Source organism: Coptis chinensis, chromosome 1 (assembly GCF_015680905.1).
Source record: "Coptis chinensis isolate HL-2020 chromosome 1, ASM1568090v1, whole genome shotgun sequence".
In the NCBI taxonomy this organism is placed as follows: Eukaryota; Viridiplantae; Streptophyta; class Magnoliopsida; order Ranunculales; family Ranunculaceae; genus Coptis; species Coptis chinensis.
In genome coordinates this window covers 83,076,037-83,141,956 of record NC_141456.1, presented here as the reverse complement: position 1 = coordinate 83,141,956, position 65,920 = coordinate 83,076,037, and the positions used below count along the sequence as shown (strand labels likewise).

The following is a 65,920-nucleotide window of genomic DNA, read 5'->3' as shown; positions in this document are numbered from 1 at the left end:
TTTTTGACAAAGTTCCACATATTGGATTGAGCTAATTTTTTGTAGGGATATAATCCATGGTGGGTAGAATATATCTACAAAAAATCAGCCACTAATTCATTGTTGAAATGCAATTTTTGATAGGATGTACAATAAGGATGTCATTATAAGGATGTCACTCTAGCCAAGGCGCTCTAACCTAGTTAAAAATTGTCCTCAATTTTGATTTTTTTTAAATGGCTAATATTTTTCAATTTTGTAATCATCTTTTGACATAGTTAAACATAATCAAATGAGTTTAAATTTTGGAGAGGGGATCTTCATGGTTAATTGAACACATCTACAAAAAAACTAAGTTATAATTCACATTGTATGTAAAGTTGTGGGGCATGATATAAAAAATATGGTAAACACACGTAATGATAGTTGGTTCTAACGAGTTTGTATTTAGGAGGATATGATTTGTCATTCAGAAAGAACTTGCAGCGCAACTTGTTGCACGTTTGTCCTAATCATTTGTAAAACTCGTTATCACTATCATTTGGCTAGAGTGACATCCTTATTGTACATCCTATCAAAAAGTGCATTTCAATAATGAATTAGTAGATAATTTTTTGTAGATATATTCTACCCACCATGGATTATATCTCTACAAAAAATTAGCTCAATCCAATATGTGGAACTTTGTCAAAAATAGTGTTTTAAGTTTGCAATTTTATCTAACGGTCTAGAAATAATTTTAAGTTTGACAAGGCTAGAAATATCGAATTGAGCTAATTTTTTGTATAGATATAATCCATGGTGGGTAGAATATATCTACAAAAAATCAGCCACTAATTCATTGTTGAAATGCACTTTTTGATAGGATGTACAATAAGGATGTCATTATAAGGATGTCACTCTATATATAATATATATATATATATATATATATATATATAAATATATATATATATATATATCATTCCTAAATTAGGGTATTACCAAAATCCACATGGTGATGAATTTTTTCTTATATTCTTAGCAAACATTTTTGGCATGAGACGAGCTATATCTTTATTTACTAGGGTATGCCCGTGCCTACGACCCACGAGACCTCAACACGCCTTCGGTGCAACGCTTATGCGTGCCTTCGGCGCGAAACAATATACTTATGCCCGTGCCTCCCGACACAGATAACCGCCCCAACGTGCCTTCGGCACTAATTTTAACCACCTGAGAAAAAAGGAATGTGTGGGCCATGTGGACAGAACCTCCCCACTATTTAGGACTTTTCACAATTTTGGATCCTGTCATAAAGCTGCAAAAGGCAGTTCACATGCATTAAATCCGGTAGTCACTTGGACAAAACCTCCCCAGTATAGCATTCATCTAAATGGACTTAAACATAGAACACCACCAATTTAACCAAATGGAATAAGAACAATATGAGAAACAAATAAATTAAAAGACTTCCACCAAAGTGAGGTTTCAATGACGACATGCATCAAAAGCAATGTGGACAGAACCTCCCCACTATTTAGGACTTTTTACAATTTTGGATCCTGTCATAAGGCTGCAAAGGCAGTTCACATGCATTAAATCCGGTAGTCGCTTGGACAGAACCTCTCCACTATAGCATTCATCTAAATGAACTTAAACATAGAACACCACCAATTCAACCAAAAGGAATAAGAACAATATGAGAAATAGATAAATTAAAAGACTTCCACCAAAGTGATGTTTTAATGAGGGCATGCATCAAAATAGTTCCAAAAACGTGGGGTAACATTGTCGGAGCACCCACAAAAGTATGTCAAGTACAAAAAATAAAATAGCAAGCGTACATAGAACATCATAAGTCCTCCATAAACCCCATAAGAAGATCTTAATCTCAATTCCCATTGTTAGCGTCCTCCTTGTAAATCCCAAGCCTTGAGGAAACTTTATTGAAGAAGAATGTAATTGTTTGTTTTAATGTGTTTTAACGTTGTTAAATAGAGTAAGTACGAATATATACTTAAAAAGAAGATGAAAAAAAAAATGAAGTGAAACAATGGGCTATCTTATTCACCTCTCCTCATTGAAATCTAATTCTCGTGGGTCCAAATGTGTAGTAACGGCTTCTGATAGTGACGAATGGAAGACACAAATATGTGAAAAAAACATCTAAAAATATTCCTTGCGCTCCTGCGAGAGGAATGACAAATTATAGAGTAAACAATTACAATAGAGAAGCAATCATATGTACATGAAATTAGTTAAGAATTATGAGAGAACAAATAATGTTTAGGGTGATTGAGTATTTTATATATATATACTATGGAACATGTCAATTCAGATTAATGTTCAACCAAGGTAGGACATTATGCTTTGAAATATCACTCAATTTTCGACTTGGATTTAAAAAATAATAATATGGTAACGAAGGGAATGAAAATTTTATATATAGAAACTGAAAGTTACGAAAATCAGCCACCATGCATCGTCACGTACGATTTCCATTGCCGGTGTAAACATAACTGAGTATGTATTCGACCACCTATATATATATTAAAGATATGAAATAAAGTAGTTGCAAATAAATATGTGTTGTATGGAAAACTACAAAACCCAAAATAAATAAGCAATTTTATGATGTACACAATATTTAAAAAATAATAATAATTAGGAAAAGAAAGTACTTAATTACACACTGAACCGGAAAAAGCAAGACTTCAGGGTATACAAAGTTTAAAGCAAGATAACGGTACAAAGGTCAGCACCTCTGTTATAAATCCTATGCCTGAAGAACACTTAATTGAATAATTAAGTAATTGTCTTGTATGTCTGCTTGGAAAGCATTGAATAAGAGCGTAAGTAGAAAGTGCAAATATTATCTAACAAAAGAAGGAACTGAAGATTCAAAGTGGAACAAAGACAGAAGGATATGTTATAGTAAAAGTAAATAGAAATTGACCACGTTGCAGAACACGTTGTGAAAGACTCTTGGCTAGTGTGAACAAAAATTGAATATTTATTCAACTGCAGGAAGTAAAGTTTTAAAATAAAGTGAGTGCAAATAGATCAACTTGTTGAATAAGTAAATGTAAACAACCATGAAAATAAAATAAAACTAATAATAAGGAAAAGAAGCTACTTATGCACTGACCTGACAAATGTTTAAAGCAAGACTTCAGGGTATACGACATTTGTAGTAAGCTTTTCAGCATTTGGAGGTAGAAGAATACTTATGCGGGCTGCGGAAGTGCACTTGGATAATGCCACATATAACTGGCCATCGCTGAAAACTTCAGTTCGAAGATCGATTCCTACAAACTTCACGAATTGTCCTTGTGATTTATTTATAGTCATGGAATAAGCCAAATGAATAGGAAATTGTCTTCTTGTCATATTGAAAGGAAAATCTGAAGAGGATGGTGACAAAGAGATTCTTGGAATAAATACACGGTTACCCGATTTTTCACCTGTAAGAATTCTGGCCCAGATAATGTGTGGTTGACATTGCAACACCATCAAGCGAGTCCCATTGCATAACCCATCTCTGGGGGCAATATTGCGCAGCAACATTATTGGACAACCTTCTTTTAGCTTGAGTCGAAATGGTGGCAAACCCATGGGATCAAGTGAGTTTAGGTACTCATTTGGATACTGATTAATATTTCTTAGATTATTTGCGTCTGCCTCATCCAACTTGTCAGCAGCCAGAAAAGTCCTAGTTTCTCTTGGGAACATATGTAAAGCTCCTGCATTAATGGCATTGACATCATCATTCCTCGCAGAAAGAATTGTCCGCTCAGTTAAATAGTTAGGGGTGACAGTAGAAGTTTCATCCAAATGAGGATAAGTAGCAGAAATCAAGTCCTGAAGATTTATGCAATGATGGATCATTGATGGTAGCTCAATAACCGCTTCAGGATCATTTCCAACCTGATGACATAAAATGTGAAATAGAATATTATGAGAATTCTAATAGAGTGGAATATTATAAATTAGGACAGAAATGTTCATACTTTTGTTAAGAACTTTGCAAATAGTAAATTCTCATAAGTGCCACACTCTAATCTCATGTTCTGTACCAGGGTGAGAACATTGACGTGAGTCCAAAGAAAAGAGCATCGCAAGGAAGCATGAACAATTTGCTCTCGGGCCCCTCTGGGTATAACTGGTAGGCATTGACGGAAGTCACCACCAAGAACTACAGTAATCCCCCCGAATGGGTTGTCATTGTCTAGAATATCATGAAGTATGCGATCAATAGCTTCCAAACAGAACTTGTTTTGCATTAGGACCTCATCCCATATGATTAGGTTAGCTTGTCTAAATAATTCAGCTTGTGGTGAACGCTTATTGAACCCACATACAGAGTTATCCATAATATCTAATGGGATGCAAAAGGTTGAGTGAGCAGTCCGACCACTTGTCAATAGTAAATAAGCTATTCCGGATGAAGCCACCATAATAGCAATGTGTCCTTGAGTACGACACGTAGCAGCAATAGTGTTGTAAACAAAAGTTTTTCCTGTGTCGGTTGCTCCATTCAAGAAAAATAGTCGTCCGCTGTTATGAGCTACTGAATCTGTCACTTCACTATATGCAAAATGTTGCTCAACATTTAAATGGATGGCATTGGCGTGTGCCTCTTCATTGTGTAGGTCAAATTGAAATTGCCTTTGCTCCCATATAAGTCTTTTCCCAACAACCAAGCTCCAATTTTTAATTAGGAGCGGCATTGTAGGAAAATGAGCAAGAGTTCTACCACCTGACTCGTATAGAATATCATTTAGGAGAAATAAGCCATAACCTTGTACCTGGGCATCTGTAGGATGAGGAATGAAGAACATGGTTTGAAGCTTATGTGGGACGTCATCATAAATGCTTTCACAAAATTCATTCCATAAGGCTTCGGGTTGCACCGGATTGCACTCCGTGAGAATAGTATAGAAAAGTCGACGAAGTTGATACCTAGTTTGCATGATTGCAACCTCTTGTAAGCATTGCACCCATTCTCTGTCGTCTTCAAGAAGTCCACATAACACACGCTTCTTTGAAAGTACGAAGCGGAGGACCATTTCCAATTCTCTTTAGATCATCAAAGGATTGCGGACCTTTTACAATGGTTAGAAGTAACCACAAATAAAACCGCTCACCAGAGTTAGGACTTGCAAAGTACATTTTGTCAATAGCAGGTGCTTGAGTCCTTTTTGTCCATCTATGCCACATTTTGCTCCAAACATAATGTCTGGAAATTCTTGATATCTAAGCCCTCGTGTATCAGGATCTGAAGCACACCGCTCGAAAAATGCAGTTAGAGTTGACTTTTGTTGCTGAGCCCTTAAGAGAATAACATTCGTTGATTCATTAGGATTGTAAACTACTCAGTGCATTCCAGGGAGATGAAGTGCTAATCTCACAACAGACAGCTTCTCTAAGTGAAGAGAAAACCCGAACAAACTCCAAACCGCTTCAGGTGGTCCGATATATCGTGCATCTAAATATTATTGCATCTCATCCAAGTCATTGAACACCACTGTTGTCCTGTCATGTCCTTTGAATATATACTTGTGAATATATTTGATACAACGTATCCCGGCACAAACTTCGACATTAATATGACAATCGAACATCTTAGAAAGATAAGGATTATATGGAACAACATCCCTATTATCAACTTCATGCCCTCTAACATTATATTTCTTGCCAGTGTCACGACAACGGTAGATATGATATCCAATCTTATCCATGGTCATAATATTTTTGAAAGCACGGGGATACTGACTTTTGCAACGCCTATTTACCATACATGGACAACTTGGATTTTTTAAGCCACATGGCCCATGAACCATACATTTGATAACAGTGTAGAACAATTCAGGTTCAGTATCTGGATCAGGAAATTTAGCACAAACAATGCGGTCAACCTGAGCAGGCACACGATTTTTGTCTTGATGTCGAAGATATATAAGGGCGTGCATATGTGGTAGACCACGTTTATGAAATTCAATTGTGTAAACATGTGCAACAGCAATACCAAGCATACCCTTGTCTCTGATCTCTCTCATTAAGGCTTTTCGCTTTAGTTCAAACACACGGGATACCACTTCCGGTCGATCAGTAGCAGTTTTGTTCTTCTACAAGGCATTAATAACTTCCTCCCAATGCGGGTTCGTAGTCATGGTGAGGAATATATCTGGATGGTTGTTGAACCAAGTTATAATCATTGAGTCCTGGAATATCTCAAACATATACCTTAGACTGCCGACGTATGATGCTGGTAGAACTACGCGCCTTCCAACTTGATCTGGATTTAAGGTTTCTGCTGGGACATCAGTGAGATTTTGATATAATTTAGCATGAAGTACATCTTGATTAAATCTGTAGTACCGTAATCTGTTATGTTCAGTGGCAGCCCATGCATAAACTAAGAATTCCTAAAACAGTTTTTTCCCTCGCAGAATAGAAAAATATTCGTTGGGGCGCTGAAACAACAGGTAAGAATAGAAGTCCATCTATGTGAGGCGGTCAGCAGTGGTGCTTGAAGTTGAAGGGTCCGAACGCCTTAGATCTGGTGACCGCCCAAGCTCTCCACGAGGAAACATTAACACATAGTGCAAAGGTAAGTAAGCTAGATGACATTCACTGATATGAACAAATTCATTTCCCCCTTTAAGATAAATCACAATGTCTCGCATACTGTCCCACTCACTGCCATCTCCGGGGTAAAATAACAGCAATTTCATCAATTGATGGCAAGTTGTAGCGGCGTTTGTCAGTAGCCGCACTGTAATGTAAATAAGCATGGATGTTGAGATTTTCATCATTTCCAACAGAAGCCGATCTAAGAACCTCGTATGCATGGAGGAAAGTGTCAAAGAAACGGTTATATTAGAGCATAGTTTCACGCAAGATCCTAAGAACATCTACATCTAGATTAGGATTTCGAAGCTGTCGAATATCCAATGCTGCACTTGGATAATAAATATAGAGTTGAGAGTATGTTGCCTGTCTGCCTAGATAGGGAATAAGAGCTCATGTTCGGTGTCGTAGTTCTCCATGTATAGTGAAAGGTCATGGACCTCGACCAACAAAGACACGTTCATCAGCACCTAGACTTGTAAATGCAAACGCCTGATTGTATTGTCTTTTGTACTTTTGAAAAGACTTTGACTTGCGATCATCTCCCTTGTACAAAGCTTTAAGGGCAGCATGCAACGTCTGCAATGGAGGCATTTTTATTTTCCCTTGCAAACAGCAAGTCCCAAACCAAGGATTTGCTAGCGATGATCTACTCAACCGTTCGTTTTTCCAATGAAGTACATGGCAGAAAGGACACTGAACATTCATTTTCCCTAAGGAGTGACGTCCTTGTTCAATTGGATGGTTAAGAACATTAGAAGGAAGTACATCATCTTCATCATCTATCATGTCATCATTTCCATCATATTGTTGTTATCTACATAATAACGAACATGTCAGCAAAGTAGACGAAGGTGCAAGTATAGTAGTTGTGGTTTACATAATCTATATTAACGTGTCAGCAAATTAGACGAAGGTGCAAATAATGATCAATGTTTCGATAAGAACAGGCATATACTGTCACACCCCGAATTTCGACAAAATTCGGAAAAATATTATTTGTTCCCGACTCTTCGATCTCCGAGGTGTGACGCACTCTCCCCTTCCAAAAAACCCATAAACAGTTTAAATATGCGAATAATTAAAAACCAATAAAATTTTTAACTTAAACAAAAGTCCTCTTCATTACAAAAATTAACAAATGAAAAATGCAAATAAATTTATCTCAACTGAAAATCTATATCACCTCAAAGGAAAACAAAGTCTATCTTGAAATGCAACGCTAACGCAAACCACAAGCAGCAACCAATCTTCTTCACCACTAAACCTGTCAATACTTATCAACTATGTTCATTTAATGAACACACCCGATAAGCAAACATGCAAATCGGGTCAGCATTATAAAAATGCTGGTGTGAGTAACTCTAAAATACAACATATAATTATACATATACATACATAATCCTTAAGGCAGTTAGTTCCTCCACCGAGGCGCCTTAACTTTCCACGACTAATACAACATCCTTAAGTTCAATAACTAAGGCAGGTAGTTCTTCCACTAAGGCGCCTTAACTTCCTACTAACCACACAACAAACTATACGCATAATAAAAAGACATTTAGTTTCTCCACGAGGCGCCTTAGGTTCTAACTAAACTATAACCAGCCAAGCATATACAATCATCTATCACTACACCATAACAGGCTATTTGCAATGGCAAAAAAGCGTTGCTAATAATTTTCGCAACGCTTTTTAAGCGTTGCAAATATGGCGTGGGTAAAGTGTTGGAAATTTATGCAACGGTTAATAAGCGTTGCAAACAGAAATTTCCAACGGCTATTAACCGTTGCAAACTGAAATTTCCAACGGTTATTAGCCGTTACAAACTGAAATTTCCAACGCTTATTAACCGTTGCAAACATAAATTTCCAACGGTTTTTAAGCGTTGCAAATATTTGCAACGCTTGTTTATGCCTGTTTGGTACAAAATTTTAGCAATGTTTTTAAATTTGTAACGGTTATGAACCGTTGCTGATGGGTTGCAAATAATAAAAAAAAAATCTCATATTTTGTAGCAACCAGCTAAACCTGCCCCAACCAAGGTGAGAGAACGCTAACATTGTGTCAAAGACAATTATAAATATCTCTTTGGAGCCAAAGAGGTAAAAATTTGAGGGACTATCGGTTCATGGAGCTAGCCACAGCTTAAGACGAATCTACTACACCTATACCACTCAAGTAATAGCAAATAAAGATGAGAACAGTAATCATGATAAACTAAAATTATTGAGAATCTTCAGTACAACTGATTGTCATATAAATCTTGCTCCAACAAATTTAAACATACTAAATCAAATCAAACTTTTTATCGTCTATTAAGGTCCTAATTCACCACAAAAAAAACATGTCTTCATCACAACAATCTCCACCAAAGACAAAGATACCCGACTCCACCCTTTTAGCGATCTTGAAAAAAAAAAACATGTCTTCATTACTCGATACTAACAGACTCCAAGTAAAATGTCGTTCAAATGTTAATATTTAAGGGATTGCAATCCGAGGAATAGTTAGTACTTATATCACTTTAGTTGTAGAAAAAAATCTTGACAATGATCAACCCTGCCCCCCAACCCTATACAAGGTATGTTGTCATGCCAATACAAGGTATCAATCAAATAGTATCAGGCTCAAGTGCATACCTACATTTGCTATGTAAGAGATTCTAAAGCTTCCTAACTAGTTAGCATTAAGAATAGCATCATCATCATACGAATAAAGTGAAGATTTGGATATAAAATTAAAGAAAATTACCCCTGTTCTTTGCTAATTCAAACCTCCACTAGTTGCAATCATCAAGTAACGGTTGGAATTAGTAACAAATTTCACCAAGACAATGAAATCCAATTTCAAAAGCACTACATAACTAATTCAAAACCCTACCATTTTAACTTCAACCTTCTCATATAGAAAATATACTAATTAGTCCATGCACAAAATTAAAAATTTGATGATACTCACTAGCAAACTTATTGCTGGCATTACTACATCCATGATACAATTTCGATAACGTCGACTTCCATAGATCCTTTCTTGATGCACTCCCTCCATGGATCTATTTTTCCAACATATAAACAATTAAATATAATAAAATAAAACAAATATTCACAAATCAACTCAATAGTAGGGAAAAAAAAAACTAACCGGAACACGAAACACTCGATTCCCATTCCCCTTTTCAATCTCAACCTCATTGCTCAACTGAATAATAAAAAATGTCAAAAACTGTAATAAAAGATGAAACAAAAGGGCAATTAAATAATTTTAACAAATTTGGAACTTTAAAACACAGGTGTCACTTGGAGTGAATTCCTAGTCATGATTAAAGAGGGATGTCACTTGGAATTACTAATTACTAATCACAATCATAATCACAATCTCCTGTCTCTGTCAACCTCTGATCATGATCTCGTAAAAGCACAACTCTTCTTGATCATATAAATAGAACTCTGCTGGTCTAATACACATCTCGTTCCCCTGTAAAAGAAATTAACAATAATGCTTAGATTCATTCAAGAATGGCCACAAGGACCAGACATGTTTGTCTACTTGAATGAACTCTTCAGTTGTATAGACCTTCAGAAAAGAGCATCCGACATACCTCTTCGGCAAAAAGTTCCTCAAGAACCCGATTGATTTGCTTGTCTTCAGCCACCATTGCTAATGCCATACTCACCCGAGCTCATTTGATAGCACATAATCACTGATTATGGATACTGATACCAGATTCCTAGTCCTAGAATCCAATATCTCACTAATGATTATGGATTTGTCAGAAGCCTGTTGCATTTCGCGGATATAAATGCTAAATGAATGAAAACATGTTTCTACAATAAAGCTACTTGTGTGTATAAATGAGAAAAATGAAAACTAACTACTCACCGTAATTAACAGCTCGACGAATTCCTCCTAATCCGAGTCATCGCGCTCCAACGCTCGAGCAAACAAGCCGCCTCCATTTTTATTATTTTATTATTTTATTATCTAAAACCCTATTTTCTATAACAATGTGATTATATACTTGGGTCTGAAACCCAAGCCCAAAACAGACTCGGGCCCAAAAATTAGGCCCGCGTATCCCAAATCCAATCCAGCCAATTTTTAAATAAATAATTTAATTAATAAATTAATAACTAAATACGTATTTTAAATACGGGCGTTACATATACCTTGCATTTTGGTGATGCGATGTTGAAGCACCATTTGATGTTGTTGGCTGTGGTATCGTATAAAGTAATGATGAGGTTGAAGACTCGAGGGGACATCTGTAAAAAGAATACATGTAAGAGTTTATTGTAAAAGTCAAGATCATACAGATAACAAATAATTGCCTATTTAAATACCTTGCATTTTGATGAGCCATTGTAGAATCAGTCTGAGCACGTGATGGGAGGACATTTGTAAATAGCCTTAAAGGATTAAGATGTCCCACAACTAGTTGAAGAGATTCAGAGGAAGTGAGTAGCTTGAATCTAGGAATAGGTGTAATAGGGCTATGATGAGTTGGGCGTCTCATAGCTTGAGGCGGAGTATACGTAGATTTGGAGGAAGGATATTTTGTGAGGACCTGGGCAGCCGTTGGAAACTGGGTAAGACTGGTGTGGTAGATTGTGCAAACAAACAACGTGAGTTATTGTTTTGTTTAAGTTGTTTTTCTTGTTCCCTTCTAACACGTTGTGCCATCATTCTTTTTGTTAATATCTATAGCAAAGGAAACAATATGAAAATCTATATAACAATAGCTATAAATGTGTTGGAGTAGTGACAACAATATGAAATTTGTTAATATCTATAGCAAAGGAAACAATATGAAATGTGTTAATATCTATAGCAGAGGAAACAATATGAAAATCTATATAACAATAGCTATAAATGTGTTGGAGTAATGACAACAATATGAAATTTCAAAAAAAAAATCAATAAAAAAACGAGACAGAAAGTAAGAGCTTTATAGTAACACGATAGACACTATAATACAGTTTGGTGGAGAAATAATCGTAGATGATGGTAGAATAAAACACATTGACAAAGCTGACCTAAGCACCAGACGACGGTTGAAGAGAGGGAGGAATGTCATCTGTTGAGCGCTGAACAATTAAGAAATATAAAATAAGAGGAATGCATCAAAGCAATGATGTATAGATATATAGTAAGTCATGAGGCGACTGAAGTAAGACCTGGAAGGCATGAGGTGGCTGAAGATTCAGCCTATCTTGGGGGGAGGGGGATGTAAATACGTCTTTTTTGGTTTGAAGGTTCCTCAAACGGGTGCATTGGGCGCTTGCCCTTATCCACATTTGGTCGGGTGGGTTGCTTAATAAAGAGAAATCATGAAAGAAAAGAGAAATCAGAAAAGATTAAGTCAATACTAAGCAATACAGAAGAAGGCAAAAAAAGTTAATAATTAGGAGCAACGAACATCGCACAAGTACGAAGGGTAGAAAAATTCATAACAAAATAATAGAAAAGTGTGAGAAGTTGAAGTAGTACCTGAAAGGCAGGTGGTGGTTGAAGGGTCAACCTATTTGGATTGGATCAGAATTATGCTTCTCATGGTTTGAAGGATCCTCGCAAGGATTCATGGGGGGCTTGCCCCTGTCCGCCATTTGGGAGGCTGTGAAGAAGAAGGAATGAACGTAAAATGCATGAATATGTCCAACTTACATCACATAATTCAAATTAAGGTACACAATCAGAGCATCATTCTTACAAGTACTTGGATGTATAAGTAAAGTCCTAGTATACTCGTGGAACTACGGAAGCGAGTTCAAAATATCTAGCTAATCCACTGCACAAAACTGTCAAGTTACTGTGAATAATAAAAAGTTAATATTAAATCTTTAAGGATTTGCATATGACAGGTTTTAATACCAAAAACAAAAGTTTGTTGTATCAAAGTAGGACTGCTTGCTTCCACTATTACGACACAACAGTAGACGCCACATTAGCTAAATTATGGATAACCAACTATTACTTAGGTTGGTTTTTTTTGTTTTTAATTTTAATAATAAGATGAAGCCTTTGCAGATAGCAAGTGAATTCGATTTATTATTTTCATACATAAACTTTATAGCAATCCACTTTAGAACAATTTGTGATATTTTAGCATCTAGCTGTCAGTTTGCCTTTGTGATTATTGTAGATATCTCATAACTAAAACAAGAGACTACTATAGATGTTGTGAAACAAAAACACGTTATCTTAATGTTTGCTGAAAGTGAAAAATTAATTCAGTTACAAGTGAACTAAGAATTAATTTGGTATAACTATAGGTGAACAAAGGAAAAAGGACAGTCCCGAAAAGCTAAATTAAAAATATAATAGCTAAAGCTTTTAAATTCAAATTAATAATAAGATAATTTAAATTCTAACTTGTGGGGGTAAACCAAAAAGGTTTTACCTGATGAGTAGAGATGTGTGAGAGAGCGGCAGCAACTAAAAGCTAAAGAGAGCGAGAAGAGAGAGACGGTCGGGAGAGTTAGATTAAATTGAATCCAATGAGGGAGGATGTTGATGTGTAAAGCAACACACGGTCCGGTATGAGTTAGATTGTCCACGTCACAAGCCGTGAAAATATTGTTTGAGCCGTAGGATGGGGGCCCTACACTGCTCTGTATTGTTAATATAGATTTTATAGGTATTTGTCTTTCATTTTAATCTTGATTTTAGCGCCCTCCAACTTTTCAATTTGTTGGAGGGTAATATATTGATTACTCCCTTCATCCAAAATATATTTTTGCTACAAAACAAAATGTACACAAATAATTTTACAATCAATCAAAATGCAAAACAATCGAAAGTTAAATATATAAATAGATTTTGTGGTTACTAGGACTGTTTGCCAAATAAAATATGTGTACTATTGTCAGCGGAAAAATAATAATAAATAAAAATAATATCTCTGGACTCATTTTTGATCGACCTCCAATCGTTGTAAGTCAGTGACACCAAATGGAAACCCAAACAATATTTTAACCAGGCATTAACAAAAAAATAAATGAGAACAAAAAATATATTACGTAGCAAATATGTAATATTATTAAGTTTTGTTGTGGTTTGATATAATGGTCTTGACTTTGATAGAAAATATGTAATGTGAACATTTGTAACATTCAACATGGTTAGCAACAACTTTTAGATTTGTATACTAAGTTTTTTTTTTTTTTTTGGGGCATAACCTATGACTTCTTGCGCAATAAATATTAAATGATACAATTAATGTGCACATGTGTAAAATAAATACCTAATAGTATATATTAAATACACTGTGAAAACAAAAAATTTGATCTACACAAATAATGTTATGTAATCCCACATAGGAATCAAATATTTAGGCGCAATCAATAGAAAAATAACGCATTGCCATATGTACAGTTTTGCATGTTGCATGTTTAAGTTATTATGGTTGCCTCTCTTAATATGTATTATTATCAATTTGTGCCACACGACCGGTATGAAAGAGTTGTTTTAGAAAGTAGAGTTTAAATCGATAAGAACTATAAAACACACGCCATAAAGAAATTATTAATGGATAGAAACTAATAAAAGTACTAATTAGTCCTAATTGAACTAGATTTGGTAGGCACAATAGATCATATGCACATTGTTTCGAATAGTAATTATTGGACGAAATTTAGAAAATTATATCAAATTAATAGAACTAGTAAATAACAATTTAAGTTTTTATGGTTGCCCCAGGGTTAAAAACATATCAAATAGCTATTATTTTAATTGTAATTCATAACATAGAACTAGAAAGAGAGTTGAAGGAGGTCTTATGTTTTTTTTTCCCAAAGCAATTGGGCCGATTAAAAAATAGTATCTATAACAGTGAAGGAAAAAAATATCATGCATCCGGGTTGATACAGTAAAAGAAAAGAAAAGGCCGTAAGCAGTTGGGCCGAATGGACAGTTAGCAAAACATAAACGGGCCCAATGGAGGTAGCGTAGTTTCTACACACAAAAAAAACAAGTCTTACCTTTTCTTCCCTCTCTCGGCACAAAGTCAGAAACTCATATCCTATTCCTATATATATATTTAAAAAAACCCTCAAACCCTCACTCCAAAACTCTCCCCCGTCTTTTTCAAACCCTCCAAACTCCAAACCCTCCAAACTCCAAACCCTATCAATTAATTAATTAATTTTTTGACATTTCAAACACAGTTTTAACTAGTCTTCTACTAGACTTTTCTTTCTTTTAGGGTTTTTAAAAGATGGCGGCAGAGAAACTTCGGGATTTGAGTCAGCCGATTGATGTCCCCATACTTGATGCTACTGTTTCTGCTTTCTATGGGACTGGATCTAAAGATGAGGTTTGCTCTATTTTGTTTTTTGAGGGGTTTAAGGATTAAATTACGTTTATGTCCTTGAATTTTTAATTTCAAATTTCCAGAGGACAGCCGCGGACCAGATCTTGCGAGAGTTGCAGAACAATCCTGATATGTGGCTGCAAGTTGTTCACATTCTGCAAAACTCTCAGAACCTCAACACTAAGTTCTTTGCATTGCAGGTTGGTTGCTTTTTCATATTAATCTATATATGTTTTTTTAGTATAATTTTTTTCTCATGTAAAAATAAACTCTATAGAGTATAGATATGTGTACAATTGGTCATATTGCGTGATATTCCAAGTGAAGAGAGTCGAGCAGTGTGAACTTTCGACTTGCCATCCATTGGTGAAATATATATAACAAAAAAATTTGTTGTAAAAAGTTTATTGCTTCTTGTCACCGGAGAGATGTGGGGAGAGAAACAGTTGCTGATCGGTGTTTGGTGCTCAAAACGTTTCATGATAACGAAGAAGAAGGGGGGTACTTCTTGGTTTAATCAATATATTCTGAGTCAACATCTTTTCTTCGTCTTCTTTTTTTACTTATTTCTTCACTCTCATCCTTACTTCTCTACTTCTACACTTTTCTCACCTTACCTTTCTAGAAATGGTCTTTGGTGTGGTTGACGCTTCTAGTGTTTTTTTTTTTTTTTTTTTTTTTTTTTAAGTTCTGGGTTTCTTGGGTCAGATCTGGACTTGGGTTCTTCAGATCTAAGTCATAAATCTTGATCTCTTCTGGTCTGACTAGCTTGAGACATAGCTCAACTAGATTTGATGTGTCTGACTGTGTTCAGTTGATACTTGGCCGGTAAGCTTCATATCTAAAGACAGAGGTGAGTGTCTTGTAAGAATTATGGTAGAACAATCTTCACAAAGTGGTTAAGGCCTAAGGGACTTCTCGGCTGCTGGTCATGGTTTTGAGGGGAGAGGATGAAGCATAAGTGATGAGGGAGGGATACAAAAGGGGTCAAGAGAGGGCGGGGGTAGACGCTAGATCCTTTTGTGTGTTTGTCGGTGGTGGCGTAGAGGGGAAGAGTAGAAGGAAGAAATAGATAAGATGGTGAGAAGATTGAGAGAATCTAATGTGTGGGAAGTAACAACACAGTTCATTGCTACAATATGGAGGAAAATCTGTCATTACTATGATGTTGGTCGAGGTGGAAGGGTGGAGATGGATTGTGGTTGCCTCCTCAAGTCATTCCCCTTCAACTATGAACCTACTCTTTGCTGTAACAAAAACTGTAATACCTTTTGAAGACCCAGTGATATAGTCAGCCGTGATCGGGCAGAGGGTTGTCCAGCCACGAAGGACTGATGGTGGAGTAGTTGCCCTGAACATTTGAGCCCAATGTTTTATCAGAGGAATGGTTTTAAAGAAGATTGCATTTGGTGTATTGTATTGGGCTGCATTCCATTTGTGGAATGCATGGATGATTATGGAAATGGCCAGCACTTAGGTTGTTAGAAAGCTTGGAGGCTGTGAAAGTGGTAATAGAAATGTTAGAACCAGTCTGTTCCATTATGTTAATTTAATTATGTTGTTGTGCTTGTTTTACACATGCGTGCACCAGCCTCTCTCCGTAAGGATTACAGAACTTTGGTGACCTACAATCACATTGCACCTTCCTCTTGAAGTCCTACAGTTATAATGGTTGCTAATGTGTGGGAGACATTGTCTACTATTGGAATGCAATTGAAGGGCCCATCTCAGGTGGGTTTTTGGATGGATTGGTATGTAGGTGTGTCACTTGTTCCCATCCAGTTGGTTTTATGGGGTTTGTTGTCTATTTGGAAGCCACAAGTGGGTTATTATACCAACAAATGCGAATGGAGAAATTATACTTCACGTATGGCCTCTGTGAGGGTTTGGATATCTTTCAGTGATGGAGGAGGTTAAATTTTTGAGTGGTTCAGCTGAAATCCTTACCAAGCTTTGGATAGATTGAACCGTGGTGCATCCCTCATCTTATGGGATAAGAAAAAAAGATAAGTTAGTTTAGGGGGAACCTATTGGAATGTGTAGGTCAAGTAGTTGTGAAAATGCTTTCAGCCTTCTCCTAATGCTTTCTTCTGAACTCTGAAGCAATGTATGATCTGTGTTGGAAGAGTAAATACGGCTTTGGTAAACCTTGTAATGTATATTTCGAGTGATCTGCATTAAAAAAGAAACAAAGCTTCAATTAAAATCAATTCTTTGATTGTTGGTTATAACACCTTTTTGTGCTCTTTGTACCATATTACTTTGTAAAAGAAAAAAATGCCAAAAATCTGACGAAGAAAGAAGCTACTGCACTTTCCACTTAGACTTACATAAGGAATAAAGAGAGAAAAATATGAAATCACCCTCAAGTATCATTGCGTAAGTAGTGATAAATTTTGTTTCTGGTGCCCAACCACCAAGGATCGAAGTTACTAATCTACTTGGTGTATGTTCAGTATTATTGTTGTTAATGTTATTAGTATGATTTTAAATCTGTGCTTCCTGTTATTATTTTAAGTGTCTTATTGTCACATTTGGACCAAGTGCCATTGACAAGGGCATGTGTGTTGGGTCTCCGGCACGGTGAAATCCCAAAAGTTGGGGGTATGTAACCTTCAATGTGTCTGTGTGTCGTAGCTGACGCGTACCTATCTGTATCCACTATTATCTTTTTGAATATGTGGAGTGTTGATATGACATTGCATTTGTGAAATTCCCATTTAGTAAAGATTTACTAAGAACTGGTAATAATTGCTTTTTAATACAGGTTCTGGAAGGTGTCATCAAGTACAGGTGGAATGCTTTACCTGTTGAACAGCGTGATGGAATGAAAAATTACATATCAGATGTCATTGTACAGGTATCCTTTTCGTTTGAAAAACAACATATATAAAATCACCAAATTGTTATGTTTTCTCTTCCCACGTCTTATGTTTTTATTTCATGTAGCTTTCAAGTAACGAAGCTTCTTTTCGCCGGGAAAGGCTTTATGTCAACAAACTGAATATTATATTAGTTCAGGTATTTTTTTCTTCTTGTTAATCTTTTCTTTATTTATAAATTATCTACCCTGTTATCTGAACATGCATTTCAGTTCATCTTTAACATATTGTTTTATCTATATACAGATAGAACTGCTCTTTTCAGACTGTTACATTTCATAATGTTCCATGTAGTTGTTTAGATATTTTGCATGTTCTTAGCTGTATTATCTTTGTTTTGTAATTGTTATTTGGATTTTCGAGCAGTCGGTTCATGTTACATGGTTGAATTTTAGTTATTTATATATTTATTTTTGCTTCCTGATTTACAGATTTTAAAGCATGAATGGCCAGCTAGATGGCGGAGCTTTATTCCAGATCTTGTTTCAGCTGCAAAGGCTAGTGAAACTATATGCGAGAATTGCATGGCTATACTGAAGGTAGTTCTCTCTTGTTTTCTCAGTTGGAGTTATGACGGTATACCTTTTGCTGTAACTTACAACAATGATCTCTATATTACAGCTTCTCAGTGAAGAGGTATTTGATTTCTCAAGAGGTGAGATGACTCAGCAAAAAATTAAAGAGCTGAAACAGTCATTAAACAGGTAAAACGATGGCATCAAGTGATTCATTACGGAACAGATATTGTGATACTTGTGTGTTTTGTTTGCAAAATACAGCATAACAACTGGAATTATTAAAAGCATCTTATGAAATATCAGTTCCCAGTATCAGTTAATGTCCAAACAAATGAGTCTTTTAATCTTCAGAACAAGTAAACCAAGAAATGTTAATGTTTCAGTGATTTTATTTTTTCTTGACATATGGCGTCTATCCTGGCTTACATATATTCTTTTGTGCTTGTTTACAGCGAGTTTCAACTCATTCACGAGTTATGCTTATATGTACTGTCAGCATCTCAAAGGACTGAGCTCATACGCGCAACACTGGCAACATTGCATGCTTTTCTTTCGTGGATACCTCTGGGCTATATTTTTGAATCTATACTGGTGGGTGCATTGTGGTTACATATATATATATTGCATCTTCTATTTCTGGAAAGAATATACAAAAGGGAAAGTTCTACGGTTTCTTAAAAACCATGCTTAGTAATACTGAAGATTATTGTAGCTCACGTTTTAATGATTGTGTCTTACCAAATAACACGCTTGTACCTACTTCCTAATTGTTCATCCTCTTTTTATGTGACAGCTGGAGACACTCTTGAAGCTTTTCCCAGTTGCATCTTATAGAAATCTTACTCTGCAGTGTTTAACAGAGGTAAACACTAGCTCGTAAATAAGAGATTTTTACTATTTTCCTTTGACGTGGGGAATATTTATTACATCTTGTCGTGCTGTTCTCAGGTTGCTTCACTTCAATTTGGAGACTTCTATGATGTGCAATATGTTAAGATGTATACCATTTTCATGGTGCAGTTACAGGTAACCCTTACAGCATTACTTCTATGATGTGCAATATGTTAAGATGTATATATATTTTCATGGGGAGGGACCGAGCCACTCCCAAAACGTACAAAGCCATATCTCATCCTACTAGTTGAATTAAGGGCTGATGTTTTGTAGGTATGATCTCCCCACTTCCCACTAAATTTTGGCTCATTCAAATATGTGTAACCTAATTAAATGTTATTATGAAATCGGAAAATTCTGGACCGTTAGATAAACGTTCAAAATTGAACACTAGTTTTCACAAGGTTAGACATATCCAAATAGGATGAAATTTTGTGGGCATGCTATCCATTGTGAGAAGATCATATCCACAAAAAATCGGGTCTTCATTCAATTTGTAGATCGATGGAGTGGCTCTATCCATATATATATATATATATATTATCACCGTTTTGTTGATAAGTACGAAAACATAAGATATCAGCAATATTAGATATAACCTTGGAGCAGTGTATATCACTGATTAGGTATAGCACTTGGAAGCATCCCCCCCACCCACGCCACACATACACATTTCTACATGTCAATAGCAGAAAACACACTTTCATATTTGTTTGATTATTTCTAACATGTTTTCTTTGATGCTTTATCCGAACCTTTTGGTACATATGCTGTTTTCTAAATTGATTTTTGATGCTTCTAGTCCATTCTCCCACCTGGAACAAATATTCCTGATGCATACGCCAATGGTACTGGTGAAGAGCAGGTGAATGTTACTCATCTCGTTTTTGTGTGTGCCTGTATATGTTTGTTGACATGAGCTTACAATGTATCTCACCTGATTTTATCTTACTGTGTCCCTTAGGCTTTTCTTTTCACTTTTTTTTTCAGGCATTTATTCAGAATCTGGCTCTTTTTTTCACTTCATTTTTCAAGGTAAGCTTCTTAGACTAGTTGCCTACATTAACATAATGTGGACAGTTATTTGAACTCCATTTCAAATAGACTCCAAAAGAACTCCACCACCAAAAGTGACTTACAAAATGGATTGAGGGCTGATTTTTGGAGGAGATACTTCTCTTACAATGGAGATTATCATCATAAAAAATTAGTTCAATTGAATATGACTAATCATTATACAAGTTGTTTTGAATTGGAAAGAATCTCGATCGTTGGCTAAATCCATAACATTCTAAACAACTTTTGACATGGTTGTACGTGTTCAAACGAGATGATTTTTTGTGAGAATATGATCTCTTTTGTTCGGAGGTCATCTTCATTAAAAATCAGCCTCTAAAATTGATTTCAGTTGCAGAGTTTTTTTTTTGGAAATTTGTTTAAGTGGAGTTCACCGCCCCCATGATGGGATAATAAAAGCACAAAGACTTCAAAGATTGGAGTCTTAAATATATTTTTAGAAAGAAGCATGAGTTGATGATCTGATGAATGCATAGAGCTAGTCTTTAGGTGTATTCGTACCATAAAAAATCAGATCGCGTCACGACAAATCCACTCTGTAGAAGCTGTTGACTTCAGGAGCCTTCCTTACCATAAATCGTGTTGGATGCCCTGTAGGCCTGTTCTGGGCATGATATTTTTGGGTCGATGGTTATATGTATTCATTTAATGATTTATCCTATGTTGTTTTTATGGAATTGAATCTTCCAACAAGTTGCATATTTCTTCTTATGCAGGCTCATATTAGAGTCCTTGAATCCACTTCTGACAATAAAGCTGTGCAATTAATGGGGCTTGAATATTTGATTGGCATCTCATATGTTGACGATACAGAGGTTTTTAAGGTGGGTTTTCATGCACTTCGCTTTTAACTTTTTTGCTTTCGACCTTTCCTAGCTGATTGACCTACATGGATGCTACAATCAACAGGTCTGTCTGGACTATTGGAACTCCTTGGTTCTGGAGCTATTTGAGGCAAATCATAGTTTGGATAATCCTGCAGCTGCTGTAAGTGCCATGGGGCTTCAGGTGTGGCAAAACAATTTTATATTACCTTTTTAGGTCTTGATGTGGTTCAATAGTGTGGTTGTCTGATTCTTGAACAAATTGAGTTTCAAGGAAGTGAGTTTTTTCCTTTCTGATGTTACTTTTTAATAAAACTATTGGTTTCCCTTAACATGCACAATATTATTTGCAAGGTCAATTCAGTTAGGTATGTGCGGAACGGCATTAAGGTTTTCAAAATTCACTGTACGTGAATATTTTTCATCTCTTTCAGAATTTGATTTGGAGTATTCTCCACTAAAATATCTGCATACCGCTCTATATGAATTGTCCCATCTTGCTTTCCAAGTTACAGTGCAACATGTACTGGTTGGGTTGGGTTTGGAGTCGATATGATCCTCTACCAAATTTATATTTCTCCATCCTCAGCTGCCTATAAAAATTGTGAGCCCAATCCAAGATACAATTCCATAGACCAGATTTTGTTTGGGCTAGTCGGTTTGAATATATTTCACAGTATGATGATGTATATAATATTATTCAAAATAAATATATATTGGGAAGTAGGAAAAAGGATACATGGAAGACTAATATTGATGGAGAGACTTTTGACTTTAAAATACTCAAACTTGAAGAGGTCCATGTTTTTGTCTGCTATATATATTTTTGTTATTGGGGACTTCTACAATGTCTTCTAAACCTATACTTATTTAACTTCTTTTATATGTCCTTTTGGTAATAATGGAACTTGCCTTTGATGCTTCATTCTGCTGTCTTAGTTCTTGTTTGCCTTATTTGATGTGTTCTGTTTTTGTGACTAAATATACAGGTACCACTATTCTCTGGTATGGTAGATGGTGGGTCACAAATTTCACAAAGGCGGCAACTATATGCAGGTCCAATGTCAAAGTTGAGAATGCTGATGATTTGTCGTATGGCTAAGCCTGAGGAGGTTCTGATTGTTGAGGATGAAAATGGAAATATTGTGCGTGAAACCCTGAAAGACAATGATGTCCTTGTCCAATACAAGGTCTGTGTCTCTGGAAAATTTATGATTTATCTCTGGAGAATTTACGTCACCTCTTATGTTAGTTTAGACTTTACTTGCTTATTGTGGATTCCTTTGTGCTACAGATCATGAGGGAAACATTGATTTACTTGGCGCACCTTGACCACGAGGATACTGAACAACAGGTATGAACTACTGATAACAATAGCTTGAATGCTCCTTTTACTCGTTTGCTTATTTAGCTATGTATTCTCTGTGTTTCTGAATTGTGGTGCTGCTACTTCTCTGCTAATGCTTTTTTAACTCTTATGCAAATTAATTCTTGTGCTTTATTGAAATATTTCGACAGTAACTCACTATTCTAAACAGTAACAGTATACTGTATGGGTTGTTTCAACTTTCAACTATTTTAAGGTTAAAAATGGTCACTATGGTAAACAATCTCGTTGAACTCTAATTAGCACAAGGATGAAAACAAGTATTTATTTTCATCAGTTTCTCTGCTATATATGGATGATTTTGCTACTTGTTCTTGCTGCATCTTTCAATGCTATTTAACTTCTTATATGTAACCAGTAGCTTTCATTGCACATTAATTTTGGCATCTTTTATTCATACCTTTCTATGTAAACTACTTTTTGTTTTCATAGCGGTTTGTTAGTAGGTAGCTGTTTATCTCCATACTAAATGTTTTTTCCCACTGAGAGGTGCTATTCCTATTTTTTCTCTTAGGCTTCTATTAATATTCCTATTTCTCCTTTTCTCTCATGCTGTCTCTCGTAACATTGTTATTTCGGCTACAAGAACTCGTTGGGCAATTGGGCTTGTTTCTTTTAAGGCCCCAGACACCGCTGCATACAACTTAGCTGGTCTAATTTCTTTTATTGTGTAAAATGCAACTAGCTTGTCACGATCTTCTCTCCCGTGTCCCAACCCAATACTACTAGTTACATTACAATTGAGCACTTAAATAACAGGCATTCGTAGTTTGAATGTGTGAAATGGCCTAGGCTGCAAATGATTCTCCAACGGATAATGATTTTGCAAAATTGACTTATGCTAGATACGAAATCTGAACTGGACATAGTGTTAAAATCAATATTCAAATGAGAAAACAAATATTCGATTTGCAGACAAATAATGTGGCTCACCAGTCAACCTTTGGTGTGTGTGTGTGTGTGTGTGTGTTTAGGGGGTAGATTTGTTATTTTTTCCTTAAAAAGGTATTGAGGTAGATGGCTTCCTCTGCATTCCTTTGTGTGGGCTTGGCTGATATTTTTGCTCTTTATATATTATTGTGAGGGGTACGGTGGGGTCTGTAATGATGGGCATAGAACGTGAGATTTTGTTTGGTTTCATTTTTCAGTTTACAATTTATTCGTTACTTATCATCATTTGAAAAATGTTTTGTTTCCTAAATACTTTTTTGACACAGATGTTAAAGAAGCTTAATAAACAACTGAATGGTGAAGATTGGTCGTGGAACAATTTGAACACATTATGCTGGGCCATTGGATCTATCTCTGGGTCCATGATGGAGGAACAGGTACACTTTGTTGTATTCAACTGCTGAATTCATAAAAACTAAAATATCTCTTTTTCGAATTTGTTTTATGACTTCAAGATATGGATGCTGTCTAATTTCTATATTTTTTGTGATACTTAGAAATTCACGAGGCATCTGTTTTGCTGACTTGAGAAAAATAAATTTTTACGCATGTCATATTAGCATTTCGATAATCCATCCTTGTTGAATCTATTACTTGATGTGGTCAATGTGGTTTTGGACTTTATCTCCCCTTTTCTTTGTAGAAATGATGGAGTTTGTTATCCACTATGTACTCTATATACGGGGAGGGATCCATATACAACACTTTTTATACAACACCCTTTTATAAATTGTATTAATGGCTAATACTTTGTGGGTACGATCTTACCACTATAGAGATCATATCCACAAAATTTCATATCATTCTAAAATCTCTAACCCTTTCAAAACTTGATTTGAAAATGTGATTTATTTTAACGGTCAGGATTTAAAATTTTGCAACATCCTTTTGGCATCTTTAGAAATTTCCAAATGAGCCCATATTCTGCAAGGATGTTCTCTATAGTAGGAAGATGACATCCACAAAAAATCAAGTCGTAAGTAAATTTGTAAAGTGAGATGGAGGCCATTGTATAAACTGTTGCATATGGATCCCTCCCCATATATATATATATATATATATATATATATTGACACTTTATTTTGACATCCACAACTTATACAATGAACTAAGGGTTGATTTTTTGGGAATATGTTCTCCATACAGTAGAGATCATCTCCACAAAATAACAAGACATTTGAATATGTCTAACCTTGTCAAAAGCTGTGTTTAAGTTCGATATTTATCTAACGGTCCACAATTTTAGCACTCTTTTTAATAAAGCTGGACACATCCATTTGAGACGAGTTTTGGTGGAGATTCTATCCATGGTAGGAAGATATTCTCTACCGAAAATCAGCCATTAGTTTAATGTGCAAGTTTACTTTTAGGTTTTGGATGTTAAGATAAAGTGTCAAAATAAGATGTCAAGGTATATATTTTAAAAGTTTAAAGAAATTAGTTGTGGCTACCGACATTGGAATCATGGGTCTTGAACTGAGCTGCAGTGTAACTACCATATTACTTTTCAATCTTGTTTATGTAGTTTACCTATTTAATATATCTTTCATTGTTTCAGTTATTAGTACATGTATGAAATTGGTGGTCTTACAGTTCTATATCTTTCTTTGCATGATATGGCTATTTTTATCACGTGGACTCTCTGTTTTTGGGGTGGATTTGCATGTCACTGACGTAGTTTCTGTTGTGTCAGGAAAATCGATTTTTGGTGATGGTCATTCGCGATTTGTTGAATTTGTGTGAAATTACGAAAGGGAAGGATAATAAAGCTGTCATAGCTAGTAATATCATGTAAGAATTGCTATTATATCTATGTAAAAGAAGTTAATGCTGTAATCTTTATTAAGCTTAACAGCTTGCTTATTACTTATTCAATATGAAAACAAAGGGTCATTATTATTAATACAAAATGAATTTTACCGGTAAGAAAGAAGAAGTTACATTGTTTGATTTATTATTTTTTGTTTGGATTGCTAGGTATGTCGTTGGACAGTACCCAAAGTTTCTAAGAGCTCATTGGAAGTTCCTGAAAACTGTTGTGAATAAGTTGTTCGAGTTCATGCACGAGACACATCCTGGAGTTCAGGTCTGTTTTTATTTATTTATTTATTTATTTAAATATCCTCTTTTTTTCAAAAATATCGAAACTGGTTCCTTTTGAGCTTTGAACTGTATGAATGTTTTGGTAAAAATAGTATTTGACTTCTTGAGTTTTGTTTTGATTTGTGACATTTCTCGAGGGCGTTTAATTTGGAGGACATGGTTTGGATAAGTATATTATACTTGCTGCTATATGAAAATACTATACTTGAGCAATGTGCATATTAATATGCATTTATGATGTTTTGTTGAGAATCAGATGATAGTTTAGGTTGATGTTTGATGGCATAACAAACCTTAAATGTGTTTTAAGATGTACCATTTATCAGAATCAGATCAGGGGAGTTAATCTAGAAGTACAAAGAATATCCTAGCAAGGTTATGGTTAATTTACAAATTGGATGGCAATTGAGGCTTAAGAAACTTGGCCAACTCTCACAACCATCAGAACTGAAGTCCTTTAATATTCAGAAACTTGATATGACCTTCTCCTTGCCTGACATGACAGAATAAAATGGCCTACTGTCTGTTCAAAACCCCACGTCCTCGCAAAGGGGATCCAATTCTGGATGAAAAGGCACATGCTTTAAATTTCAAGGTGTTACTCCAGTGGGTTTAGCTAATTGCTGAACTGGCTTATACAATTAATGTGTGAGCCAACTTAGTGGTCGTACCCTAGTAAGTTGTGGTTTTGAATAGGACAGTTTAGTGGTCGTACCCTAGTAAGTGTCAGTATTCTTTTTTATGTTTGCGTATAAAAGGATTATTGAATTAGAAAGAGAATGTACTTTCACTATGGTGACTTGGGGAGGCAGTGGTAGTGGTGGTTAAAGCAATTGAGTTCTGGCTTTGTTGGGTATTTGGAGGCGGTATGATAGTGGTGCTGGTACTGCGGGAGCGGTTGAGTTTGTGAAATTGTAGTTGTGGTGATAGTAATGTTGTTGACCGTGATGATGAGTTTGTCGTGGTGGTGATGGGATTAGTTCCTTTGGTGGTGGTGATAGTGTTTCAAAAGGTGAACCTGTGATTAGCTTTTTAAGGCTAGCTGAGCATAAAGTTGGCGGTGGTGATGGGCATGTCAATTGGTACTTTGGTGTACTGATGGTGGTGGCAGTGGTGATGATGGTGGCAGACTGGGAGGGGTTTACTGGTTATGTGTAGCTTGAGGCAGGTTGGGTGAAATTTTGTGGGATTTCTTGTTTTTATGATCTTTAGGGTACTACAGTTTCCACAAGTTTTAGTATTTTCCTCATAACAAGCATAAAAATCTTTATTTCTGTGAAGAGCTTCTACTTCAGGATGTAACTTTTCCATGAAACCGATGGAGCCACATTTACGGGTTCTTATTTTTCTTTTCAACTAAAATCATGTTTTGTTCACATGTTGGCTTCAATGACTGCTTTATCTGGCACTGTTTTTGGAATATATTTCCTTCGCAGAAGAAAAGTTTTCTTGTAGTTGTGGAGGATTTGCAGTTTCATATTCATCACTCAAATGTAACTTATATGAATGAAGTTTTCTTTCAGGATATGGCTTGCGACACATTTTTAAAAATTGTTCAGAAATGCAAGCGTAAATTTGTTATTGTACAGGTAAGAGTTATCTTACCCCTCTGTTCCTCTTTCTATCATGTTTAGAGTGCTGCTCAGAACATGATGCTTTAAGTGCTCAGTTTTGAGTAAGATTAAAGCATCTTCTGGTTTAAGTGATTTAGGTTGAGTATAATGAGTTGCTTATTATAACAAGTGCACTTGTTATACTTTAATACTGTATTTTAAATTGGTTGTTTTAAGTTGTTTTCTTTAATTGTTGAGCTACAAGCTTTTACTGACCGAAACTGCATGACCATGTTTACAATACGGTATCTTTAATTTCTTAATGACACGACACATTGACACACATATTGGAGTTTGGCTGAGCAACGCCCTAGGGTGGTCCTCCAAGACAACGAGTTCATTGCCAACATCCCTTGGAAGAACTACTATGCATACGCGTATAGTGTGTCTTTCTTTTGTTAGGTGGCCTTCCTCAAAAGGGTCCAACAATTGGTACTTTACACATGACGGGTATTTAGGGTTGGAATACGAGCCAACTGCGACATGCCCTACTCGTTTTCCAGCCTGATATATCTAGGAATCATACACTAGGTGACACTAAGATATGATTGGATATATATTTCGATGTGCAATACTGCAATTAATGAACCTACCAATACAAATTAAAATCTATACTATTTGAATCACTATGAAATAAAATTTCTAAAATGATTTAGATTTTATATTTATTTTATATTACTTTAAATTGATTTAAATTAACTCCATTTTATGTTTTGTTTGGAACGAGGGGCCTTATAACATAACAACTATATATATATTTCAGCCAAATTTTTGGCAGATCATCTCCACAAGAATCAGCCCTTGATTTGTGGTGTAGGTTCACTTTTGAAGGGGGAGTGGCTTTATCCCTCCTACACGCATTGCCAACCTTTATTGCATTTTCGTATTTTGGAAGATTTTATCTGTCTTGTAAATATGCTGTATATGATTTTATTTGCTTGAAGTGATCCCCATGATGTTTCACATAATTGATTTTCAGGTGGGAGAACACGAACCATTTGTATCTGAACTTTTAACAGGTCTTAAAAATACTGTGGGAGATCTTGAGCCTCACCAGATTCATACTTTTTACGAGTCTGTAAGTTGATCATGTCTTGCTCCCATTCCAATTAGAATTATATTTTCTCTGCATTTAGTATAGGGTATAGGAAAGATTTTTGTTATGAATCGTGTTTTATGTCTTTACAGGTTAGCCAAATGATCCAAGCAGAATCTGATCCCCAAAAGAGAGATGAATATCTGCAGAGGTTGATGGAGCTTCCGAATCAGGTGATTATCTATACCTGATTCCTTTTTAATAAGCTTGATTTGCTTCGAAATTGAAGTTATTTTGTTATTGAGTTTTTAATTAGGTCATTATCGACATGTAACTTAGTTTTCAATGTCGTAATATGTTTCTTTTACAGAGCATTATATTTAATTTTTTCTTGCGTCATTTTCATCATTTGTTTTTCGTATATTATTGCCATTTTCGTTCATTCAATTGACCGTAATGATGCCAGTTGAAATACCTAAGCTTGGAGTTAACGTCATGATTTTTCTGTGCAGAAATGGGCAGAAATTATCGGGCAGGCCCGCCTTAGTGTTGATTTTCTGAAGGATCAAGATGTCATCAAAACTGTGCTGAACATATTGCAGGTATTATTTGTTATATACTTATATTGGTGAAGTTGGAAGGCACGCCGAATGTTCTGAATTTACCGCTTGGTCTAGCCATGTTTTTTTTAAGTGGATATGTGAAAGACTAATATGTTAACATAATCAAAGGACTACATCAATACTTGATCTATAGCACAATACCCCACCCCAGCAGCACTAGTACGCCCTCAAAGCAAAGAATGGAACCCAAGAAATTCACAGAAACAGAAAAGTAGTCATAAGAGACCACAAATTAGAGGCAAAGCCCAGACCCTGCACTGTTCCTGTCTTGGTTTAGCCATGTTAACTGTGTGTTCTGACCATGCTTCCTCATCACTTCCGAATTAGGCAATGAAATAGTTTATCTTTTGCATCAGTAACTGTTACATTTGTTCTTGTTTTTGAGGTTTTTGGTTTCTGAAGGTTGTTTTATAGCCTATATTGGAAGGTAGCTATTTTGACAAATTTGTCCTCTAAAAATCAGGATTAGCTGTAATAATCCACGGTATGCCCCAAGGAAAACCAAGTTGTATGGATAAATCCATAGCTCGATGAAGGTTAATGATATATGTTGAATCAACAAGGATATGCTTTAGGCAACCAAGTGTAATATATAACTTATCGAATAAGATGCCAATTTTTCCAATAAAAAAATGTAACAAGTAAACACGTGTGAACTTTTTGTTGCTCAGTGAATGCCAGCGATGGAGTATGTGACAATATTCAAGGGATATAAATGGCGTATCCAAACTGATTTTTTCTTGCTGTCTATATTATTCTACGATAACTAGGAAATTATTGAAGATATCTGTTTTTGAACTATGTAAGGTTCTTATATGTACCATATATTGATTTGAACCACATTTTTCTTTATTTTAATTTTCTGGGTGTTATATTCTCATTGCATGTTTTGATACGATAAGTGCTATTTTACATGGACACGCCATATTTAAAAAATAATCCGTGTCGAATATATATCCACGATTCTTGGTATTTCACTGTGTGTGTGCGTGTGTGTGTGTTTTCCCGATAATATTATTTCATTGTGTCAGACACTTCGTATCCGTGCCAAATACGGACACACATATCTGTGTCAATGTAACTTAGGATAAGTGGTTAATATATATTTTTCAAAAGCTTGCATCTGCTGTTTACATATAGCCTTGTAATGATTTTAACATTTTATCTATAGGAAAAAGAACTTTTAATTATTTAACTTGCATCCACTGATTCATGCTGAAGAAATTGTAAAAATAGTTATTGCAGTAATGCTTTTTTGGCGTTTTTCATTGTTAGTTGGTCTGCGTGAGTAAATTTGGAACTAATGTAAGTATTGCTCTTGGCAGACAAATACCAGTGTTGCCACCTCACTTGGGACCTATTTCTTATCACAAATATCATTGATCTTTTTGGACATGCTTAATGTATACAGGTATTACCAAAAATCCAACTACGTTTTCCTTCTGTTTATTTGCTTTCAAATTACTGTTATGCGTTTTCCTTTCTGCAATACATAATATTTGCTATTAAATTATGTTTGAACAGAATGTATAGTGAGCTCATATCAAGCAGCATAGCAGGTGGGGGGCCCTTTGCGTCTAAGACATCCTATGTAAAACTTTTACGGTAAGAATTAGAATCTGTCTCAACAGGGCATTATATGTAAATTAACAATTCTATTGATATTCGGTGATCATTTTTTTTTAAAACAGATCTGTGAAGAGGGAAACACTTAAGCTCATTGAGACGTTTTTGGACAAGGCTGAAGAGCAACCTCAAATTGGAAAGCAGTTTGTTCCTCCTATGATGGACCCTGTTCTAGGTGATTATGCTAGGAATTTGCCAGATGCTAGGGAGTCCGAGGTTCTCTCTCTTTTTGCCACAATTATAAACAAGTAAGCTTTCTTCAGAATTTAGTACTAGTAGTATACCGCTGTTTTTCTGCTTTCAATTCTCCAGGGATGCATTTTTGCTGGTCGAGTTGAAATGAGCTGACTTTAGTTTTAATATTGTTGCTAAAGAATGTGAGTACAAAGTGCAGAGCAGCTCAGGTTGAGCTTTAAGGGCCGGATTGAGTATGAATAAATTCATAATATTGCTATAAAGACCAAAGAAACATAAAAAAGGTTAAAGAAGAAATTCATGAGGTACTTAAGTGGAGACCATCTCTCTTTTGCTCCCACATTCCTTTTGTCTGTACTCTGAAAAGGGATGGAGGTCCATTTTTAGTTTTCATGGTTATTTCCTTTAATATTTGTGGTTTGAATCCATTTTGATTGTCCCAGTGTTGGTCTTCTAAGACTCCCAGCTTAGTCGGAACTGTTACCACAAACCTGAATTCAAAACCAATCTTACTATTACCAAAAAAGGATAAATATTGACAAGTGATTAATGAATGTCTATTTACAGTAGTTTTGCTGCCTTCAATTTTTTTCACCACTTGCAATTGATATTGTTTATGGTGCCTATAGTATATAAATCCGATCTCTAAAATCAGTTATTTGGACTTCTTCAATCTTATTCGTCTTGTTTGTGGGTAGCCACGTTCAGTGCATTCCTGGTGCTCTCTCATCGATCAGTGCACTGTCTGGACGTGTGCAGTTATGGATGATTGTCCTTTTTCTTTTTACTAAAGAGAGAAGAAGGGAATGAGAGAATGAAGGAGAGTACAAAGCTTAGTTGCCCTTCATTGCAGCTCTTCAATTCTGATATATTTATATCTAAACCGTTTCTTGCCAAATCCACATATATAAACCAAATAAAGGTTAACAAAATTTTCACTTGTTATGCTGCTCGCTGTTCTCACAATTCAATAATCATCTTTTTCGTTTTCCAATGCTCACTTTATTCTTGTATTTTCCTTTTTTTTTAGGTACAAGCGTGTAATGATCGAAGATGTACCTCGTATATTTGAGGCCATTTTTGAGTGTACACTTGAGGTAAGGAAGCCATGTTAAATGCAGCTTTAATCTATTTTGTTTCTGCCAGTAGTAGTTTTGCTTCTTAGCTCTTTGTTAAGTGGAAGCTCCTCATTATAAATTGTAATAATATTTTGGGAATAAATGAAGTTATGTTTTGCTCATGAAACAAATAAATTATCTTCATCTTCCCTTTTCTAATTTGTGTTCTATTACTGCAGATGATTACAAAGAATTTTGAAGATTATCCTGAACATCGTCTGAAATTCTTTTCGTTACTGCGTGCTATTGCTACGCACTGTTTCCCTGCGTTGATATGCTTATCTAGTCAGGTTCGAGTTGTTCTCACATAGTTGTTGTATGCTGTCATTGCACCACTTAAGTGGATACTTGATTTTATTGGAGTGCACTTCAACTCTCTGAAGACGAGTACAATATATATTTTAATTAGACATGTATTTGTTTTGAATGTTCTTTATTCATGCACCAGCAACTGAAGCTTGTCATGGATTCTATTATCTGGGCTTTCCGGCACACTGAACGAAATATTGCTGAAACTGGGCTTAACCTTTTACTGGAAATGCTTAAAAACTTCCAGGTGAGTTTAGCAATACTTTCTTGCACATGTTATGAATCCATGCTACATACTGACTCTTTGTCGGGTTATTGACAGACGTCTGAGTTTTGCAATCAGTTCCACAGAACTTACTTTGTTACGATCGAGCAAGAGATCTTTGCAGTTTTAACCGACACGTTTCATAAACCTGGGTTCAAATTGCATGTGCTAGTGCTGCAGCACTTGTTTTGCCTGGTAATTAATCTCACATGTTGTCCATATTACCCCTCGTTCACTAGCAACAGGGTTACAGTTTTTTAATTGCATTTTCAGGTGGATTCCGGTTCTTTAACGGAGCCTTTATGGGATGCATCTACTGTTCCGTATCCGTATCCCAACAATACTACGTTTGTCCAAGAATATACCATAAAGCTTCTGGGATCATCGTTTCCGAACATGACAACTACAGAGGTATTAATATCATACTTCTTTATGTGTAAATGAATATTTGAATCTGATTTTCCTAGCCATAATTTGGATAATGCCTGCCCTTATTTTAAATTAAATTTTGCAGGTCTCTCTGTTTGTGAAAGGGCTATTTGATTCAAGAAATGATCTCCCGACATTTAAGAACCACATCCGTGATTTCCTAGTGCAGTCAAAGGAATTTTCAGCTCAGGTAACACATGTTATTAAGCAATATTTTTGTAAAAGCTCTCATTTTTTACAAGCAATACACAAACATTAATCATGAGGCTTTCGGGTACTATGTTAACGTAAAATTTTGAAGAATGGACGAATAACTGCACATAGTTTCTAAAGATGAACATTAAATGGTAAAAAGTCCAAAGTAATAACTAATAACCAATAACTAAATAAAGAGTAGAAGTTTTATTGTTAATGCGTTTGTCCTCACTAAAATTTGGATCAAAACTCATGTACAAAGTTAGTGCACTCCTACAGGATGCATAGTCCGTATCCCCCTCGACCTGATTTAAGATTGTGTATATAAATAATTATATATATTCTTTTCAAGATTGTAATACCATATCTGTAGGTTTGTTTTTTTATGAATACTTTGTTTTTGGGATTCACCATAGTCCTGTAAGCTTCACTCTTTCTCCTCATTGGAGAGTACTCCCCCCCACATAACATACTGACACAAGAACTGAAAAAGGTTACAAAGAGGGGGTAAAGAGAATGTAAGATTGAAAACAGTGGAAAGTCACCAGGTTACCTATGCATGGAATTTGAAATATGCTCTAGAAGTCAGATCAAGAACTGATGGGCGTTTTTTTAGTTGTTTGAACTATTTAATCGACACATTCATGTCAATAAATTAGGAGCAGTTCTAATCAAATTCTTTTTGCTGTAATACTTGTTCCTTTACAGGACAACAAAGATCTATATGCGGAGGAGGCAGCAGCTCAGAGAGAAAGGGAGCGCCAACGGATGCTAACGATTCCAGGGTTAATTGCCCCCAGTGAGTTACAAGATGAGATGGTAGATTCGTAGTTGACATGGTGGACTCCCGTATTTTTTATTCCCTTGGGTTCTGCACTGAAAAGTTTGAAGGCGATTGCCTTGATTACGAGGATTTGTGAAGGTGACGAGATCAGCACTCTGTTATTCATTTTTTTTTATATCTTACCTTCCTTGGTTTTTCTATCTATGGTGGGTCTTTCAGTGAAGATGCAACCTGTGTAGGGGCTGTCTTTTGACTGCTGGTGATGCTTGCATACATCAGTGTTGTTGGTTGAAGTAGGGGATGGCTCTCAGGTGTAGGCTGTGGGGTATTTCATTTCCAATGTAGAAATATAGTGAATCATTTTTCTGGCAATCCAAATTTGCCAGAGATGTTTGTGTTTTGGCCTGTGGTCGTGAATTTTTTTCCCAGTTAATTGATCTTTTAAACAGGTCTAATGTATTGTATACGAACGTTTGGGGAGCTCTGGGCATTAGTGTTTCAGTATATTTTGGTAATGCTTTAAGCTTTTTCAATTTCTGTCGTTTAAGCAGTTAATGAGTTTATTATGTATTTCTTGTTTGGAAACAAGGTATTTTTTATAATTGATGACTCCTGGGAGTGGCTCTATTCTGCCCCCATATATATATATATATATGGGATCAATATACCATGGTTTTCATACTATGGTTTATATCATACCTCATAACTTCACCCACAAGATGAATTAGAATCTAATTTTTTGTGGATATGTCCAACAAACTATGAAGATCACTTCTATAAAATTTTAACTCATTTGATGGTGTTTAACAATGTCAAAAGATGATTGCAAAATCGAAAAATCTAGGCCGTTAAAAAAATTTCAAAGTTGTCAATAATTTTTAAATGGGTTAGAGATTTCCAAATAAATTGAATTTTTATAGAGTATCTAGTAGATTATATCTACAAAATATTAGTTTTTAACTCATTTTGTAAAAAGGCGTGGTATAAACCATGGTATAAAAAATTATAGTAAACGGATTTCTCCCCATATATATATACACACCGCACGGCTCTTAAAAGGATCTTAAAATAAGTACCAATTCCAAAACAATTTATAATTTCACTTACAAAATGAATGAAAACCTAATTTTTTGTGGATATGTGATTTATTGACCATAAAGATTATCTCTACAAAAGTTCTGGTTTGACAATTTTTAATATTGGCAAAATATATTTGTAAAAACTCGACATTTCTGGATCGTTAGATACTAGTATTTGCCCGTGCCGTACGACACAGAGATACGCCGTAGCTCGCTCCAGCATCGAGATCCCTCCCCGAGATGGCATACGCCCTCACGCCTCCCACGGGCCCGACGCACATCCGCCCCCGGTACAACACATATACGTATGCCTTCGACTTTGGCGCCCCTGACGTACACTCGCCCTCTCCCTCTACTCATGTTTTCAGAGCCCAACATCTCATAAAAGTTCAGCCCAAAAATAGTCCACACTTTTTTGGGTGGGGTGGGTGAGATAAGATTTTTTTTAAACTCACCCCAAAAAACTTGTTAACTCACCCCAAGAAAATAATATAGTGGCTATGGTAAAGGGGTGGCACGACCAAATATCACCTTATGAGGTGGAATTTGTCGTCCCACTCCTCTCTTCTTTGTTATATAGATATTTCTAAAAGTGAACAATAATTTTTATTTAGGTTAGAAGATATCAAAAGAGATGAATTTTTGTACTGATGATTTTTATGGTTAGTAGATCATTTTTATAAAAAAATTAGGTTTTAATTCATTTTGTAGGTGAAGTTGTTGGTTTTTTTTTTCTTCGATAATTAAGTTAAGTTGTGGGTTGCTTTGATATTTATTTTAAAGTATTTTTAGGAGCTAGGCTATATATATATATAACCATTTAGTTTAGTTTATATATATAACCAACTAAAGTATAATTGGAAATAGTGCTGTCAAATGGGCCGGGTTGGGTCAGCTTGGCCCTCGAAAGTCATAAACCTCACGAATGAGGGCCTGAGTCTTATTAATGTTGAGGGCTGGGCCTACAGAGAAAGTATTAATCCCTTGCTCATTATGGAAAGTTCAGGGCCTTGTTAGCAATTTGGGATATGAGAATTATTCGGGTACGGGAATAATTCAAGTTTCATTTGTTTACATGTTAGAAAAATTTGGTAAAATATTCGCAATACATTAATAATGTGTAGTATTTTATACTAGTATTAAATGTTTTGAAATAAAAATTTGAATTTCAAAAATTCAGTACACTTAAAGAGGAATTGTAATATATATTTAGCAATATAATTAAAATGTTCCACCACTTTTACTCTATATAAACTCCAATAATCCAGAAATATAACAACTAGTTATATGATTGTCACTCACAATTCGTCTTAGCTGTTTGTCAAAAATTGGATCATGTTGTCCAGCGAGTTCATTAGAAATTGAACGTTTGAATTAGGTGAGTCAGGCTAGAGTCTAGTATTTGACTCACCCAAACATTAATTATTTTATTCTCTAACACTTTTATATCTCTTTTGTACTCATATTTATTTTAGAATATAGATTTGCAAATTGTAGGGGAAAATAATAATTAGAAACAACGCATCCATGTCTCTATGTTAGTTTATTTTTTTGAATTGCAAAAACAAATGCCGTTCACAGATATACAAAAGTTTTTAAGATTTTAAGAATGCCTTTCATAGTTTACCCATCCTTACAACAATTTGGTTTTCCATGTATTTTTTATTATATGAAGTACTTTTGAAATGAATTTTTGAATAATTTGGGAATTTGTGTTTTATACATTTACAGTGAAAAAAAACGTAAATTATTTCAAATTATTGAAAAGTGCAGAAGTATTAAACAGGGCCTTAAAAAATTCGATTAGTGTATTATTCGCGAATTGCTGAGGGTAGAGCCGAGGGCCGAGTTAGAGGGTCGGGCTAAGGGCCCATATGAGTGTTTTTTTTTTCCGATGGTTGGGCCCGTGAGATTATCACAGGCACCTAAATCATTCATTTATTACTTAATACTGGTTTAAAAACCTATGATAGACCTCCTACTTAATTAGTAGTCTTTTACTTCCAGCTCACTTGACCAAAGTATGAGTTGACATATTACAAACTATGGGAGTAAACATGAATAATGTAGAGTTGAAATTACTTAAAATACTGAAAACATACAATAATGGTGGTATTCATGTCCAAGAAGTTATTGCCTCAATGTTTCTACAAGCTTGTATCACCATTTTGGCATCTCCTTCCAAAATGACCTCTTTCCATTGCTTCTGAAGTGCGAAATCCACTGCCAATTCTACTGCAAGGGCTTCTGCTTCACCAGGCGTGTTGGCTCTGAATCTACCAACTTTTCCACCAAGAAATTCTCCTTCACTGTTCCTGCCAACAACAACTATGTTTGCATGAGCACAATCACTATGAAAACTTGCTTCAAAGTTAATTTTGCACCAGCTAGGTGGCGGCCTTATCCAACTTTGGTATGAAGAAAGAGAGACAGACTCTCCAGTATCAAAATCAACACTTTCTGTTGCAGTTTCAGAGAAGGCCAATATCCAATTTTGACAAGTTCTGTAAGCACGTTACATAATAGACTGTTGACTAGATATAGTCCCATTAAATCTTTGTTATTTCTAGCCTGTCGTATTGAATCCATGATGGCACAGAACAACATAGGGGAACATAGAATATCCATATATGGAGGTTTCTTTATGCTAAGACACATGTGAAGCCACTCATAAACCATAAAGTCTACTGCATCAGTCCTAATGCAAAGATTAGACAAACCATATTCCTCTTGTCCAAGGACAAAGAAAGAATAAGTGAGAAAGATCCTCTAAAGCATTGTTACAGAAACAACACATGAGGTCAATATTAAGGTGATGTGAAGATAAGATATCACCTGTAGGAATGATATTGAGAGAAGCCTTCCATATAAAATTTTGAACTATGGCTAGAATTTGGAGCTTCCAAATATGAGAGAACAACTTATCTCTCACTGAGCTTGTGGAAGCTTGAGATGTGTATCCATTAAGGGCTCTGGCTATATGATATGCAGACTTGACTGAGAAGTCACATTTTTTTGTGAATTGTTATATGATCTTGTCAGGGAAGGTCTTGTTTTAATGTCCATGATAGCATTAAGAAGAGACATGGGTAAGGAATTAAGAAGGTTTTCATTCCACTCTTCTCTTGGTTTCATAACATCTTGAACAAACACAATCTCATGGTTAATGTGTTCCATCCAATGTTTAATAAGTTTGAACTCTCCCATAAAAGGCACCTAAGCATCATACCAAAAGGTTATACTCTTCCCACCTCTCACTTGCCATATCATACCTTTAGCAATCACTTCCTTTGCCTTTAAGATGCTTCTGAATATGAAAGATGCACCTGAAGGCTTCCTATCATCCTCAGACATAGGATTCAAGAAATTCTCATATTTAGCTCTCATAACCCTTGTCCATATACAATCTTCTCCTTTCAAAATTTTCCAGTATAATTTGGCCAGCAAAGCTAAATTCATTTCCTTGAAACTTCTCAAACCTAGACCACCATCTTCCTTCTTCTGACAAATTTTTTCCCATTTACAAGTGTGTACAACCTTTGAATTAGGAGTGCCTTTCCACCAGAAATCTCTGGATAATTTATCTAATCTATATGTTATAGAAACATGTATGGCAAAGGATGACATGGTGTAAATGGGCATTGCCTGAGCAATAGATTTAATCAAGGTTGTTCTGCCAGCTTGAGAGAGTAAGCTGGCATGCCAACCCTCTATAACTTTAGACACTTTACACTACAAATGTAAGGGTCTTTTGTCACAAGACTCTTTTGCAAAAAACCTAAAAGTTGTTGCTAAAAGTGTCTTTTGCAACGCCTATAAGGTTGCAAAACGCGTTTGCCGCTTTTATGTGACCCAAGTCATTTGGACTTAATTATTTAGGACGCTATGGCATGACAAATGTTCCCAATTTAATATTTTTAAAAATAAAAAATTATCAATTATGACGCCATAGTTGTTGCTACTGTTTACGTAATTTGTTTAGCGTGGCCTATGGGCTTTTTATAACGGGGCGGTATTTAACTATTTATTTTCACTGGAAAAGTTTTTCGCGGGCTAGTTTCAAGTTAGGTTTTTTAAAATACTTTTAAATTGGAAACCTAAATATTAGACCGCCAAACCGCCAATATCTTTTCCATATACTGCCATCTATCTTCCATATACTGCCATCGAAGGATTCAAAGCTTTAACCATCTATCTTCCAGTGCCATCGAAGTTAAGGTAAGCTATCGACTTCTTCTCTTTTCTCTTTTCTCAAAAATCATATTAAATAGTTTAAAGCTTTGATTTTTTTTTTATTCTTTGATTATTTTTTTTGGTGTTTAGGTTTATTAGTAATCCTCTAAAAAGCTTCGGATTTTGGTTAGTCTCTTATTCGATCTCCTTTGGGATTTATATATTCATTCAGTCAGTTTTTTTTTTGTTCGCAATTGAGAAAATAGAAATCACTAAAGCTTCAAAGTGCCCTTTCTGATTAGCCTCACCTTTACTGCTTAGCCCACTTATCACTATTGCCTGCCCATCAGCCATCGGGGTATTGCTTCAATCCGAAATTCCCTGTTTAAGATGGGAAGATCAGCAATACAGAGTTTGTTGCTTTTGTTAAGTGGGTTTCAAACATATCTAAGCTGTTGGGAGGAAGTTTGTTTTAACACTTATTGATTCAGGAGTTCCATAAAGCATTGTAAATAGTTACCTTAGGGCTACTAGAAAACAGGAGCACTTAGTCCACTCTCATTAAAACGATTGGGGCTTCCTTAGATGCATTTACAGGAAGCAAGGAGTGTACTGGTTAATTCAATGAATATGATCCGACATTTTGTGTGAACCAGATTAGATGCACATTCTTTTTTATTGGTAACTAAGGTTGTACCAATCTAAAACAAGGTATTTGGTATATCCTTCTTTGTGGACGAGAATGGGTGCTTCTCTTGGGAATCTTATGGGGGTATTTTCATTTTTGGCTCGAACCAAAAACTAAAAAATTTGGAAACCCTAAACACTTTCTTTTCTCTAACCACTAAAGCAACAAAATTGACCACGCCTGATTTCTCTCTCTCTCTTTTTGGGGTGAGTAAGTGTTTTTTCTTTTCTTTTCTTTTTTTCGCTTGAAAGCTTGAAAAGCTTCGAATTTTGGTTTTGGGTTTCCTTCAAAGCTTCGACTTTTGGGTTGAGCTTCAAATTTTTTCAGGTTGGCTTAATTATCTTTGGATCTTAATTAATTTATCAGGTTAAAAGATGAAATTAATTACTACTAGAGCAATAAAGTTTGAAGCTTTAATTTTTCAGGTTTGTATTCTTCTCATTTGTAATCGTTTGATTGTAGATGGTTTTCCTTCTTTCCCAAATGGTGTTGTTTTGATGTTCCTTTGTTTCCCCCCTTTAGTAAATCATGGAAAATTTGAAGTTATTTACTTTAGTCAATTTATGTTTGAGCTGTTATGTATTATTCATCATCACTCATTGCTCTGACTGTTACAAACTTGTGCTTAATTTAGAAGGAGATTGATATATTCACTTGATGTACTTCTGTACTTTGTTAAATTGAAAGTTGAATTGAAATATTTTTCAGGGAATATCCACGAACAGGATTATAGATGTTCGGCGAATTTTGTCTGTTAACACAGTCACTTGCAACATAACAAACTTCTTGTTGTCTCACGAGGTAAGCAACAATCAAGCACTTGTAATAGTTCTTTTATCGTTGTTTTATAGTTCTTAATTGGTACTATTTTTTCCTTTTCCTTCATGGGTCTTTCCTCAATTTTTTTTTTTTTTTTTTTTTTTTTTTATGTTTTTGGGTATGCGGAGAGACACTTGACCTCATTCTTACTATAAAAATAGTAATCCTTCAATCAAAATGTAGTTCTTGCTACTGCCATATAGGAGTGAAAATAACTCCCAAATGGTGTTGTGCCCCGTTAGTTACATACATGTTTTAGTGATAAAACACGAAGTTCTTATCGAAGTTATATAGACTCAAGTTAGAAGAATTTATTAGTTCATTAATTTTCTATGAATTATGATAATGAGCTTACGTGTATATATGTGGGATCTATACGAGTTGACGTTGGTTATAGTTCTTTGGGAACGCGTGACTATAAGGAAGCATGTGAAGGTTGGAACTTACACCACTAGTCTATATATAGCCTACTTATTTCATGCATGTTGTATTTATTTGAATGGTTAAATGTTAGTTGATCGTTTGGTGTGCTGTGAGCCATGTTGTTTGGTGTGCCGTGAGCCACCAACGTGTCTAGAAAATGCAGACTTACTAAGACTCACAACATATAAGTTTTTTGTGTGGAAATAATGTTTTTGGCGAACAGTGTATTTTTTTTTCCTGACAAGTTTCTATACGTTTCTTTTTGTTCTTTTTAGCGAGATCTGAGGCACCAGTGAATATGATGAGGCTTTATTTGGGTTTAGATACATTATCATTGATCATCTTTTTATAGGCTTTCAACATTTACCGGTGATTGTAGAGCTTACTGAGGTATTATTGGCTTTCTAAGATACACTTTGTACAAATATCTCGTTTAGTTAAAATATGAGAGGCCTTATCTATTTGTTTTTTGTTTCGTACATTGAGCATTTATAGAAGAGTACTTGTAAGTTGTCAGTCAAGCTCGTGTTGCATCCATTTAGGTTTCAGTTGTTGCCGCAGTTCTATTCAGAACTTGTTAAAGAGCTCTCCCCATATAGAAACTCTTGCCTTGGAAGTAAACCAGGTTCTAAAAAAAGCTTTCATTCCTTTTATTAATAGTTATTTTTCTTCTTCATGTGTTTAGCCTAACTTGGCTTCTAATTCTTATACATCACTCTTCCAATGTTTAGGTAATGAAGGCAAAATATTGGGGAGAGGTGTTCCAAAGCATTCATTACCTAAAATCCATTGAGAACAGTCTGTCACTATTTTGGTAGTTGCAGAAATATGTAGGACCTGGTCATAGTTAATTATTGATAAGGTTTTTACAGTGTTGATTGGGCAGAAATTTCCAGCAATATTCTTGAAATATCTATCATCAATTGGTGAGTAGGTAAAAACTCTTGACTTTAGTTCTTCTTTGTGTCATTGAAAACTCAATATATACTTGGTTCTTTTTACTCTTTTGCTTAGTTTCAATCAAATCAGTTGGGATATTTGAACTTCCCAATCAGAGAATTTCTGACATGTTCCTTTATGACATTGAGTTGAAGTGAATCAGGAATCTTTATATGAGATAAGGGTTGTGGTGGTTTGTGAGTACTTGTATATGCTTGATTGATGTGTAGGTAGAAATAGAGGATAATTGTGTGGATTATGTGGTGCTGATTTTTGGTTTCTGAAAGAAGTAATATGCATACTTAGTGAACGGCATGTCAAAGAAGTCAAAAACGAATGGCCCACAGTGTCTGGAAATGGCATGTAGTGGCTAGAAATATGGCCTGCAGTGACCTGTTAGAGCCTAGAATTGGCCTAGGGCGGCCTGTAGCAACCCAACAGATGGCCTATAGCAGCCTAGAACTTGAAATTGTATGAAGTATGAAGCTTGGGTATTTTGTACCTTTCTACAATTATTGTTTGGAACCATAGGAACTTTAATAGCTAGTTTCTTAGTTAGTAATCAATGCACAAGTTTATTAGCGGGATATTAGTTGGATTTGGATATGAGTAAGTCCTCGAGATACGTCTCCATGTCCTTGAGATATGAGTTGGATTTGGAGGAGTTACATTTTTCCTGCCTATTCTTTTTGTTTGGCATGGTAATCACCGTCGTTATTTTATTTTCTTATTATAGTCTTGGAGTTTGTGTTCTTTTAAATGTTGTTTCCACCAAGTGATAGTTATGAAATGTGACGATGAAACAAGAGATCCTGGGATTTGGAACTAAATATCAATCTAGAGGATCTTTTTTTTTTTTAGCCTTCCCTTCCCTATTGAGTTGGTTTGTTCGGGGAATAATCGACTTCCCTCACGTGACGATCTCTATGTTGTTGATGGGACCATAGTTTGACCAATTTAAAAATATTTCACATGCATTGCTTACTTGCATTTTTGCTTTAATCTTCTTTTAATTTGGATAAGTATACTAATGTCTCTTTTCTTTTCCAATTTGTTGTTTGTACCAGATTGGCTAATTGGTTGGCGGTATATTGATAAGGAAAACTTGGGTGGATGTTGTGATTGTTGTCCAAATCGGCAGATTATGGGAATTTGGCCAAAATCTTATTTTTTGAAGAACTAATCTTATTTAGTTGATGGCTTTGAAGATTATGTAATTCAGTATATTGACAGAGACTAATTGTATGGATGCTCAGATAATGTTTTTGGATGATTTTAATTAATGAAATATATTTTGTTATAATTTATTGTGAATGAATACATCTGATTGGGGTTTTTAGTTTAATCATAAATTGTATTGGGTAGGTTTATGTAAATTGAAATGATTCAAAATAATCCCATTTGCCAAACTCATTGTAAAAGAATAACAATTACCAACACATTTGGAGCGGCTAAAACCACCAACAGTGGGGCAGCTAAAGATACACATTTGGCAACGCCCTTGGTGCAGCTAATGGTTTAAACTTTTTGCGACAAAGGTGCTGCAGCTAATGCTTTGCTTCTTTTGTGACGCCAGAGGGTGTAAATAAAAGTAACCCTTTTGCACGCTAGTAGGTGCAGCTAAAAAGAACCTTTTGCAACGCCAATTGCTGCAAATAGTTTAAATATTTTAAAAATCATTTTAGTTTGGGGAAATACTTTAGCAACACTAATAAAGTAATAGCAACGGCACAAGGCGTTGCAATAATCTTCAAGCTTTTGCAACGCCAATTGTTGCGTCTCATTTTAGTTTTTGTGACCCAATTTTTTGCAACGCTTTGCGACGCTTCACATTGCCGCATAAGCGTTGCCATCATTAGCAGCTTTTTAATTACACTTGGCGACACCCGGATGGCGTTGCAATTGAGCCTTTATGTTGTAGTGTTATCAGTTAGAAAAGAAAAATCTTGAACCTTTGAAGCAGAAAAGGTTAAGGGTGAACCCAGATAGAAGTCCTTAAGCTATACAGTGTTGATACATAAGATGGATTTGATGATATTTTGCTAATGGATATGAGTATTAGGGATGAAACATACACTTGACCTGTCATAGTTTATCAATTGACAAGAGGATTCACAGTACTCATCTAGGATATCAGTCACTATCTCCACATCCTTGATGTTTGTTTTGCAGAACACAATTAGATCATCAACATATAACATATGTGATATGCTAGGTTCTATTCTAGAAACTTTTATGCTTGTTAGGAGGTCAATTTGCTCATCCCTAAAGAAAAGTCTGGAGAGAGCTTCTGAAACTAGAATGAAGAGATAAGGTGATAGTGGATCACCTTGCCTAATGCCCCTTGAAGGGTTAATGGCCTTCATAGGTATACCATTGACTAGAACATTATATTGGATAGTTGAGGGAGAAAAAATGATGAGTTTGGTCCATTTATGAGAGAAGCCTCGGCTTTGAAAAATTTGAATGATGAAAGACCACTCTACCATATCATATGCCTTGACCATATCTAGTTTAATGGCACACCAACCTTTCTTATGCTTTTTCATAGATTTGATTTTATGCAAAATCTCATGAACAACTCCTACATTGTCACCAATATCTCTATTAGGTGCAAAGGCTCCTTGATGTGGGAAATATGAAAGAAGGTAAGAGAGGCTTAAGCCTGTTGGTTAGAATTTTTGATATGAGTTTGTAAATGACATTACACAGGTTGATTGGTCTAAAATTCTGAATCTTAGTTGGATTAGACACCTTTGGAATGAGAGAAATGAAGGTTTTGTTTATGGCAGTTCCAAAATGTTCCTCCTTAAAGACGGTTTGCACCACTTCAATGATCTCTTTCTTTACAACATGCCAGTACTTCTTATAAAAAATGGGTTGAAAACCATCTGGACCAGGAGCTTTAAGGTTACTCATTTTCTTAAGAACTTTGAAAATTTCAATGGGGGATAGGATGGCAATGAGGTTTTGGTTTTGTACATATGAGATACTAGGATTGAAAAGAGATATAATGTTTGTATTGGTTGGTGGGTCAGATGAAGTAAAAAGATTAGAGTAAAAAGAGTTTACTGTTTGTTCAATCACCTTGGTATCATTGGACCAATTCCCATCTTCTAAGAACAATCTATCAATGGAATTTCTATTTCTCTTGTAGGAAGCATAAGTGTGAAAAATTCTAGTATATCTGTCTCCACATCTTATTCTAGTATTCCTAGAATTTTGTCTCCAATATAGTTCTCCCCTCAAGAGTAATTCTTCCAGAGTGGCTCTAGTACTAATGATAGAAAGAGTGATACCATCTGTGGGGTTGAGATCATTTAGAGAGGCCAGCTTGTTTTCACACACTCTTATATGATGGAAGACATTACCAAAGGTTTCTTTATTCCAGCAGGATAAGGATTTTTGTAAGTTAGAGATTTTGGAACTGAGAATGAAAGAAGGTGAGTCTGAAATCAATAAACTCCAAGTTTCTTTAATCACTTGTAAACATGAAGGTTCTCTAATCCACATTTCCTAAAATCTGAAGGGCCTATTTTTGGGTTTTTGTTTTAAACTAAGATTATGAAGTAAAATAAGGTGGTTTGAGGCTGCATTTGGTATGTGTTGGAGGTTAGCATGTGGGAAGAGGTTAACCCAGTCTGTGTTTGCAAGAGCACGATCTAGTCTTTCTTTGACATTCACAATACCTTTCCTATTGTTACACCACTAGAATGTAGTTAGTGCTGCACCCTTGCAACTCTTCAATTGAGTTGCTTATGAGTTACTAGCTAGGGTATGCTCATGTCGTACGACACTGATGAACTTGACGCGCCTTCGGCGCTACCTAGTACATACTATCTCCTCGTGTTTTGAATCCTATATTCCCAATAGTGAAGGTCCGATGGCATTAAGCACTATAAAAGATGAAGTACATACCATGGAAAGCCAAAGCGGCAGTGTCTTCTTTCAATAGAAAAGAGTGTCTAAAAAAACACAAATTAGCATAGAATTAATTAGTGATCAGTGAGAGCACAAACATATATCAGAGAAGGAAACAAAATTATGTGAAACACCAGTCGATCCATTTCCCCACTCACCTATTTGCTTATCCATCTTTAGGAAAAATTGAATCGGGAATACTTTCATAATAAATTCAAGTACAATTTTGATGGCATCAAGTCTAAGCACCTTTCATAAATATAGCTATTTTACAAATTGAAACTGAAGCAAAAAAGTTACTATATACTTGAAATGACATTTTCCTCTATAATAAGAACTTTATTATTTGATAAACCTTACTAATACTTGAACTTCACATGCAGAAATAACCTATGAGCACCATGAAGACCAAGCCTTACAAAAGCAGACTTTTCAGACATTTCACTATTGTTGAACCTGACATAAACTTGATAAGATTAAAGCATGGAAGAAAAATCAAAACTCTATGTAAGAGAAATCAACCCCTCACAATATGTAGTACCATCAAATGTAAAGGTAATAAGTTATTCATTTGAGGGATAGACCATCTTTTAGGTTGAGCAAAAATCAGCACAAAAAAAGTGAAATTCTATCTATAAGACACCACTATCCAGCAGGCACTCATGTTGCAGAAACTATTAAAGGACATCTAAGGGAGATATACCGAAGCGAAGCAGAAGTTCTGAAGTTAAGAAAGTTGGAGTTCTGCAGTCATGTGCTTCAACCATATGAATATTTTACATTGTCATACTAAGAAAAGGGAAGGAACATACTAGCTAATCATAGATATGATAAATGAAGTTTCTTCGTTCATCATAGATCTTTAAGTTTGAAAGAGCATAATACATCACCATTAAGTAGGAACTGAAAATAGATTTGTATAGAACAAAAAATTCAGCTAATGTAAGGTTAAAAAAAAACAAATTAGTGAAAAAGTCAATGACCAAGGTGCGTAAATAAGTTTTCACCGTAAAAAGGGACAAAATGGAAATACACTCCAACTCGCAAAACCTACATAAATAGAATGAAGCACATTAACCAAGTCAGAGCCAATACACATTGCGTGTATAAATTTGATGATTATGAAGTTAATGAGAAACTACTCAAAGTAAATAAGAAAAGAACTTACGAATTATAGTAAGACTTCTGGGTATACAAAGTTTGGGGTATGATTTCCCGATTTTGGAGGGAGGAGAATATTGATTATGTCTGAAGAAGTGCACCTTGATAGGGATACATATAACTTACCATGACTGAAAACTTCAGTGCGAAGGTCAATTCCCACATACTTCACTGATTGTCCTTGTGACTTATTTATAGTCATTCAATAAGCAACACGTACAGGAAATTGTCTTCTTGTCATATGAAAAGGAAAATTAGAAGATGACAGCGACAAAGATATCCTTGGAATAAATGCATGATTTCCTGCCTTTTCACCAGTTAAAATTCTTGCAAACAGAATGTGTGGCTGACATTGGACCACCATCAAGCATGTTCCATTGCATAATCCATCTTTGGGAGCAATATTTCGCAATAACATTATAGGGTAGCCAACTTTTAGGTTGAGACGAAACGGTGGCAGGTCGGCTGGATCAAGTGAGTTTAGGTACTCATTTAGGTATTGATTAATATTTGTTGGATTGGTTGCATCCTCGTCTGCCATTTTGTCTGTAGCTAGAAAGAGAGTACTTTCCCCTGGGAACATATTTAAAGCTGCTGCATTAATGTCATTGACATCATCATTGTGCTGATGAAATTGTGCGCTCAGTTAAATATTCGGGTGTAACAGTGGTAGCTTGATTTAGTTGAGGATATGTAGTAGAAATAAGATCCAGAAGATTTACACACCGTCGAATTGTTGATGGTAGTTCAACCGTCTTGCTTGGGTCACTTCCTATCTAAGCGTGGCAAGGAGAAAATAGTAATGATATTAGTACGAATAAAAATAGTGCAAAGAAGGATGCAAATGAATATTAGAATGAAGGAAAACAGTAAAAGGGAAAATGCAAAGTTTGGTACCTCCATTAAGAAATTTGCAAACACAATATTTGCAGAGTTTCCATTTTCCAATCGCATGTTTTGGGCAAGAGTTAGAACATGAATGTGATTCCAGAGGAAAGAAGACCACAAGGAAGCACGCACAATCTGTTCCTGAACCCTTTTGGGTATAACTGGAAGGCATTGACGGAAATCACCACCAAGCACCATTGTTATTCCACCGAAAGGTTTATTATTGTTGCAAGTATCCCGGAGTGTCTGATCAACTGCCTCCACACAAAACTTGTTTTGCATTGGGACTTTATCCTAAATAATAAGTTTAGCTTCCCTGAATAATTCAGCATGCATTGGATTCTTACTGAACCCACAAACAGAGGTATCAAGAATATCTATTGGGATGCGAAAAGTTGAGTGAGCAGTACAACCCTCTGCCAACAGTAATGAAGCTATTCTAGATGAAGCTACCATAATAACAATATGCCCCTCAGCACGACACGTAGCAGCGATTGTGTTGTAGACAAAAGTTTTGCCTGTTCCCGCTGCTCCATTAAAAAAGAATAGCTTCCTTTCATTTTAGGAAACCGAATCTATCACTGCTTTATATGAAAAGTCTTTCTCTGCATTAAGGAGTACTCTGTTGCTATGTGCATTTTCATTTTGAGGGTCAAACTGAAATTGTCGTTGGTCCCATATGAGACGGTTTGCAACAACTAAGTTCCATTTGGTAGTTGACATGCATTGGCATCAGAGGGAAATTAGCTAGTGATTTACCTGACTCTATTAGAATCTCATTTAAGAGAAATAAAACGTAATCTTGCACTTCAGTAGGAGTAGGTTCTTGAATGTTGAACAGTGTGCGAAGCTTGTGTGGAATGTCATTACATATATTTTCCTAAAAATCATTCCACAGTGTATGGGGTTGCAAAGGATTGCACTTTACAAGAATAACAAAAAATAGTCGGTGAAGATGATATCCAGTTTACATGACTGCAGCCTCCTGTAGACATTTTACCCATTCACAATCATCCTCCAGAAGTTCGCGTACAACACATGCATCTTTGAAAGTTGGAAGTGGGGGACCATTTCCAATCCTCTTTAGATCATCAAATGAATGAGGTCCTTTTACAACCGTTAGAAGTAAGCGCAAGTAAAATCGCTCACCGGAATTAGGACTGGAAAAATACATTCTACCAATAGCAAATCTTCCTTCTTGTATTGATAAGTGATAAGCACCCAAAACTGTAATATAAACCCTATAGAGACATTACATATTGGTTAATTATGTGTATAATAAATACAAATTAATTGTATTTTCATGCTTTTGCAGGTTTCGACACGTAAACGATGAAATTTCAACCAAATTGGTATTTTAGCATGGAAACAAGGTGAATATGCTAATTGGAAACAAAGCCTTTTTATCAAGTCCAAAAGAATCCCATTGGAAGCTTAAATCAAGCCCATGAAGCCTGGTCAAAATAGTCAATTCCGGGTCAACCTTGGTCAAGTCTTGCAAAAAAGTCAACGAAACTTCAGAAAGTCATATCTTTTGACTCCGTACTCCGTTTTGGACGTGTGACCTGTCAAAACGATCAGTGCGACAATCTCTACACAATGGTATATATGTTATATCAATTTACTAGACTGGGAATTAAAACAGGTCCGAACCAAGACAAAGTAAAAATCTAATTACTATTCATCATGATGTCATTAAGTGGAAACTTATGTAATCACCCACTTTCTCCACTTAATGCATACACAAACCACTCCTAATTATTTATCTTGTAATAGGAATTACTATTCACCCACTTTCTACACTTAGATTAAATAAATTCCATTATAAAAGTAGATTAATTTGTAACCTTTGGATTAAAAATGTAAGATGTAATCTTGGCCACCCATTTCACTCTTTTGAAACTATAAATAGGAGGGGTGGTGCTCTAAATAAACTTGCCAATTTACTTATGATTTGTGGTCTTGTAGCCCTTCACTCTCTTCTTCTTTTTCTTCTTCTCAATCTCTAGTTCTTCTTAAATATCTCTTGTAAGTAGTTTATAGGTCCTAGGATCATGAGCTAAAACCCTCCTTTGTGGAGGGTTGATGATGCTCATGTGAGGAGAAGCTCCATTAATGGAGTCTTTCATTACTTTAATTTTTTACAAGCTTGTTATCAACATCAACTCCAAAATAGTTTATGTTAATAACAAGCTAGGACTTGTTAGGGTATTCTAGAGATAGAGTACCATAATAAGTCCTCATGCTAGTAGGTTGTCTTAGAGATAAGATAAATCTACTAGGGATCAAACTTGGTATTATTTTTGGGTTTGTCTATGAACCCAATAATGATTATAGTTCTTGTAATTAATTGATTAAAAATGATAGTTATCCTTGCATGAGTGGAGTTAATCCTCCATATATAACTCTCCACAACTTTCTCTCTCTTCTATCTTCTCTAAGTAATTTTAGAATAAATTTGTTATTGTAATTTGAAAGTGAATTTAAAGTAAGTATAGTGTAAATCTTCCACCTAAAGCCTTCGCTCATTTAAGATTTCTCTTGAGTAGTCTAGCTAAGTTGTGAACAAGTGCTTCAATGTTAGGCATGGGACAATTCCTTTACTTGAACTATATTTCAACATTAATCGAGAGTAAGGTAATTGATTTAAGTGTGAGTTGGAGTAAGTCCAATTTAATACTTATCAATAAGAGCCTAAAACTATAGTTTTAACCCCTTAATAATATTACATCTAGGCTAATTATGTTTATAATAAATAAGAGTTAGTAATATTTATGTGTTTTTGTGTATTTCAGGTCTTGGAATCAATTATGTAAAGAAATACGTTACTTTTGCCAGAGAAAAGAGTCAAATTGCTTACTAGAGAAATTATATGATTAAAGCCCAAGTTTCAAGGAGAAAAAGCCTTTTTAAAGTCTAGTCAAAGCTGAAAAGTCAAAGTCAACGCGGGTAGAAAAAGAGCAGAAAAGTCAACAGAACTTCCGCAGGCCGTGTCTTTGGACTTAGAACTCATAATTGGGTCTGTTATATGTCAAAACGACCGGCTCAAAAAGATCTTTCTAATGGTTCAGATCTCAACGCAATCAAAGCAGTAAAAGTAGACGAAAAGGGTCTTGCAGTAAATTCCAGCAAAAAAACCCTTTTTGGACATAAGTATTTAGGTTTTGGGCTTGATTTAGTGGCCCAAAACACAGCTCCAAAGCCCATGTACGAAATTGTAAACCTAACCCTCTCCTATATAAAGAGGATTAAGGCAAAACTCTATTCTTCTCTCCCTCCCATTAGTTATAATAATTTAGCTCTCTCTCTCTCTCTCTCTCTCTCTCTCTCTCTCTCTCTCTCTCTCTCTCTTTTAGTTTAGTATAGTTTAACTAATTAGGGTTTATAATTGTAGCCTCCATAAAACCTCTATTAAAATACCTTAAAGTTATTATTATTATTCAATTCAATTGTATTTCTTTCTATTATGTCTTCTTTTCATTCTTTTGTTCATGATAGTTCCATGAATCAAAGCTAAACTCCCATTAGAGGGAGTTTGAATGAAGCTTTGAGAGGACTTGATTTGTTAGTATAGATTTGTTATTTAGGGTTTTAATTTTAGGCTTTCCTTGACTTAGAGATAAGAAGAGTTTAACCTAAACTAGAGAATAGTGAGTTTGCTATGAGAATGGGAACAAGCTTTCTCTCATGCTAATTAGTTTATGACTAGAGATAGTATAAAGTAATTAGGGATAGTTAAAGGTCTAGTCTTTATATTTTAACCTTGTGTGAGAATATCTAGACTAGGGTTTTCTATACAAATCTATGCTAGCATGTTAAGAAATTAAAAAGTGGATTTTAATCTCTCTCTAGTTTTCTCCATATTTGATTTGTCTATAAATAATTACTTTAGTTAATATTAGTATAAGATCAATTGATAGTATTATCTCAGCTCGAAGTATAAATTTACATCCATAATTATTGCTTTCACTATTATTTCCTTGTGTTTGATTAATTGGATTATATTTAGTCTTGATAGATTAAGAGTGGAACGATTCCGTACTCTATATATTGAATAAATATATATATGAGAGTAGAAAATAAAATAATTGATAATGTAAGAATAAAGTTAGAGAAATCTAGTGTGCGTTTTTACGGGATATCAAATGGCGCCGCTGCCATCTTCAACTGATTCAGGACAAGAATTCAATTTATTAAATCCAAGGGGCAATCCCTAATTCTCTACCCACCCACCATTTTAATTTTTTATTCTTGTTTCTCATATTTTCGTTACTGTTCAATCTTGATATTCACTATTTTAAACTAAGAGCGCGCCCGCCCTCCCTTTTGCCTTCCATAGAGCGCGCCTGCGCTCCCTTAAGATTGCAGAATCTCAGTGAAGAATACTGCAGTAAAGGTATTTCTAAATTTTTGAAAATTCTGAATATTTTCAGGCATAATATTTAATGTGTTGTTGATTTATTGGCATATTTTCAGATTTTTCTTAGTTGTTTTACCTAGTAAACTAATACCATCTTTACACTGCTATATTTCAGCATTCACATCGTAAGTTTCTGGACAAACAGACGAGTAGGGTTAGTTAGGTAGTTTTAAAAATTATAAAGTTTTTACATAAGTATCTATCATAAGTCAAGAGTTTGCAGTAACAATTTAAAGAGTTTCTGATTTGTTTTGACCACCTAACCAGTGGATTGATTTCTAGCGTGTTTATGCAGTTTTGTAACACTTAATTTATGGAACAACAGTCGATAAGGAGGGTTTGTAGTATTCCGATTGCTCTAAATATTTTACAGGAACATGCATGATCTTTCAGGAGTGTCCAATAAAGGTTTGGCGATTTTTGGCTTTGTTATGATTGGTTAACCATTCGGTTGTTTGTATTGTGTTCGAAAACTATTTCACAAACTTTACAGGGCTGTCGAAGGACTTTCATAACTCCGATTGTTCTGAAAATTTAAAGGCTAATTACTGGACGTTTTAGCAAACTACTATATAAATTTCAAATTTTTTGGAACGTGCACATGCCCCTGATTACTATATTTCTGAGCGCGTTTGGAAGTCTAAAAAAAAAAAAAAAAAAAATCAACACAATACTCCTAGCGTGCCCGCTCCCCTTTCGAAGAAAGCCCGATTCACAGGTTAGTTACAGGCTCAATTTTTGTTCAAGTTATTTTTTATTCAGTGTTCCGAATTTCTTCAATACACTGAGATTGTATATCAAATATGCTATTCACACGCGTAGCAAGGAGGCATTCAAGTACTCCTTCTTTCACTCCTCGTTTCTTCTGTCAGAGGAGTTTAATTCTAGTATAATCAGGATTGTTTTCCATAGACGCAATACCACACGCCTATCTAGAATTTCACACACTACACCTGCATCAATAGCTAAAGAACCAGATACTCCTCTCTCTGGTTTTTATAAAGCCCTAAATGATGGCCCTAAGTCATGCATTGTTCTTATAGATCTAGTAGTGACCTTGTTGGAAAAACAAAATCAAATTATGCAACAAAACTCCAACTTGATGAAAGATCAGCATGATCAAAACTCTAAAATGATGCAAATGATGCAGTCTTTGTGCCAAAAGGTTATTGACATGTCTCCTAACCAAAATAATAACCAAACATGCGTGTTTCCAGGTCAAGCAGTGCCTAATCCTAAGTCAACAAACACCGCCTTCAAAATAAATAGTATTCAGTGTAATAGTAATATAACCCCAGGGGATCTACATGCAGTCACTACCCTTCGTTCAGGGAGGGTAGTTGATAACAAAGTAACTATGCTTGAAGATCGCCCACAAATAGAAGCTGAAAATGAAACCATACCAAATACTGCCATAGAAATTGAAGGCCCTACAACTGTAGAAGTTCTAGTCCCACCACAACCAAAAGGGAAACCCTTACAAGACCCCATAATAGAAACTAATGATCCTACACCTGTAGAGGTTCTAACTTGGACACCTAGATGGAAAACGGCTAAAGATAAAGTAAAGACTAATAATACTTTTGACCCTTATGCTAAATATAGAGATAAACCACCGTATCCCCAAAGACTAACTGTGTCTAAAAAGGACGAGAATTTTGATGAGATTAGGAAAGTGTTTAAAAATCTAACTATAAACCTACCTTTTTCTAGATGCTATAAAAAGTCTACTTGGACACGCTAAGTTTCTAAAAGAGTTATGCACCAAGAAGAGGAAAACCAACATACCCAACGAAGCCTTCTTAATTGAACAATATCCCTCTTTATCTGAACATAACATAATTATTAAGTACAAGGACCCTGATCGTCTCACTGTACAACTCACCTTAGGCGATACCTTTATAACAACTGCTCTATTAGACCTAGGGGCGAGTGTTAACTTACTCCCTTTTTATTTATATAAACAACTAGGTCTAACAAAACTTCAATCAACCAAAATGACTTTCCAGTTAGCCGATCGTTCTATTAAGTACCCCAAGGGCGTAGTTGAAAATATTCTTGTTAAAGTTCAAGACTTTTACTATCCAGCCGACTTCGTTATTCTTGACACAGAAGTTGCTCATGATTCCATTCCCATCATCTTAGGGTGTCCTTTCTTAGTAACCGCCAATGCCCAAATCAATTGTCGGGATGGCTCAATGACTCTTTCTTTTTGAAATCTTTTGTGAAAGTTAACATGTTTAGACAAAAGTAGGGACAACTAGGTTTGCCTGTAGAAGGAGAAGTGAAGTATATTGAGAGTTTTGTATCTCACATTAGCGCGGCTGACGCTTTTGTCCCCACACTAGTAGATATCCCCTCTTATGGAAGAAGACAAAGATCACAATTTTGACTCCTTGGATGAGATTGATGACTTTCTCAAAGATGCAGATGAATACCATAATTATGTGGATGCGACCAAGCTAGGTGAGAAATTTTATGAGTTTCTAAAAGCCTGTGATGATCCACCCTCTCAAAAACTACCTAGAGAACCACCCGATCACCATCCACCTGAGCTAATCCCTCATAAAATCCAATCATTCTTCCCACCCTTTTCTTCTAACACTTATCCACATTCCAAGTATTTTCGACAACCATTCATTTTCTCTCGATCATTTACTTGGACACCCTCTCATTCAACTAAGTTGCATCGTAGAAAGTCTTGGTGCTTGATTATATTTGGTGGTGCATTCTATGTTAATTATTTATGGAAAAACCCACAACTTTTTCGGTTATTGATATATGGTAAGCGACATGTACATATATATTAAATAAGTCTTGAGTATATGACTATAAAAGACTCATTTTAATTTCCGGTGTACTCCATTCCAATCTTATGTTATGGGAGTGCATCATTAAGGTAACTAGACCCTCCTTTTGGAGTGCATGGTTGTAAGTGTCGGATCCCTAGTCCACGTTTCATGTAACTCGCGCATTCATCTCTTGCATTTTTTCTCGTTGTTTGAGTAATGTTTATCTATGGAGTGAGCTTCATTTTTATTTCTTCTTTGTAATTTTGTTTTTTCCCAAAAAATCAAACATATAAAAATTTAAAAAATTAAAAACATAAACATGTATTAGTAAGTCTAGGGAATATGACTTTAAAAGACCCAAGTTTTTGTACAATACCACCTTTCTGGAGTATAGGCCAAACAAAAATTTTCAAACTTAAAAAGAGTTTTCTAATTTTGTTTGGGGGTGGCGTATTTTGGTCTTTCATTTCAAAACTTTTTGCCACCCTTTGCTTGTCATGTTTACTCCAGTAGAGTTTGTGTTACTTAGTACGTAATAGTTTAATTGTGCTTCATGTTATCATATCATCTTTACAATATTTCTGTTACAGGTACTGCCAATTTTTGTCACGTACGTTTTTATGGTAAATTCTTTCCTTATCTCTTTACACTTTGAGGACAAAGTGTTCGATTGTTTGGGGGTGGGATAAAAACATTTACAAAAATTAGGCACTTTTGGGATATAAATTACACACTTTTCTTTATAAAATATTAAAAATCATAAATATTGTTTTTACTAGGCACTTAGTGATAATGGTATTATTCCCTTCTCTATGATGATATTAGCCTAGAAATATCACGTAGTACTTGAATTAGGATTTAATTTTTGAAACTTAGATTAATATGTAGGTAATAGTCATTGCATCTTTTCATGAACATCTTGCATGAGCATCTATGATTGTACTTGGCATTATTTTTCTGAGACCTAGGTTAGAGTACTTAATACATATCTTGTGAGCATATAGCCAAAAAGACCATATGAATTAATATATGAGTGATGACACAAGGGAGGAGTCAAATCCGAGTAGAGAAATCACACATCCACTTGCTTGATCACCACACCATATCCTAAGCGAGAATTTAGGCCCTCTTTGGATCGATATAGCCAAAAATTCACACCTATATGAAATTTATTATCCGCTAGTAGCCCCACTGAGCCTTTCATTAGCCTTTTCACAAACCACAAATCATTTTACCCAATAAAACAAAATAAAAAAAAAAAATAAAATCAACCTACCTATTTGGATTAGTTTGAGAAATATGATGAGTGAAGAAAATAGAAGAGAAAAACCTGTGTAAACAAAAATTAGTTAGTTGATTCGAAAGAAAAAGAAAAGAAAAGAAAGCTTTTGAAAGGAAAGAAAAATAAAAGTTAGAACTCCAAAAATAGAATCAAAAGGAGTCAAAAGCCAAAATAAGGGCTAAGTATGGAGCAAAAAGTGTAGAAGCAAAAGAACAAGGTTTTCTCTAAGGTACATAATATGAAGACCCTATTTTCTCAGACTTGTCTTTTTGAATATCCATTTCCTTCCTTCTTTAACCAACACCTACGCTCCATATCACCTAATAAAGACCTCTAGCTCAATTAGGAATATGTTGGTGTGATAGTAAGTGGTAGATGTGTTTGTTTGACCTCGGCTTCCTTGGATTGTCATTGAGTTTGTGAGGAAACGTGTGCCCACTGCACACTGGAGTCAGCAAACTTGAGTGGAAAAATTAGAGTGTTATGTGTTTTGACACATTCCTTGTGAGAACCTACTTAGGCACGTGGTACCCAAAAGTTTTAGAAACGGACCTGCCATTGCATTTCATATCATAGTTCATTGTATAGTTATTTATCTTAAGATGATTTGATTATTATGCATGTATTAGTTTAAGTTTTAGAATGATCATCCTTGTTTAAATACTAGTGAGATGTATAGATTCTGAGATAAAATTAGGGAACAATTACTTTTATTTCTTAGTCATTGTAGTATAAATGAAGTTTGTGAGTACCTTATCTAGAAAACTCTCACGAGGTTATAACTCATTCACTTGGTAATTCCGGCCTAGTGGGTTAAACCCTTATTGCATATGGTCAATGCAATTGCACTAAGCAAAACAAGAGTAGTTAGGAATACATTTTTGGTCACTTATTTTAATTTCACATATTTGCTTGAGGACAAGCAAAATGCTGTTTGGGGGGGGGGGGGGGGTTTGATAAAAGCTCAAAACTGTAGTTTTAACCCCTTAATAATATTACATCTAGGCTAATTATGTTTATAATAAATAAGAGTTAGTAATGTTTATATGTTTTTGTGTATTTCAGGTCTTGTAATCAATTATGTGAAGAAATACGTCACTTTTACCAGAGAAAAGAGTCACATTGCTTGCTAGAGAAAGTATATGATTAAAGCCCAAGTTTCAAGGAGAAAAAACATTTTTAAAGTCTAGTTAAAGCTGAAAAGTCAAAGTCAATGCGGGTAGAAAAAGAGCAGAAAAGTCAATAGAATTTCCTCAGGCTGTATATTTGGACTCAGACCTCGGAATTGGGCCTATTATATGTCAAAACAACTGGCTTGGAAAGAGATTTCTAATGGTTTAGGTCTTAACCCAATCAAAGCAGTAAAAGTGGATTAAAAGGGTCTTACAGTAAATTCCAGCCATAAAACCTTTTTTGGACATAAGTATTTAGGTTTTGGGCTTGATTTAGTGGCCCAAAACACAGCTCCAAATCCCATGCATAAAATTGTAAACCTAACCCTCTCCTATATAAAGAGGATTAAGGCAAAACTCTATTCCTCTCTCCCTCCCATTAGTTAGAATAATTTAGCTCTCTCTCTATCTCTCTCTCATTTCTTTAGTTTAGTATAGTTTAAGTAATTAGGGTTTATAATTGTAGCCTTCATAAAACCTCCATCAAAATACCTTAAAGTTATTATTATTATTCAATTCAATTGTTTTTCTTTCTATTATGTCTTCTTTTCATTCTTCTGTTCATGATAGTCCCATGAATCAACGCTAAACTCCCATTAGAGGGAGTTTGAATGAAGCTTTGAGAGGACTTGATTTGTTAGTATAGATTTGTTGTTTAGGGTTTTAAGTTTAGGTTTTTCTTGACTTAGAGATAAGAAAAGTTTAACCTAAACTAGAGAATAGAGAATGAGAACAAGATTTCTCTCATGCTAATTAGTTTATGACTAGAGATAGTATAAAGTAATTAGGGATAATTAAATGTCTAGTCTTTATATTTTAAACCTTGTGTGAGAATATTTAGACTAGGGTTTTCTATACAAATCTATGCTAGCGTGTGAAGAAATTAAAAAGTGGATTTTAATCTCTCTCTAATTTTCTCCATATTTGATTCATCTATAAATAATTACTTTAGTTAATATTAGTATAAGATCAATTGATAGTATTATCTCATCTCATAGTATAAATTTACATCCATAATTATTGCTCTCACCATTGTTTCCTTGTATTTGATTAATTGGATTATATTTAGTCTTGATAGATTAAGAGTGGAATGATTCCGTACTCTATATATTGTATAAATATATATATGAGAGTAGGAAATAAAATAATTGATAACGTAAGAATAAAGTTAGAGAAATCTAGTGTGCATTTTTACGGGATATCATGTATCTTGTATGTCCAACTCTGTGATTGTTTGTTCGAGACTTATGATTAGCTCCCAAATGTGCATTTTATTACTTGTATATTGCTGCATTACAACCTTTCTTATGCTTAACGAAAAAACAACTCATAGCTTTTATTGCCTTTTTCAGGTTATGGGGTATTTCAGACCATTTATCATAAAAGCTGTGTCTTAACACTAAAAGGAGCCTTAATCACGTTTATTATGAAGACCAGAAGCTGCTATGGAAAAGTGCTGAAAAAGTCAAAGTCAATGGTCAAAGTCAAAGGTTAAGGTCAAAGCCCTCAAATGAGAAGACCAGAGATAGATGCCCTTATCTCAAAATATGACATTCTCCCAAAACCTACCTTGGTCATAAAAAAACCAAAAAGCAAAAGCAAAAAGAAAAGCAAAAGTGAAGTGTGAGGTGTCTAATTTGTAATGGAGAAGGGCAAATCTTTAAAAGACAAAAGTAGGGGTGATATATAATAAAAAAGTAGAGAAGAGAGAAACCATCCATTGTCTTAGGATCCAAACCATTTGGTTTGTTTAATTTCTTGTCTATTTTTTCAATTCATGTTTTACTTTATTGTTTGTTTTATTTCTTTTCAATCAAAACTTGTTATTTACTTGTTCTGATTTCAATCTTCAATCTTGTTTTGCTTGTTTTTATTTCAATCTTCAATCTTTCTTTCTTGCAATGTTTTCAAGTCATTTCAATACCAACAATTAAAAGCTTTCAATGTTTTTATTAGCTTAGAACCATTCTAATCCATACAAGAGTCTATCTTTCTTCTTCACATCCCCCACACTCAAACTCTAAACAATTTAGGATGAACCTCACTTCTAAACAAACTTTTTGAAGTTACACACCACTAGCTAAAGCTTCAACGTAGTATTTCGGGAACTCTTGATATGTGATGTTGCTTGCTCTTACATCAAGTGCAGAACACTCAAAGAAGGTAGTCAAAGTTGACTTCTGACGCTCAGCTCGTGATAGTATATCTTCCATTGGTTTGTCTGCTTTATAAATGATGCGGTGCATTATGGGGAGATGAAGTGCCAAGCGCACAACTGTGGGAATCTCCTCGTGCAGATGAAAACTTAACAACCTCCAAACAGCTTTAGGTGGTCTAATGTATCTCACATCCAAATATTGTTGGATCTCATCCAATTCACTATACGCCATTATTGTCCTGTCATGCCATTTAAATATATAATTGTGAATGTATTTAACATAACGGATCCCAACACATGCAAACTTTGACATTAATGTGGCAATTGAACATTTTAGAAAGATAAGGATTGTAAGGAACAACATCACTATTATCAACTGTATGCCCTCTCACAATATAGGATCTATCATTGTCACGACGACGGTAGGTAGGATATCCATCTTTGTCCATGGTGGTAACATTTGCAAAAGTTCGGGGATAATGATGCTTGCATTTACCATTTACCATGTGAAGTGGTAGTGTGGGGAGTCTTCAAAAGATATTGAATAAGGTTCATCATAAATTGTTTAGAACTTGGATGAAAGAGAGTCTTGAAGGAGAAAAGGTAGGTTTCTTAGCTTTATGACTTGTTTTGCTAACTCTAGTTGTATGAAGAACATTAGAAAAGACTAGCTGACTGAAAGCACACACATTGAAAGAAATAACTTGATTGAAATGAAAGCACAAACTTGAAAGAAATAACATGATTGAATGAAGAACAAAAACTTGAAGAAATAACTAGATTGAAAATGAAGAACAAAAAGTAAATAACTTGAATGTAAAATGACTTGAAAATAAAATCCTACATGACACTAGAATAAGTCTAGGTGTATTCTTTTATCCTACTTTTGAGTTCTTATACCCCTACTTTTACAAAAGATTGATTTGCCCTCTCCCATTACATTTGAGACACCTCACCAAATTTGCTTTATGCTTTTCCTTTTTCCTTTTTCCTTTTGCTTTTTGATTTCTTATTGATCAAGATAGGTTTTAGAGAAAGCCTTCTTTTGTGTCAAGGACATCTATCTCTGGTTTACTGAGTTAAGGACTTGACTTTCAGCTATCTGGTTTGGAGTCCTCGACCTCTGACTTTGATTTTTTTTTTTTTTGAAACAATTATTTGGGGTTAAGCAGACCCCACCTGTATTGATCAAACTCTTTGGTACAACTTACCAATAGCATCTTCCTCCACTATTACATTAAGCTCATACGTGAGTGGGGGAATGCTAACCAAGGTAACTAAAACACTATTATAGCCTTTGACTTTGACTATTTCGATCAACACTTTTTCATAGCAGCTTCGAGTCTTCATAATAAGCGTAAATAAGGATTCTTTTCGTGCTAAGACACAACTTTTATGATAAGTGCTCTGAATTGCTCTGTAATATGAAAAAGGCAATAAAAGCTATGAGTTGTCTTTTCATTATGCGTAAGAAAGGATGTAATGCAGTAATGTAAGGGTAATAAAACGCACATTTGGGAGCTGATCACCATGCACGGAGAGTTAGGATTTTTTAGTCCACATGGACCATGAACCATACATGTGAGGACGGTCCACAACAAATCAGGTTCGACTTCTCGATTAGGAAACTCTGCACATATAATGCTATCAACCTGAGTAGGTACGTGGATCTTGTAGGAATGTTGAAGATATATAAGTGCATGCATATGTGGCAACTTGAGTTTATGAAACTTAATGGTGTAGACATGTGCAACTGCATTACCAATCACACCTTTTTTTTTTAATTTCCTTCATCAAGTCCCTTCGCTTTAGTTCAAAGGCACGGGCCACCACCTTAGGTCGATGAGTTACGGTTTGGTGTCTAGACAATGCATCAACAACTTCCTCCCAGTGTGGGTTTGCAGTCATAGTGAGAAATATATCAGGATGCTTATTGTAACGCGTGATGGCCATTGGATCTTGAAAATTTTCGAACATGTGCCTTGGGCTGCTGACACAAGATGCTGGTAAGACCACTCGCCTTCCTATTTGGTTTGGGTCGAAAGCTTCAGTTGTGACATCAGTGATACCTTGATAAAGTTTGGCCCGTAGCTTGTCTTGTTGTTGTCTGTAATATCTTATTTTGTTTTGTTCAGTCACTGCCCACCCATCAACCACAAACTCTTGGAACAGTTTGTGCCCTCACAAGATTGCAAAATATTCTCCAGGGGGTTCAAATAACCAATAAGAATAGAAATTCATATGTGTCAATCGGTCATCAGTGGCTGTCCCAGTTAAACTGTTCGAACGTCTCATGGCAGGTAACCACATAAGATCTCCAGAAGGAAACATTAGCACATAATGTAACGGCAAGTAAGCTGGATATGACATTCACTGATTTGCATGAATTCTTGCTCTCCTTTAAGATATATCACAATATATCTCATACTTCCCCGTTCACTGCCATCCCCAAGTAAAATGACAGCAATCTCATCTGCGCTTGGCAAATTGTAATGACGTCTGTCTCTAGTAGCACTGTAATGCAAATACGCATGGACGTTGAAGTTCTCACCATGGCCAAGAGAGGCAGATCTAAGAACATCATATGTGATAAGCACTCAAAATTATAATGTATAGTAAAACCACGTAGAGACATAACATTTTGGTTAATTATGTGTCTAATAATCATGAAATAATCGTATTTTTGTGCTTTTGCAGGTTTAAACAATCAATGTAAAAATTAGGATAAAGCCAGTATTTAAGCACGGAATAGTGTGTCTACATAAAGCTTTCCGATTTAGCCAATGAAAAGCTCAATGAAGTGTAACTAAAGCCCAAGGACTCAAACAGGACGGTTCCAGGTCAGAATAGGAACAACGTGCCAGAAAACATTAAACTTCTGAATCCCATATCTTCTGAACCTGGACTTAAAATCCGGCAAGCGAACTATCAGAACGATTAGTGCGAAAAGCTTTATCTCAAGCCAGATTGTGCAGAAATCGACTTGCGAACCCGCCATTGGACACATCACGTGGACCCACTCTGCGGGCCCACAAGATGGGATGAGTCATCAATCATAGAGTAAGTCAAGACATAATTGGTAAATTATTGGCACAAATTGACACCTTGCATGTATTAAATAAATTGATTAGACTTTTGGTGCTAAATAGTGTTAAGTTTTGGCTTTGTATGATTTAGAGATAAGATAAAATTAAATGTGAATAAATGGTGGGAGGTGATTTCACGTGGGAGAATGAGAGAAGACTCTTGAAATGGGCTGATTTAGCATTCACTTCCATTCATGCATGTTTTCATTTTTTGCTAAATTCTAAGTTCTTGTAATAGTGTTAATGGACTAACTTTTGTTTTTCAAACAAAATCTATTTTTCTTCAAGTAAAAATTAGCTCTTTCCATTCCTCTTATTTTATTTTTCTTAACTTAGCATAGCCCAAATTTGCATATCATTTCACTCCCATGATCATGAGCTAAAACCCTCCCAAGGGGAGGGTTAATGATGCTCATGTGAGGATCAGGCTACGTCTTTGGAATCCAAAATCATTACTTATGCACTTAGGAATCATTTTATATCCTGTCACAAAATGACAGTGATCAACCAAGTTTGGAGCCTGGAGCTCGAGATGAGCTCGCGTGCGCGACCCAGGCGACACTGGGGATAGTCGCGTGCGCGAGTGTATGGTGAATACAGACCCCTAGATTTGACCGTTTGGTGTAGAATGAAACCAGAAGTTGAATGGATATTTCAGAGATGAAATCTCCGTTCAACTCCTTATGCTAGCAAAATGGACTTAGAGATAAAGTATATCTTGCTAAAAGATATATAGCTATACTTTGCATGAGTAGGATTAATTCTCTACCTCTTTTTCCCTCTCTTTCTCATTTAAGAAAACAAAACTCATAATTTTTAGATAACTTGCATAGTAAGTAGTCTTTAAGAAGTATAAATCTATCAAAGCAAAAATCCTTCTCACTAGTTCCCTTGAAACATATTTTAGTTGTGATAAAAGGCCTGTCCTAAGGTTGGACAAACACCTTACTCGAATTATACACACGATACCTATGAGTAAGGTATTATTGACGAATGGTACTTTTAAGGTTTTGAAAGCGAACACTTCAATCAAGCAAAAGTATTGTCATCAGTATGTGTGGCGGAAAATAGTAGAGAAATGGTTATACTAGAGCATAGTTGCATGAATGATTTTCAGAACATCTGTGTTCAAACCAGGATTACGAAGTTGACATAACTCAAATGCAACAATGGGATCATATATGTAAAGTTGCGAGTAAGTTGGTTTCCCCCCAGAGTAAGGAATTAGAGCTCCAGTTCTATGACGCAGCTGACCATGGATAGTAAAAGGCCGTGGACCTTGTCCAATAAACAGACGCTCATTTCCTCCAAGGCTCGTAAATGCAAAAACTTGATTGTATTGCCTCATGTACTTGCGAAATGACTTTGACTTGTGATCATTTCCATCATATAGAGCTTTAAGGGTTGGTGGTAATGCTCGTAGTGGAGGCAATTTGACTTTCTCCCTGCAAACAGCAAGTCCCAAATCGAGGACGTGATAATGATAAATTTGCTAGTCGTTCATCCATCCAATGGAGTGCATTACAGAATGGGCATTGAACATCCATTTTCCCTAAGGAGTGTCTTCCTTGTTCAATCAGACGGTTAGCAACAATATTGTCAACTTCGTCTTCATCATCACTGATGTCAGCATTATTAGTAGAAATCAGATGGTCAAAACCATTATTGTGAACATCCTCATAGTATTGTGCAGAATCTCCAAATGGTTGTGGTCTGCAGGAGAGAAGAATTACATTATTTAGATAAAGGAGCCAATATTTTTGCATTCTTGTTTTAATAAATGTGAAGAAGTATACCACGAATTTCAGTTAGTTGATGATGATGTAGAAATTGAAGCTGCATTTGTTGAAGGTGGTATTGGATGAACTAATGATAAGGTAGTAGACACGTAGTTACGTGCATTGCGAAAAATGTAGAAGAAAATATTATAGATTTTTTAAAAATGTAAAGTAGGAAGAACAAAGAGAAAGGTGCATTGAACCCCGTACTAATCTTGCATTTTGGTGAGACCGCGTTAGCAGGAAGATCTCATTGTCATGGGTACTTGATGCGACATGTTCTTCGGGGAGTGTAAACAGCTTGATAGGATTAAGGAATGATAGAGATTTCTGAAGAGACTCAGAAGAAGAAAGTCGTCTGTATGGTGTCGTACGAGGTGTAACTGTAGTACCCTGTGCTCGCCGCCTGTCAGTTGTAGATGGAGTTCATGGAAGTGAAAGAAAGGCATTTAATGCTGAACCTATCAGCTGGTGGTCAATGACACGACACACTTGGTTGACGAAGTCTGAGTTGCCTTTCTCTTTAGTGGTCCTTTCTCTTGCCCTTCGAGCACGCTGTCCTAGTATTCCTTTTGTTTTTCTAGAAGAAACTAGGGGTTAAGGATACCCCAACCTTTATTCATAGATCAGCTAACTCTTGGGTACACAGTTCCTTCTTTATCCTCCTTTACAATGGAATCTAGAGTTGAGTCTAGGGGAGGTATTAAGTACACCACATCCATATTCGGGAAGTCAGAAACTTTAGACAAGTAATCGGCTGCTCTATTACCTTCTCTAAAAATATGAACTATTCTGAGAGACACAAACAAACTACTAAGACTCTTAAGCTCAGCTACTAGATTCTGGCAATGCCACGGCGCTTGCTCCTGCCAGTTTGCTATGTTTACAGCTTTGAGAGAATCAGATGCAAGTTTTATATACTTCGCGCTGATCTCGAGAGCAGCCTTTAGACTAGCAACTATAGCTTGCAGCTCTTAGTATAAGACTGAGATTTGTCTCGATCTTCCATAATAAGCCACCTTCACTTGACCGTCTTCATCTCTTATCAGTCCACCATATCTCGCGATATTGTCCTTCACCGACCCATCTGAGTTAAGCAGCAGCTCACCAGGTTCTGGTCTTACCCAACTACACCACCTGATTTCCTTATGTTGGTATCTTGGGGAGACACCCAACCTCTGTAAAAGAATTTGCAGCTAGATATTGTCGGTCACTTCTATCAAGCATTTGGCCAAGTATTCCTTCATGGTGTGTTTTAGATTGTCGCTGACCTCTTGTGTTGTCTTGACCTAACCCTTTAGCCTTTGCCTATTCCTTTCACACCAGATGGCATGCACCGCAACACATATCAAGGCCCTAACCACTTTTGAGAACATAGAGTTGCATCTACACAACCTCAATAGGTAGTTC

The 65,920-nt window shown here is 35.5% G+C and overlaps 3 protein-coding genes and 2 long non-coding RNA genes across 10 annotated transcripts; 2 read left to right on the top strand and 3 right to left on the bottom strand.

The window, feature by feature from the left end:
- Positions 1-5,456: 5,456 nt before the first annotated feature.
- Positions 5,457-6,020, bottom strand: LOC147525488 (uncharacterized). Its single transcript, XM_086579525.1, has one exon. The coding sequence runs from the start codon at positions 6,018-6,020 to the stop codon at positions 5,457-5,459; it is 564 nt and encodes a 187-aa protein (XP_086435651.1).
- A 3,481-nt stretch (positions 6,021-9,501) lies between these two features.
- LOC147525487 (uncharacterized) lies at positions 9,502-10,381 on the bottom strand. Its single transcript, XR_015198209.1, has 3 exons — positions 10,193-10,381; positions 9,736-10,068; positions 9,502-9,646 (listed from the first exon to the last, which is right to left on the bottom strand). It is a non-coding gene; the product is annotated as an uncharacterized LOC147525487 (long non-coding RNA).
- A 4,165-nt stretch (positions 10,382-14,546) lies between these two features.
- LOC147525486 (protein EXPORTIN 1A) lies at positions 14,547-34,264 on the top strand. Of its 5 annotated transcripts, XR_015221787.1 has the most exons (34): positions 14,669-14,905; positions 14,986-15,102; positions 17,670-17,762; positions 17,852-17,923; positions 18,216-18,323; positions 18,406-18,488; positions 18,755-18,893; positions 19,096-19,164; positions 19,251-19,328; positions 19,999-20,061; positions 20,187-20,231; positions 20,990-21,097; positions 21,183-21,281; positions 21,462-21,503; positions 22,087-22,287; positions 22,392-22,451; positions 23,702-23,812; positions 25,129-25,226; positions 25,413-25,521; positions 27,062-27,127; positions 28,131-28,229; positions 28,340-28,420; positions 28,700-28,789; positions 30,136-30,221; positions 30,335-30,415; positions 30,502-30,684; positions 31,662-31,728; positions 31,929-32,039; positions 32,198-32,305; positions 32,381-32,518; positions 32,597-32,734; positions 32,838-32,942; positions 33,656-33,869; positions 33,971-34,264. XR_015221787.1 is itself a non-coding variant. In XM_086607585.1 (33 exons), the coding sequence occupies exons 1-33, from the start codon at positions 14,807-14,809 to the stop codon at positions 33,776-33,778; spliced, it is 3,270 nt and encodes a 1,089-aa protein (XP_086463711.1). In that variant the 5' UTR covers positions 14,669-14,806; the 3' UTR covers positions 33,779-34,264. The 5 variants fall into 5 exon arrangements, 3 of the variants coding, with proteins under 3 accessions (XP_086463720.1, XP_086463711.1, XP_086463727.1); XR_015221790.1 differs by lacking the exon at positions 21,462-21,503 and having other exon boundaries at positions 14,547-14,905; positions 21,183-21,260; XM_086607585.1 differs by having other exon boundaries at positions 33,656-34,264.
- Positions 34,265-39,846: 5,582 nt separating this feature from the next.
- Positions 39,847-43,084, top strand: LOC147525485 (uncharacterized). 2 transcript variants are annotated; one of them, XR_015198208.1, is made up of 4 exons: positions 39,847-40,472; positions 41,189-41,538; positions 41,645-41,847; positions 42,920-43,084. It is a non-coding gene; the product is annotated as an uncharacterized LOC147525485 (long non-coding RNA). The 2 variants fall into 2 exon arrangements; XR_015198207.1 differs by having other exon boundaries at positions 41,189-41,847.
- A 4,052-nt stretch (positions 43,085-47,136) lies between these two features.
- LOC147525484 (uncharacterized) lies at positions 47,137-48,020 on the bottom strand. Its single transcript, XM_086579516.1, has 2 exons — positions 47,832-48,020; positions 47,137-47,559 (listed from the first exon to the last, which is right to left on the bottom strand). The coding sequence occupies exons 1-2, from the start codon at positions 48,018-48,020 to the stop codon at positions 47,137-47,139; spliced, it is 612 nt and encodes a 203-aa protein (XP_086435642.1).
- Between the last annotated feature and the right edge of the window lie 17,900 nt (positions 48,021-65,920).

Coding starts and splice junctions, on each gene's coding strand:
- LOC147525488 (XM_086579525.1), bottom strand. CDS start 6,020: ATGAGAGAGATCAGAGACAAGGGTATGCTTGGTATTGCTGTTGCACAT.
- LOC147525486 (XM_086607585.1), top strand. CDS start 14,807: ATGGCGGCAGAGAAACTTCGGGATTTGAGTCAGCCGATTGATGTCCCC. Junction 18,324..18,405: donor ATTGCATGGCTATACTGAAG/GTAGTTCTCTCT, acceptor TCTATATTACAG/CTTCTCAGTGAAGAGGTATT. Junction 32,735..32,837: donor CGAACATGACAACTACAGAG/GTATTAATATCA, acceptor TAAATTTTGCAG/GTCTCTCTGTTTGTGAAAGG.
- LOC147525484 (XM_086579516.1), bottom strand. CDS start 48,020: ATGGTGCTTGGTGGTGATTTCCGTCAATGCCTTCCAGTTATACCCAAA. Junction 47,560..47,831: donor TTGCAAATTTCTTAATGGAG/GTACCAAACTTT, acceptor CAATTTCATCAG/CACAATGATGATGTCAATGA.